Source organism: Scyliorhinus torazame, chromosome 18, assembly GCF_047496885.1.
Source record: "Scyliorhinus torazame isolate Kashiwa2021f chromosome 18, sScyTor2.1, whole genome shotgun sequence".
In the NCBI taxonomy this organism is placed as follows: domain Eukaryota; kingdom Metazoa; phylum Chordata; class Chondrichthyes; order Carcharhiniformes; family Scyliorhinidae; genus Scyliorhinus; species Scyliorhinus torazame.
Window position 1 is genome coordinate 46,602,475 of NC_092724.1, and position 72,089 is coordinate 46,674,563.

Below are 72,089 nucleotides of genomic sequence, written 5' to 3' on the forward strand. Positions count from 1 at the left end.
AATCTTGCCTGCCAGCAGAGGGGCCACCCGATATCACATTGGCCTCAACTCTGACGGGTTGCATGGGGGTGCACGTATGGGTTGGGCAGCTAAGCGGCTGTCCTTATTAATGAGGTCCACGTGGACCTGAGGGAGATGACCTGATCCGCCTCTGAGACAAGCTCTTTGGCGTCATGAATGTTAAGAAAACCGTTAGTCGACTTCCTTCTTTCTATGCAACATTCCTTGAGTAAGACATTCACAGCCTGGGTGTGTGGAACAAACGTCATTCATAATGTATAAGTGATCAGGACACACAATGCAAGGTGTGGCTTCAGGCTTCTCTCACCGGCCCTCTGATAAATTTCAAAAATGCTTCTTTGTTATAAATGACCAATGCCTATTTCAAAGTTACATTTCCCAGTAAGACTTCATTGTTTATCTGTTCTGGGAAGAACTGTTTATGGGCAGCGTATTTACCTAACTTCTAATCAGCATCCATTCCAAACCAGGGTTAATTGATCCCTCTGCCAATGTTTATTACGTTTCAGCAAAGTGGTTGACTCTTAACTGCCCTCTGAAACGACCTAGCAAGCCACTCAGTTCAAAGACAATAAGGCGTTGGTAACAATTTGGCCTTGTCAGTGACGCCCACCTCCCATGAAAAAAGAATTTAAAAACATTGCACCACTCACTGAGGTTATACATTAATCAATCATGGTCAAAGTCTTTTCAGTTAATATGTCCCATCACAGGCATTCCCTATAAATGATAAGAGACATCTGGAGTGATATAGAGCTCACTCTCTCACACACGTTGGCATTCCAACATTTACCTGTTATCCTTAGAAACCCTGTTGCTTGGAGACCAGTTTTAATTAAACATTTCAATTGCAATTTTAACTCTGAACTCTCCAACATGTTCAGCTTACCCACCATGTTTAATTTCTTATGCATTTTTATTTCGCGCGATGGATTGTACTACAATACTATTTTAATCCGTGAGTGCTGATCCAATGCTGTCGCTGCCTATCTTTGTTGGAGTGGGATTTTCTGGCCCTGCCTGCCATCCGGATATTCCACTCCTGCAGATGTTAACAGAGGTTTGAATGGCTTGCTGCATCTGCTGCAAGGAGGCCCCCCACAGTGGGGCTAGAAATTCCTAGGGATAATCTGTGTTTCAGTTCCCATAGAGACTGATAACTTTTCAAAGGAGATGGATCTCTTAAACGACCAATAGAAATAAACCAGTGGACAAGATTTTATGCTTTGAAAAGATTTTTACCGTATCAAACAAACAAAAATCCAGAGATCAGACGTTAGTTAACAGGCAATACATCAAAATAAAAAACATGTTTTGCTTCACTGCACAATCAAAATATGTTTTACGAAATGCTTTTACCCAATCCCATGTTTCTTGCAGATATGGAGACTATCAGCAACAGTCTCACAGTCACTCCCAGCTGTCCAACGGGTTCCCTTCTCCCCATAATACCAGGTCGAAACTTTCAATGTCCTTTGACAATCGTTCTACTCAACCCTGTGTTTCCTGGATAGGATCAACACCAGCAGGGCACACCACAGTGAAACCCCATCGTTAAATCTTCAAGAACCCTGTCTGTTCTTTTCCCTTTTTCTGAACAGAAACCATACTCTTAGAAGCATCCTGCTCAGTTGTTAACGTAAAGCAGTCCACCTTGCTTTCCCATAACAACAACCCCTTTGTTTCTGTTTCACAAACAGAAGCTGCTTTTTTTCCTGTGATACTGTGGAAAGGTATTGAAACAACCATCCCCACCTGAACGCACTTCTGTTTGAGTCCCCCATGGCAACCAGATCACAAGGTCATGTCTCCAAGCAAAGGAGTTCTCTGTGTTATTTGGAATTAAAGGTACATTTTAAAACATAACCACCTTGTAAAGTTCCTGATCTCCAAGCATGAACATTCCCTTTCCAATGTCAACACTACATTGTGTAACATACTCTGTTGGTCTTCTAATTTCAGGGTCGATAATCTATGGAAGTAATCCCAGAAAATTGTTCGATTCACCAATTCTCAGTCATTATCTGCAATGGCATGAGCTTATCTAAGGACGTTATCTTGTAAGCATCACATTTCGTTTTCAAACCACTTGATCTTTAGTCTTGGTATAATTTGGTTAATATTAAACAGACAAAGAAAACCTTAACACATGGTGCAGAAAGCTACAGTGTACCATATTAAGAATAAATCATGGTCCTGTAAGATCTCCAGCTCTCCCTTATTATTAATCTTCTGAATATTCTCGCCAGGTATTACAGGTTGATTATCTGAAACCCTCGGGGCTGATGGTATTTTGGCTTTCAGATAATTTTGGCTTCTGGATACTACGTGTAAACTTATTTCACAATAGCAAAAACTGTAGGCTAGCTATAGTCTAAAGTAAATAACATGGCTAGAAAAGTAAGATGTATCACTGAATAATAAATGCAGGATACCTATAATAAGGTTCCATTTGACACATTCACTGCACAAATCACAAGGTAAGCAGTGCAGACAAACAACTGGACATCCTGCGCTAAAGGCCGATGAGGTTGAAAAACAGTGTGGTGTTTGGAAGTGTTCCTTTTCAGATTTACAGATAAAGGATACTCGACCTTCCTCTCCCTAGCTCTCAGTTGGCCCAATGTTATTGTTAACTCGAAGGAACCTAACCCAGACTTTTTGGAAATTCTTGTTTCTGTAATTTCAATCTCTGGTAGGTATCTGTAAGAAGCACCCAGACCAGAGCAACATTTAGAACCACTTGATTGAACCATCTGACAGACACTGGGCAGGAGGAGTTGACACTCCACCCAACACATCTCCTGGCGATGTAGATGTCGAAAGGCTGGCAATTTTTCTGTCTGCAATTTTTCCACTCTGTCTTATACAGACTTTCTCCAGCTAGCGAAAGGAGTTGGTGATTAGCTGATGAAAGATGTAACCAACATTTGATTTTCTAGGCCACCCACCTCCACCTCCACCATCACCCTATACATCCCCTCACATGACACCACACCTCATCATCTTTACGGGATGTGGGCTTCGCTGGCTAGGCCAAACTTTGTTGCCCATCCCTAATTTCCCTTGAGAAGGTGGTGATGGTGGAAGGTGGGCAGCACGGTAGCACAAGTGGCCAGCACTGTGGCTTCACAGCGCCAGGGTCCCAGGTTCGATTCCCCGCTGGGTTGCTGTTTGTGCAGAGTCTGCATGTTCTCCCCGTGTCAGCGTGGGTTTCCTCCGAGTGAGGGCTTAAGTGGGTCAGTGCAGACTCGATGGGCTGAATGGCCTCCATCTACACTGTATGTTCTATGTTCTATGTTCTTGAACCGCTCAGTCTGTGTGATGTAGGTACACCCACTGTGCAATTAGGGAGGGAGTTCCAGGATTTTGACCCAGCGACAGTGATGGTGAGTGACTTGGAAGGGAACCTGCAGGTGGTGTCTTCCCATGTAGCTGCTACCCTTGTCCTTCTAGATGGAATGGGTGTGAGTTGGGAAGATGCCGCAGAAGGAGCCTTGGTGAGTTCCTGCAGTGCATCTTGTAGATTGTATACCCGGCTGCCACTGTGCATCATTGGTGGAGGGAATGAATGTTTGTGAAAGAGGTGCCAATCAAGCGGGCTACTTTTCCTGGATGGTAGCGAATGTCTTGAATGTTGTTGGAGCTGCACTCATCCAGGCAAGTGGGCAATATTCCATCACACTCCTGACTTCTGCCTTGTAGGTGGTGGACAGACTTTGGGGAGTCAGGAGGTGAGTTACTTGCCACAGGATCCCTAGCCTCTGACCTGTTCTGGTAGCCACAGTATTTATATGACTACTCCAGTTCAGTTTTTGGTCAGCGATAACCCTCAGGATGTTGATTGTGGGGGATTTAGCGATGGTAATGCCATTGAATGTCAAGGGCGAGGGTTTGATTCTCTATAATTGGAGATGGTCATTACCTGGCATTTGTGTGGCGTGAATGTTACTTGCCACTTGTCAGTCCAAGCCTGGACATTATCCAGATCTTGCTGCATTTGCATGTGGACTGCTTCAGTGACTGAGGTGTCACAAATGGTGTAATCACCAGCAAACATCCCCACATCTGACCTAATGTTGGAAATAATGTCATTGATGAAACAGCTGAAGGTGGTTGGGCCTAGGACACGACCCTGAGGAACTCCTATAGTGATGTCCTGGGACTGAGATGACTGATGACCAACAACCAAACCATCGTCCTTTGTGCGAGGTACAACTCCAACCAGGGTTTTTTTTTCCTGATTTCCATTGACTCCGATTTTGCTAGGGCTCCTTGATGCCATACTCGATCAAATGCTGCCTTGATGTCAAGGGCAGCCACTCTCACCTCACCTCTGGAGTTCAGCTCTTATGTCCATCTTTAAACAAAGGCTGTACTGAGGTCAGGAACTGAGTGAACCTGGTGGAACCCAAACCGACTGTCAGTGAGCAGGTTATTGCTAAGTAAGTGCTATTTGATGGTATCATTGATGACACCTTCCATCACTTTATTGGTGATCAAGAATCGACTGATAGGGCGGTTACTGGCTGGATTGGATTTATACATAGAACATACAGTGCAGAAGGAGGCCATTCGGCCCATAGAGTCTGCACTGATCCACTTAAGCCCTCATTTCCACCCTATCCCCATAACTCAATAACCCCTCCTTAACTTTTTGGACACTAAGGGCAATTTAGCATGGCCAATCCACCTAACCTGCACATCTTTGGACTGTGGGAGGAAACCGGAGCACCCGGAAGAAACCCATGCAGACACGGGGAGAACGTGCAGACTCCGCAAAGACAGTGAGCCAGCAGGGAATCGAACCTGGGACCCTGGTCAGTGGCAAAGCTCTGGGCTTTTTCTACATTTGTACCTCTTCCTCCTTCTCACTCCTCTGTCTCCACACCCGGCTTTCTATAACCACCATATTTCTGGTTTTGCATGTTCGTCACAATACCTCAGAAACGTGTAACATTAGCAGCATTTCAGTGAGTGCCGCATTGACTGAAATGCTGGGTTGGATTCTCCGGTCACCCACGGTGAAATCACGTTCGGCGATCGGCCGGAGAATCCCCGTTCCCGACCAAATCGGGGATGGCACCGCTTTTGCGATGCTTCGCCCCCTCCAAAGCGGCGTACTTGGAGAGTATGCCGCGCCACGTATTGACGGCCTCAGGACATTGCCTGAGGCCCGCCCCTGATGCTCCGCCCCCGACCGGCCTAGTTCCTGGCAGCGTGGGTCTCTCATGGTCTCATCCGTCGGGAACTCGGCATGGCGGTTGCGGACTCAGTCCAGCGCCGCCACAGTCGGGGGAGGTCTGATTCCCAGGCAGGGGGGACTTTATTAGGAGCTAGGGGCACTATGGGGGGCTGGTCCGTGGCTCGCAGGCTGGCCAAAGGGGGGAACCATTTTGCGGGCTGGGCCCGCACTCCGCTGGCGCCATGTAGCATGGCGTGGCAGCTGCAGGTGGCTGCTGTGCGCATGCGCGACCACGGACCCGGCAATTCTCCGGGCCGTATCGGCAGCTAGAGCCGGATGCTTTATGCTGCCGGCATGCTTGCCCCCAGCAAAACGGGGAATCGGTGGCCATTTCACACCATATTTTTTGCAGTAAAACTCCACCGTTCCCAAGCCGGCGTGGGGACATAGCCCCAGAATCGGAGAACCCAGCCCGCTGTATTTCAGATGAGAGAATCAACATTTTTAAAAATTCATTCATAGGATGTGGGCATCGCAGGCTGGGCCTGCATTTCTTGCCCATCCCTGACGGAATTTAAGAGTCATCCGCATTGTTGTGGATTTGGAGTCACATGTAGGCCAGACTAGGTAAGTGTGATGATATGCATAAGCAATCATGTAAATAGTGATATAAACGACCTCCAACCAGTAGGTGGCAGTGTAAATCTACCACGTGACTCTATACCTCAAGGAGTCTGGAGGTAGTCTTGTTCGTGTATAGTCATACTTGCAGTAGCGCTAGGATAATTTATCATAATTAGTCCGTAATATATTTCTCACAGTTACCTGAACCACACATTTATTTTATCATAAAACATTTCAACTAGTCAAGAACTATTGTGCATCAATCCTATCGGTCAAGCACCAGAATGTAACATGGTACCAGGATTGAAGATTTAACAAGAAAACAATATCCTTTGAAGATCCGAACAACTCAAGATAACTGCTCAGAAGAAAAAAAGAAAAAATCTTCTAATAACCTTGTGAACTACTGGCAACTCATACTCAATGCACTACTAGGCTTCGAAGTCCAGGATGGGAGGTCTGAAGGCACCACACCAGCTTCGAGTCACTGGTAATGTAGATGAGAATTGGCACATTTTTAAACAGCTATTCACACTCTACGTTTCAGCCCTTTGTCAGCAGCCACAGCCTGATGAGAGACACATAGCATTGCTGCTCAATGTAGCAGGTCTACATGTGATAGAAATATTTAATATGTTTGTTTTTGATGACGAGATGGATAGCAAGAGCTTCGATGAAGTTGTCAAGCAATTCGATCGGCAATGCACACCGATAGAAAATTAGACGTTTGAGCACTACATTTTTCGCATGCACACCCAGAAGGTAAGTGAATAATTTGATAGTTTTCTCACCGATTTGTGATTTGTGATTGAACGCTCAGCCGTGTAGTCTTGATACCTTACAAGCATCGATGATCCGTGATCAAATCGTGTTCGAGATTTATAACGACAAGTTATGCGAGAGGCTGTTAAGGGAAAATGAGCTTCAGCTTGATGATGTTATTAAACGTTATCACGCCAGCGAGCTAGCTGCACAACAGATTAGCATTTTTGAATCGCTAGCGTTTGGGCATGAAGATAGGAGAGGCAACCAATGCCATTAGTGTAGCGATGCACCCGAATATAAAACGTGGTCTCAGCACCGGTGGCCATTTTAAAAGACCGACCGAAACCTCCATTTCATGCAAGTGATGCGACGATAGAATTTTGCAACAGCAATGTCTGGAGTTTGGAAAGATACACTCCAAATGTAAAGCCAAAATTCATTTTGCTAAGCAATGCTTTACCAATAAAAAAGCGGAACAAACAAAATAAATCAACATGGTTGTTGAAGTAAGCCTTGGAGACACGTTCTTCATAGACATGGGGCGGGATTCTCCGACCCCCCCGCCGGGTCGGAGAATCGGCGGGGGGCGGCGTGAATCCCGTCCCCGCCGGCCGCCAAATTCTCCGGCACCGAAAATTCGGCGGGGGCGGGAATCACACTGCGCCGGTCGGCAGGCCCCCCCCCCGGCGGTTCTCCGGCCTGTGATGGGCCGAAGTCCCGCTGCTGTCATGCCAATCCCACCAGCGTGACTCAAACCACCTACCTTACTGGCGGGACTGGTGGTGTGGGTCGGCTCAGGGGTCCAGGGGGGGCGCGGGGCGATTTGCCCCGGGGTGTGCCCATGGTGGCCTGGCCCGCGATCGGGGACCACCGATCCGCGGGCGGGCCTGTGCCATGGGGGCACTCTTTTCCCTCCGCCTCGGCCACAGTCTGCACCAAGGCCGACGTGGAAGAGACACCTCCCCCCGCGCATGCGCGGGGATGATATTAGCAGCCGCTGACGCTCCCGCGCATGCACAGACTTCCACAGCCCGGCGAAGTCCTTTCGGCCCCGGCTGGTGTGGCACCAAAGGACTTTCCCGCCAGTCGACAGCGCGCCAACCACTCTGGCGTGCGCCTAGCCCCTCACGGTGAGGGTTTGGCCCCTAAAGGTGCGGAGAAACCCACACCTTTGGGGCGGCCCGATGCCGGAGTGGTTCGTGCCACTCCATCCTGCCGGGACCCCCCCGCCCCGCCGGGTAGGGGAGAATCCCGCCCACGATGTCTAGTGAGGACAAGGATAGTCAAGGCATGCAAGAAGACAAACTTTTAATGGTGAATTGCAGCACCAGTGAAGCAAATGCAAATACTTCAAAAGACAACTGGACAGTTCCATTGATGATCAATGAAACATGAATTAACTTCAAACTCGACATGGGAGTGAGGACCAATCTTATCAGTTTGTCAGATTTGAAAGATCTGAAAATTAAACCACAAGTTTTAAACAAAGCAGTACTACTGAAAGACGACACTGGAAATGAAATTACTGCGCTTGGAGCATGTGAGCTTGGTGTAAATGTAAAGAACAAAGTTCACACAGTAAAGCTTTCCATTGTAGAGGCTGAACGTGAATCTCTACTGGGAATGGAAGCATGTGAAGCACTTGAGCTAGTTTAAATGAGTTTACAGTGCAGACTGTGCTGTAAACAGGCAAAATGCATCAGTAGATTCCATACTGAGAGAATTTCCTGAGATATTTGAAAGCTTTGGCACTATACCATTCACATATCGAATCCAATTAAAAGAAAATGTTCAACCAGTCATATATGCACCAAGATGTGTAACAGCTCTTTTGAAAGACAGATTGAAGAATGAGCTAGAAAGAATGACGGCTTTAGGCATAATCAAACGCATTGAAAATCCGACAGATTGGGTAAACTCTATGGTCTGCATTAAGAAGAGAAATAACGACCTAAGAATCTGTATGGACCCCAAAGATTTGAACCTCAACATTAAAAGAGAACATTATCCGATACCAAAGAGGAAAGAAATCATGTGGGATGTCAGGAATGTTTTAGGAAATTAGATGTATCACAGGGTTTTTGGCAGCCCAGGTTGGATAAGGAGAGCACAAAGCTGTGCACTTCTAACACTCCATTCGGGCGATGTTGTTTTTTAAGATGCCATTTGGTATACAAGGTGTACAACCTGATCAAGAAAAAATAAAGGCAACCTTGAACATGCCACGTCCCAATGACAAAAAAGAATACCCCGAATGATGAATTTCATTGGACAATTTATTTCCAATCTCGCTGCAAAAACTTCACACCTCAGAGAAACCATCAAGAAAGATACGATATTCCAGTGGTCTACTGGACAGAACCAGCATTACAAGAAGCATTGACAATGGTATCATTGTTTCATTTTTTGACCCAACAGAAAGATGAAGTTATCGACAGGTACATCGAAAGATGGGTTGGGAGCGATGTTATTGCAAAAAGACAATGATGAAAATTGGCTTCTCATGGCCTATGTTTCCAGGTCAATGTCTGACATAGAGCGCAGGCATGCTCAAATTGAAAAAGAATGCTTAGGTTTAATTAATGGACTTACCAAATTCCATGACTATGTATGGCCTACCAACATTTTTAGTGGAAACTGACCACAGACCACTTGTCGCAATAATTAAAAAATTTCTGAACGAGATGGCCCCTGGGATACAGAGCATGATGATGAAGCTACAAATGTATGATTTTGATCTTAGCTACATGCCAGGTAAACATCTCGTAGTAGCTGATGCACTATCTCGAACCACAGGCGTGGAAGGGATACACCACTTCGATGAGGATGTGCAAGTCCACGTGAATCCTGTAACAGAATCCTTTCCAGTATCTGATGACAAATCAAGGCAGATAAAGGAAGGAATGACCTAAGATATAGTCTTACAAGAGGTGATAAAATATCTCCATGAAGGATGGCGTAAAGGTTCCTGCTCCAGCTATTAGAATGTTAGGGCAGAATTGAGTGATGACAATGTTTTTTTTGCCTCAACAACAGAGGATTGTAATTCCACAATCATTAAGGTCAATGATTTTTAAAAAAATTAATGAAGGGCACTTGGGAATAGAAAAGTACAAGCGAAGAGTCAGGGAAACAATATATTGACCGGGCATCAACCACGATATTCAAGTAATGGTGAAAAGCTAGGGACAGTGTCGGGTGCTTCAGTACAAACTTCCGAAGGAGCCAGTTAATTGAAAACTAGAGAGGAAACTTATTTTTCAAAAAAGGAGGCAGAAGAGGTATTATGACAAATCCACAAGAAGGCTACACACATTGCAAAAAAGATGATATGGCCAGGTTGGAAGATCCTGGTGGGAACAGAAGGCGGAAGTGTGCTAAGGTACTGCAACAGCAGGTCCTCATTCGCATCTAATCATCGCTGATGACGGAACAGTCTTAAGGAGAAACAGGGGAGCTTTGCTGAAGGTTCAGCAACCTTTTGTTATGGAACCACAAGAGGACGTTGTAAGCAATCCAAAGACAGTTGAAAAATAAACATTTCAGCATACAGAGCCAGAACAAAGTAATAATGAATACAAATTCAAGAAGAAACATTTGTAACGGCAATTGAAAATGAAACATGTTCACAAGTTCAACCTATGCTCAGAAGGTCAACAAGGCAAAGAAGAAAACCTGAGAGACTGAATTTGTGATGGACTGTAAATAGTTGAATGTTCTAAAGAATGATGCATATCTTATTGCATTGTAAAGCAAAGTCATGTATGTAAATAGTTTACATTTCCAAGGAAAGGGGATATGATGATATGCATAAGCAATCATGTAAATAGTGATGTAAATGACCTCCAACCAGCAGGTGGCAGTGTAAATCTATCACGTGACTCTATACCTCGAGGAACCTGGAGATAGTCGTGTTAGTGTAAGTCATACTTGCAGTAGCTTAAGGATAATTTATCATAATTAGTAGTTTGTAATATATTTCTCATAGTTATTTGAACCACACATTTATTTTATAATAAAACATTTCAGCTAGTCAAGAACTAGATATTCTACTGTGCATAATTCCTACTGGCCAAGCACCAGAACGTAACAGTAAGGACAACAGATTTCCTTCCCTATATGACATTAGTGAACCATTCGTGAATTTATGACAATTGGTAATGGTTTCATGGTTGCCATTAAACTTTTAGAGGCTTTTTTATTGAATTCAAATTTCACCATCTGCCATGGAGGGATTCAAACCCAGGTCCCCAGAGCATGACTCTGGATCTCTGGATTATTAGTTCATTGACAATACCACTGCGCCACTCCTCCCCATCAGCATGTTCTTTTGGATGCTAGGAATTCCATTTTACTAATAGAGTGAGGAAGGCGTTCTGTCGACATGTCTCTTTCGAAAAACCTGAAACAAATTAACAGACCATTCATGTGCTCATTATCTGTGGGACGTAGTTGCTGCAGAGTTGGCTGTTAATATTGCAACGTAACCACAGTCAGTGAACTCTAAACGTAATTACAGACATTTTGCCTGTTCTGCAACCCCAGTGGTAAATGTATGTGTGTGTTTGTGGAGGTGTGTGTTTGTGGATATCTGGTGGACACACAATCCAGCTTTCTCACCCTCCCCAGAACATGTCTCCCATATTCATTATGGAGTGGATCTCTTGGGTGGGGTATTAGTCTGTTTCCCAATGAGAGTCAGGAGTTGAGGGAAGGTGGTGGTGGGGTGGGGGGAGGGGGGGGGGGAGAGAGAGAGAGGGGAGAACAAACTAATAACGCTCAAATTATTTAAAGTGGAATCTGCTGCCGCACAAAAAGATAGCGAAAAATTAACTTCTCTTTTGACGAGCTCTAATCTCCCTCAATTATACATGTTACCGGAGGTAGTCTTCCACTTGGGCCACTAATCAAAATAAGGGGACAGGCTAATTTGCAAAAACAGCAAACTAAAAAGTTTAAACTCATTAAAACAAACTCCTGACCTTTATCACAGATCTGAGTGGTATTACAAGGTAGAAATAACAAATGGAGCCAAGATAATTGCTCATGATTTGGGCGTAAGTTTAAAGGTTTTTTCAATGATGTGGTTCCTTCACAGTGCTGCAGCTGTTGGAGTGAAATTGTACACCTGGAGCCCAATTGGGGAGATTGAGGGGCGTGGGGATAAGGAGGGGGGTGGACAGTTTACTGAGGTTTGTTCTCAGTGGATAAAGATCCGTGTTGAATGAGCACAATGGGAACATTTAACCATATATTTCTCCATAGAAATAGGGGGCGTGATTCTCTGATCCTGAGGCTAAGTGTTGATGCTGTCGTAAATGCCGTCGCGTTTCACGATGGCGTCAACAGGCCCCCAGGAGCAGCGATTCTGAACCCCTCAGTAGGCCAGCAAAGCACTGGAGCGACCCACGCTGCTCCAGCTGCCGATACCGGCGTCAAATGGACGCCGCGGGACTGCGCATGCGTGGTGCCGTCTTTCTCCGTGCCGGCCGCGACGCAACATGGCGTAGGGCTACAGGGGCCGGCGCGGAGCAAAAGAGGCCCCCAGCCCGAGAGGCTGGCCCGCCGATCGGTAGGCCCCGATCGCGGGCCAGGCCACAACAGAGCCCCCCCGGGTCGGACTCCCCCTCCCCCCTGCCCACCAGGTCGCCCCCGGAAGGATGCATGCCGAGGTCCCGCCGGGTAAGACCACACCTGGACGGCGGCGGCAGGACTCGGATTTTTTTTTGCGACCACTTGGCCCATCCCGGGTGGAGAATTGCCGGGGGGGGGGGGGAAGTGCCGAGCAGCCCCGACCGGGGCCGCGCCAACCACACTGGCGCCGATTCTCCGCTCTCCGTGAATCGGCAGACCGGCGTCGGGGCAGCGTCGCGCGATTCACGCCCGGCCCGGCAATTCTCCGGCCCGGTGTGGGCTGAGAGAATCCCGCGCCTGGTATTTTGGTTCTTGCTCATATCTGAAAACTGCCACCATGATGCTTCTGTTGGTAAAAGTATTGTGCAGCGTGCTTGCCCAGCCCATTAACTGTTCGGCACCAATCACACACAAGGTTTGTTGAAGATTTCAGAAATTGGTAGCAGTATTAGACAAATTGGGGAACTTGTAGAGATGCCTGAATTAGTAGCTTTCTCAGAACAAATTGAGACTGAGTCAGAATCATAGAGTCATAGAAATTACAGTGCAGTAGGACGTCATTCAGCCCACTGAGTCTGCACAGGCCCTCACAAAGAGCACCTTACTTAAGCCCATGCCTCCACCCCTTTCCCCCTAACCCAGTAATCCCACCTAACCTTTTGGACACCAATGGTCAATTTAGCAGCGCTAAATGCACCTAACCTGCACACCTTTGAACTGTGGAAGGAAGCCCACGCAGCCACGGGGAGAAAGTACAAATTCCACACTGTTACCCGAGGCTGGAATTGAACCCGGGTCCCCGGAGCTGGGAGGCAGCAGTGCTAACCACTGTGCCACCGTGCTGCCCAACCACATGGTCCATTGCTTCACTTCCTCTTTGGTAATGGATACAGAAAACACAACCCATTCACGATACACCACAAAGGGAGCAGCAGGCGGACTCTGGAAGCCGGAGGCCCAATCAGTGTCCTTTCAGCTTGAGAGGAGAGGCTGCAGGAGCGGGTGCTTCAACATCACGGGGATGCCCCCTCACCCCAAGATGTTGAAAACTTTGTATACAGAACAGATTTATCAGTCAGGCTACCATTCCTCTAGGTGGGGGTGGGGCGGCTGAGGTGCTGAAATCCCTCTAAAGAGTGAACTTTGGCTGTACCTGCGCCCAGGAGGGCAGAGAGGTTGGGCAAAAGTAACACACAATCCTGAACGGGTGTGGTAGAAATTTAACGTGGATAACTGTAAAGCGATTCATTTTAGTAGGAAAAATGAGAAAAGAGAATATAAAACAAAGCATACAATTCTAAAGGGTATGCAGGAGCAGAGGACCACAGTATATATGCACAAATCATTGAAGGTGACAAGGTAGGTTGAGAAAACAATTCAAAAAGCTTATGCAATCCTGAACTTTATAAATAGAGGCATTGAGTACAAAAGCAAAGAAATTATTGTGGATCTTTATGAAACAGTGGTTTGATTTCATCTGGAGGATTGGGTCCAATTCCAGCTTGCACGCTTCAGCAAAGAGGCTGAAGGAATTAGAGAGGGCATAGAAACGATTTACTCCAGGAATAAGAAGTTACAGCTATGTAGGTAGGTTTACTAAACAAGGGCTGTTTTCTTCAGAGAAGCAAAGGTGGAGGGGAGATATCAAAATGTTCAAAATCATGAGGGACCAAGAACCCGAGGAAACCAATTTAAGGCGATTGGCTAAAGAATCAAAGGCAAAATTAGTTTAATGCAGCGAGTGATAAAATCTGGAATGCACACCTTGGGGCTGGATTCTCTGACCCATCGCACTGGAATCGTGCCCGGTGCGGGGGGCGGAGAATAGCCGTTCACACCGGAAATCCGGCGCAACAGCACTTCCGTGATCCCGCCAGTCCCACACGCACGGTCGACGCGGCGCCGGTCGGGGCTGTTCAAACAGGCCCTCGCGGCGATTCTCCGCGGTCGACCAGCCGAACCTCCGCCGGCGTGGTTTACATGTGGTACCACCCGGTGGGACCTGGGACCCGCGGCTGCGGGGCGGTCCTGGTGGGGGGCGGGGAGTATCTGACTCCGGGAGGGGCCTCAGCGGTGGCCAGGCCCGTGATTGTGGGCCACCGATCGGCGGGCCATTGCTATCTGGGAGGGACCTACCTTCCTCCGCACGGGCCCGCTCTGTGGCTCTGCTGGGGCTCTGCTGGCCCCCTGGAAAAAGGAGAATCACCCCGGACCTTCGGGGAAAAAGTCTGGAGTGATTGTCGCCCATTTTTCGACGGGCGTGGGGACTTAGTGCCCAGAAGGGAGAATCCCGCCCCTTGTGTGGTGGAGGCAGGTTCAATAGTGACTTTCAAAAGGGAATCTGATAATTATCTGAAGAGAAAAGATTTGCAAGGCCCATGGAGAAAGGGCTGCTCATTGACTTGTTGTGCATTTCCCTTTTGTTTATCTCCAAGAGAGGTTCTTTAGGAACTGGTATTGGGCGGCATGGTCGCACAGTGGGTAGCACTGTTGCTTCACAGCGCCAGGGAGCCGGGTTCAATTCCCAGTTTGGGTCACTGTCCGTGCGGAGTCAGCACGTTCTTCCCAGTGTCTGCGTGGGTTTCCTCCGGGTGCTCCGGTTTCCTCCCACAACTCCCAAAAGACATGCTGTTAGGTAATTTGGACACTGTGAATTCTCTGTCAGTATACCCGAACAGGCGCCGGAGTGTGGCGACTAGGGGATTTTCACAGTAACTTCATTGCAGTGTTAATGTAAGCCTACTTGCGACAATTATAAAAATTATTATTATTTTGGACTGTGAGGGGGTGGGGGACGTGCAGTGAGGGTGGAGGCAGCCCTGACTACCTCGGTTCACCTGTAAAAATGGCCGGCATTGGGAACAGCCTCAGGAAACCATTGCTGAATGGGCCCCATCCCCTCCACTTTTAGCCCTGGTGGGGCCTAAAAACTCAGCCCCTTGAGAGGGCAAGCTTGTCCCTCCTCACGATTGAATAATTTGTTACCTAGATCCGAGGTAAAGTGTGCCACCTGGGAATAATACCAAAGAATAGCCAAAAGCTGTGGAATTTTATTTCACTGTCAGGAAAAGAGGGAATAAGAATGGAAGGAAAGAAAAATAAAAGTGCAGTTCACTGCAAATCAACCATTCAAGAAGTGTGGCCCTGTGCCCACCAGGTGGCAGCCTACTCCAAGAAGTGACCTCACTCAGTTTCCCACAAGGTCAAATTGGATCGATTTTGACATTGAGTAACTCTGTTCCTCGTGTGGGGACTCGCTCAACGATAGCACAAATGAGAGAATTGGGTCCAGAGGTCAGTGTTGCCATCCCTCAGCTGCCTCAAGGTTCTGCCCATTATGCCAGAAGTCGGGCAATCTGAGTATGGTGCCGTGATTCGGTGCTGGGTGTGGAGGCTCACAGTTTTGGGGCACAGATGTATTTATTCAGGGTTATGAATGTGTGGGTTATTCTGGTTCTAATCCAAGGACAAGTCTAGCGGCAGGCGTTCCTGTTTCGTGCATTAGTGCACGTTGACGCTGCAGGACGAGTAATTGAGTCGGGCTACAGAAAGAGACGAATAGCTTTGAGTTTTCTTTTAATTTCCTGCTGCTAGTGTTCAATGTTATGCACCCACAAGCTCCTCATTTTCTCTTGCAGCCAGTGCCAATAGGGGACTGGAATGTGCCATCACAAATAAACCTGGCCCTGACATCCACACATTCGGTGGTCAGGGGCACACTGAATTCCAGCCTCTCGAACCCGGGGAGTCCTTTCCAATGTCCTGGTAAATATTAACCCCAAAACTAAACATCTTTAAACACAATATCTGGCCATTAGCTGATTACCGTTATTGGATGTTGTACCAGCTAAGCAAATACTCTGGAGTTATTTTTGATAGGTGGACAAGTAAGATTCTACTGCCACAGGCTAAAAAACATGGATCAGGGGCGTCATTCTCCGCCCCCCCCAGAGGGTCGGAGAATGGCCGTTGGCCGCCGTGAATCCCGCCCCCGCCCCCGCCGAAGTCTCCGAAGGGAGAAAAGTCGGCGGGGCGTTAATGGCGCCGCTGCCGCGGAGAATGTCACGGGTCTGCGCAAGGCAGCCGATTTTCGGCCTGCCGATATTCTCCCTTCCGGATGGGCCGAAGTCCCGTCGACGTGATGACCGTTCACGTCGACGTGAATCAAACCTCCTTTTCATCGGCGTGACCCGGTGCTCCAGGCTCACGCCGACCAGCGTGGAGGTGAGTGACGGCCTGGGGGGTTAGCTCTGGGCAGGAAATGGCGTGGCCGCAGTCTGAATGCGTGAGGAGAGGTGTGTCTCGGGTTGTGTGTGTGTGTGTGTGTGCGGCGGGGAGGGGTTGGTTAGAGTAGGCTGGGCTCCGGGGGAGTGCCGGGAGGGGGTCCGTGCCAGGGTGGAGGTTGGGGGGGGGGGGGGGGGTCCGTGCCGGGGTGGAGGTTGGGGGTTGGGGGGGTCCGTGCTGGGGTGGAGGTTGGGGGTTGGGGGGGGGTCCGTGCTGGGGTGGAGGTTGGGGGGGGGGGGTCCGTGCCGGGGTGGAGGTTGGGGGTTGGGGGGGGTCCGTGCTGGGGTGGAGGTTGGGGGTTGGGGGGGGTCCGTGCTGGGGTGGAGGTTGGGGGGGGGGTCTGTGCCGGGGTGGAGGTTGGGGGTTGGGGGGGTCCGTGCTGGGGTGGAGGTTGGGGGGGGTCCGTGCCGGGGTGGAGGTTGGGGGTTAGGGGGGTCCGTGCTGGGGTGGAGGTTGGGGGGGGGGTCCGTGCCGAGGTGGAGGTTGGGGGTTAGGGGGGTCCGTGCTGGGGTGGAGGTTGGGGGGGGGGTCCGTGCCGGGGTGGAGGTTGGGGGTTAGGGGGGTCCGTGCTGGGGTGGAGGTTGGGGGGGGGGGGTCCGTGCCGGGGTGGAGGTTGGGGGTTGGGGGGGGGTCCGTGCTGGGGTGGAGGTTGGGGGGGGTCCGTGCCGGGGTGGAGGTTGGGGGTTGGGGGGGGTGCGTGCTGTGGTGGAGGTTGGGGGTTGGGGGGGGTCCGTGCTGGGGTGGAGGTTGGGGGGGGTGTCCGTGCCGGGGTGGAGGTTGGGGGTTGGGGGTGTCCGTGCCGGGGTGGAGGTTGGGGGTTGGGGGGGGGTCTGTGCTGGGGTGGAGGTTGGGGGGGGGGGTCCGTGCCGGGGTGGAGGTTGGGGGTTGGGGGGGGGGTCCGTGCTGGGGTGGAGGTTGGGGGGGGGTCCGTGCCGGAGTGGAGGTTGGGGGTTGGGGGGGGTCCGTGCCGGGGTGGAGGTTGGTGGGGTGTCCGTGCCGAGGAGGGCGATGGGAGGGCAAGTGAGTTGGTCTACCTGGCCAGGTGCCAGCCTCCAACAGTTGGACCCATGCGGTCCATGCCACCTGGCTGGGGGAAGGAGGGGATATTGGCAATGATGACATGTCGTCGTTCCCCTCCCCCCCACCAGGCCGTCATGTTTTCAGATCATCCAGCGATGTTGGCCGCCGTGGTGGCAGCCGCTCATGTCTATGTTGCCCTGGATGAGGAGGAGGAGGAGGAGGAGCGTGCCAGAGAGGCGGCGCAGGCTGCCGCAGAGGGGCAGGCGGCAGCCGCCCAGGCTGGAGGGACACCTGACCGACAGGATGAGGAGGGGGAGGAGGACGTCGCGGCCCCACGGCAACGGAGGCACCCGAGGGCGCCCCGTGTGTACCAGCCCCGACAGTCATACCAGGACCTCACGGACCGGGAATGCAGGAGGAGACTCCGTATGAGCCGGGAAGCCGTGGCACACATAGAACATAGAACATAGAACAATACAGCGCAGTACAGGCCCTTCGGCCCACGATGTTGCACCGAAACAAAAGCCATCTAACCTACACTATGCCATTATCATCCATATGTTTATCCAATAAACTTTTAAATGCCCTCAATGTTGGCGAGTTCACTACTGTAGCAGGTAGGGCATTCCACGGCCTCACTACTCTTTGCGTAAAGAACCTACCTCTGACCTCTGTCCTATATCTATTACCCCTCAGTTTAAAGTTATGTCCCCTCGTGCCAGCCATATCCATCCGCGGGAGAAGGCTCTCACTGTCCACCCTATCCAACCCCCTGATCATTTTGTATGCCTCTATTAAGTCTCCTCTTAACCTTCTTCTCTCCAACGAAAACAACCTCAAGTCCATCAGCCTTTCCTCATAAGATCTTCCCTCCATACCAGGCAACATCCTGGTAAATCTCCTCTGCACCCGCTCCAAAGCCTCCACGTCCTTCCTATAATGCGGTGACCAGAACTGTATGCAATACTCCAAATGCGGCCGTACCAGAGTTTTGTACAGCTGCAACATGACCTCCTGACTCCGGAACTCAATCCCTCTACCAATAAAGGCCAACACTCCATAGGCCTTCTTCACAACCCTATCAACCTGGGTGGCAACTTTCAGGGATCTATGTACATGGACACCTAGATCCCTCTGCTCATCCACACTTTCAAGAACTTTACCATTAGCCAAATATTCCGCATTCCTGTTATTCCTTCCAAAGTGAATCACCTCACACTTCTCTACATTAAACTCCATTTGCCACCTCTCAGCCCAGCTCTGCAGCTTATCTATATCCCTCTGTAACCTGCTACATCCTTCCACACTATCGACAACACCACCGACTTTAGTATCGTCTGCAAATTTACTCACCCACCCTTCTGCGCCTTCCTCTAGGTCATTGATAAAAATGACAAACAGCAACGGCACCAGAACAGATCCTTGTGGTACTCCACTTGTGACTGTACTCCATTCTGAACATTTCACATCAACCACCACCCTCTGTCTTCTTTCAGCTAGCCAATTTCTGATCCATATCTCTAAATCACCCTCAATCCCCAGCCTCCGTATTTTTTGCAATAGCCTACCGTGGGGAACCTTATCAAACGCTTTGCTGAAATCCATATACACCACATCAACTGCTCTACCCTCGTCTACCTGTTCAGTCACCTTCTCAAAGAACTCAATAAGGTTTGTGAGGCATGACCTACCCTTCACAAAGCCATGCTGACTATCCCTGATCATATTATTCCTATCTAGATGATTATAAATCTTGTCTCTTATAATCCCCTCCAAGACTTTACCCACTACAGACGTGAGGCTCACCGGTCTATAGTTGCCGGGGTTGTCTCTGCTCCCCTTTTTGAACAAAGGGACCACATTTGCTGTCCTCCAGTCCTCTGGCACTATTCCTGTAGCCAATGATGACATAAAAATCAAAGCCAAAGGTCCAGCAATCTCTTCCCTGGCCTCCCAGAGAATCCTAGGATAAATCCCATCAGGTCCCGGGGACTTATCTATTTTCAGCCTGTCCAGAATTGTCAACACCTCTTCCCTACGTACCTCAATGCCATCTATTCTATTAGCCTGGGGCTCAGCATTCTCCTCCACAACATTATCTTTTTCCTGAGTGAATACTGACGAAAAATATTCATTTAGTATCTCGCCTATCTCTTCAGACTCCACACACAATTTCCCATCCCTGTCCTTGACTGGTCCTACTCTTTCCCTAGTCATTCGCTTATTCCTGACATACCTATAGAAAGCTTTTGGGTTTTCCTTGATCCTTCCTGCCAAATACTTCTCATGTCCCCTCCTTGCTCGTCTTAGCTCTCTCTTTAGATCCTTCCTCGCTACCTTGTAACTATCCTTCGCCCCAACCGAAACTTCACACCTCATTTTCACACAGGCCTCCTTCTTCCTCTTAACAAGAGATTCCACTTCCTTGGTAAACCACGGTTCCCTCGCTCGACGCCTTCCTCCCTGTCTGACCGGTACATACTTATCAAGAACACGCAGTAGCTGATCCTTGAACAAGCCCCACTTATCCAGTGTGCCCAACACTTGCAGCCTACTTCTCCACCTTATCCCCCCCAAGTCACGTCTAATGGCATCATAATTGCCCTTCCCCCAGCTATAACTCTTGCCCTGCGGTGTATACTTATCCCTTTCCATCATTAACGTAAACGTCACCGAATTGTGGTCACTGTCCCCAAAGTGCTCTCCTACCTCCAAATCCAACACCTGGCCTGGTTCATTACCCAAAACCAAATCCAACGTGGCCTCGCCTCTTGTTGGCCTGTCAACATATTGTTTCAGGAAACCCTCCTGCACACACTGTACAAAAAACGACCCATCTATTGTACTCGAACTATATCTTTTCCAGTCAATATTTGGAAAGTTAAAGTCTCCCATAATAACTACCCTGTTACTTTCGCTCTTATCCAGAATCATCTTCGCCATCCTTTCCTCTACATCCCTAGAACTATTAGGAGGCCTATAAAAAACTCCCAACAGGGTGACCTCTCCTTTCCTGTTTCTAAATTCAGCCCATACTACCTCGGAAGAAGAGTCCCCATCTAACATCCTCTCCGCCACCGTAATACTGCTCTTGACTAGCAGCGCCACACCTCCCCCTCTTTTGCCTCCTTCTCTGAGCTTACTAAAACACCTAAACCCCGGAACCTGCAACATCCATTCCTGTCCCTGCTCTATCCATGTCTCCGAAATGGCCTCAACATCGAAGTCCCAGGTACCAACCCATGCTGCCAGTTCCCCTACCTTGTTTCGTATACTCCTGGCATTGAAGTAGACACACTTCAAACCACCTACCTGAACACTGGCCCCCTCCTGCGACGTCAAATCTGTGCTCCTGACCTCTATACTCTCATTCTCCCTTACCCTAAAACTACAATCCAGGTTCCCATGCCCCTGCTGCATTAGTTTAAACCCCCCCAAAGAGCACTAACAAATCTCCCCCCCAGGATATTTGTGCCCCTCAGGTTCAGATGTAGACCATCCTGTCTGTAGAGGTCCCACCTTCCCCAGAAAGAGCCCCAGTTATCCAGAAATCTGAATCCCTCCCGCCTGCACCATCCCTGTAGCCACGTGTTTAATTGCTCTCTCTCCCTATTCCTCATCTCACTATCACGTGGCACGGGCAACAACCCAGAGATAACAACTCTGTTTGTTCTAGTTCTGAGCTTCCATCCTAGCTCCCTGAAAGCCTGCCTGACATCCTTGTCCCCTTTCCTACCTATGTCGTGAGTGCCAATGTGGACCACGACTTGGGGCTGCTCCCCCTCCCCTAAGGACCCGGAAAACATGATCCGAGACATCACGTACCCTTGCACCTGGGAGGCAACATACCAAACGTGAGTCTCTCACACTCCCACAAAATCTCCTATCTGTGCCCCTGACTATAGAGTCCCCAATTACTAATGCTCTGCTCCTCTCCCCCCTTCCCTTCTGAGCAACAGGGACAGACTCCGTGCCAGAGGCCCGTACCCCATGGCTTACCCCTGTTAAGTCCCCCCCCCCACAAGTATCCAAAGCGGTATACTTGTTTCTCAGGGGAACGACCGCAGGGGATCCCTGCACTGACTGCTTTTTCCCAGTACCTCTTACAGTTACCCACCTATCTCCAATCTTTGGTGTAACTAATTCCCTGAAGCTGCTATCTATGACCCCTTCTGCCTCCCGAATGATCCGAAGTTCTTCCAACTCCAGCTCCAGTTCCCTAACTCGGTCTTGGAGGAGCTGGAGATGGCAGCACTTCCTGCAGGTAAAATCAGCAGGGATACTAACTGCATCCCTCACCTCAAATCATCTGCCACCTGCTGGCACACCTGTCACCGCGTGGCACTGGCGGGGGACACCCTCTCCCCGTGTCCGTCAAGGTTACGGTGGCCCTGAACCTTTATGCAACGGGGTCATTCCAGGCACCGAGTGGGGACCTGTCGGGCATATCGCAGACTTCGGTGCACCGGTGCATCCGGGCAGTGACAGATGCCCTTTATGCCTTGGCGCACCGCTACATCTGCTTCCCCGTGGACCGGGCCAGCCAAGATGCCCGGGCCGTGGGCTTCTCTGCCGTGGCCGGGTTCCCCATGGTCCAGGGCGCGATCGATGGGATGCACGTCGCCGTGCGGCCACCTGCAGATAACAGGGCCGTGTTCACTAATAGGAAGGGGACCTATTCGATGAACGTACAGGTGGTCTGCGACCACCGCATGATGATCCTGCACGTCTGCGCCCGTCACCCAGGCAGTGTACACGACTCATTCGTGTTGTCGCGGTCATCCATCCCCGGGCATGTACGAGGGACGCCATCCCCGGCTGAGGGGCTGGTTGCTGGGCGACAGGGGCTACCCATTGCGATCGTGGCTGATGATGCCTATACGGAGGCCACGCAATGAGGTGGAGAACCGCTACAATGATGCCCATGTAGCGACAAGGGGAGTGATCGAGAGGTGCTTTGGCGTGCTGAAGATGCGTTTCAGGTACCTGGACCTCTCTGGGGGCGCCCTCCAGTATCGGTCAGATAGGGTCGGCCGCATCATTGTGGTGTGCTGCGTCCTGCACAACATAGCCCAGCAGAGGGGCGATGTGCCACAGGCAGAGGAGGGCGGAGTGGAGGAGCAGCAGGAAGAGGCACAGTCCTCCCCAGATGAGGGGGATGGGGGCAATGGTCAGGGCAGACGGGGTAGACACAGGCGGGTGGCTGTCCACCGTTACCGGCTGGCCCAGCGGGCACGGGACAGACTGATAGACGCCCGCTTCACTGACTAGATGGGCGTGGGAATCAGGTAGTATGGCCACAGACCGCACACCATGGCAACAGCCGACCACCCACACCCCCCACCCATCCACCCACCCAGCACCCTCACCCCCCTCCCTAACCCCACACACCCCACCCGCATGCACACCACCCCCCCCCCCCCATTGCCGATCCACCTGCGGCACAACGGGCCGGGCTCACACAGTTGCGGGTGGACGCGTGTCTATCGCAGGCCATGGAGGATGATGACAACCCGCCCTGCGATGAGCTCCTGGCTCTACATCGTTGGACTATGTCTGACCCATGGCCACAGTACCACCATCCACCCGGACCATCCCTGCATGCGGCTGTGACACTGCAGCGCACGGTCCCGTCCTTTGCCCGGGGAATGTTGATGGCGGCCCAGGGGGAAGGAGGCAGACTCACCTGGGGCTGAGGTAAGACCACCCCTCACATACACACTTGCGCTCAAAGTAAATGGCACGCCCGCACACTTTGGACAGAGCACAAAGGCAGCTTCGGTAGGTGTAACATTGACTTTAATAACCAAAGGAGTTCATGCACGTGCCCTAGCCCCTAAAACTCATCTGTGCCCTGCACTCGTGCCAACTTACTCAGTGTCTAATTGTTTGGCCTTACGGGCTCTTTGACTACGTCTACGTGGTTCCCCAGACGGTACAGCAGAACTGGAGGTGGACTCCTGTGATTCCTGCCCTCTGACACTGGATCCCTTTGGCGGCCGTTTCCTGGGGCGTCCTGGCCTAGATGGGCTAGGCTGCGGCCCGGGCGACTGGGATGGCGAGCTGCCAGCCTGTCCTGCCCGTTGCCCACCCGATGCACCTGGGATGGAAGGGGGGGAGTCCGAGGTGTCGCGGTGTACCGGGACCTCCCCTACAGAGGGAGCCGGGACGGACCACACCACCTCCTCCTCCCTCAGGGTGCCCGATGGCCCCCAGGCCTCTACATGGGTGGGGGATGCGAACGGACTGGCCATCCGACGCCCCCCCCAACATCTGGCGCTGCCAGTCCTGGAGGCCCGTGCTGGTATCGACAGGGGTCTGCAGGTTTGCAGCCATGGAGCCCAGGTTGTTGGCAAACCCTGTCTGTGACAGTGCGACGCCGGCTCGCACATGGCCACTGGCGCCGATGCCCTCAGCGATGGCCTGCTGAGACTGGGCCATGGCCTGCAGAGACTGGGCCATGGCCTGCAGAGACTGGGCTATGGCGTTGAGCGCCTCTGCCATCTGGCGCTGGCACTGGCTCATGGCCTCCTGTGAGAGGGCAGCCATTTCCTGGGCCACAGACGCCGCCTGCACGGAAGCCTCGCAAACCGTTCCCCATATCTGACACCGTCGCAACCATTGCCTCCACCGCGGACACCACCCGTGCGGTGTCAGCCTGGGTGGCACGCATAACCGGGACCACTCCCAGCTCCTGGATGCGGGTGGACTCCTCCACCTGCGACCGCAGCCGCCCGTCACCCTCTTCGCTCGTCTCCGGGTCGGTGGTTGCATCGGATCTATGTGTGGGTGTGGTAACTGCAGGAACCCGGGATCCATCTGGGCGGCAGATGTTCGCTTGGGCTGGGCTGCCCTCCGACCGCCCGGTCCCTCTGCTGCTCCTACCTCCACCTGCTGTACCGGGACGGCTGTGTTGTGCGCACCAGTGAGTGTACCAGACGCCTCATCACTAAAGTGCCCAACCGTGGTGAGTGTTTCTGCGATGGTGGAGGGTGTTGGTGACAGCAGTGGCGTTGTGTCGTGCTCTTCGTCCCACTCTGACTCCATGGCACTTTGGGGTGGGGGTTCGTCTCCACCCATCCACTCTGAGTCACTGTCCGGTATTTCGTCTTCCTGGGTAGTGCTGTCCCGGGTAGGGGTATCCTGGGTAGTGGTGTCCTGGGTAGTGGTGTCCTGGGTAGTGGTGTCCTGGGTAGTGGTGTCCTGGCTCGGATGTGACGGGGGCCTGTGGCTGCCCCCCTTGTCGCTGGGTGGTCGCTCCCGCACGTGACGGGGGTGTCGTCTCCCTGTTGCTCCAGGTCTCTCCGTCTCCCGTGGTGTGCGAGGGGCATCCTGCGGGCGTCGCATGCTGGAGGGTCCGGGTCTCTCCGTCTCCCGTGGTCTCCGAGGGGCATCCTGAGGGCGTCGCATGCTGGAGGGTGCGGGTCTCTCCGTCTCCCGTGGTCTCCGAGGGGCATCCTGCGGGCGTCGCATGCTGGAGGGTGTGGGTCTCTCCGTCTCCAGCGGTCTCCGAGGGGCATCCTGCGGGCGTCGCATGCTGGAGGGTGCAGGTCTCTCCGTCTCCCGTGGGCTCCGAGGGGCATCCTGCGGGCGTCGCATGCTGGAGGGTGCGGGTCTCTCCGTCTCCTGTGGTCTCCGAGGGGCATCCTGCGGGCGTCGCATGCTGGAGGGTGCGGGTCTCTCCGTCTCCCGTGGTCTCCGAGGGGCATCCTGCAGGCGGTGTGCATCTGCGGGGATGGGTGCCTGGACGTTTGGTCCTGCGATACACAATGAAGCATGCATGGTTAGACATCAGGCAGTGATCAGGTGATACGGGGGAGGGGGATATAGGGGAGGGGGGATATGGGGACGGGCTGTCGGTGGCTCACTCGCTAGTACGCCCCCGACCTCTGCATCAGCAACCTCACGGTCCTCAGGTCCGCCAGCCAGTTCCAGGGCCCTTTCCTCGTGTACGGTCAGTGGCCACTCATCAGCGGGCCCTCCTCCAGTCCTCACATGCTCCCTATTGTTGTGTGCGCGCTTCTCCTGTGGGGGGGGGGGGGGTGGTGGCAGGGGTAAAAGGCAACACTGTTAGGCAGGTATATGAATGCACGCCATCGGTTGCGCGTGCATTGCAGAGGTTAAGGTTAGGGCTGGATTCACTTGGGGATATGGGGGATATGGGGGAGGGGGGATATGGGGGATATGGGGGAGGGGGATATGGGGGAGGGGGGGATATGGGGGAGGGGGGATATGGGGGGTATGGGGTAGGTGGGATATGGGGAGGGGGGATATGGGATATATGGGGGAGGGGGGATATGGGGAGGGGGGATATGGGGGAGGGGGGATATGGGGGATATGGGGAGGGGGGATATGGGGGAGGGGGGATATGGGGAAGGGGGGATATGGGAGATATGGGGAGGGGGGATATGGGGAGTGGGATATGGGGGAGGGGGGATATGGGGGAGGTGGGATATGGGGGAGGGGGGATATGGGGGAGGGGGGATATGGGGGATATGGGGGAGGTGGGATATGGGGGAGGGGGGATATGGGGGATATGGGGGAGGGGGGTATGGGGGAGGGGGGATATGGGGGAGGGGGATATGGGGGATATGGGGAGGGGGGATATGGGGAGGGGGGATATGGGAGAGGGGGGATATGGGGGAGGGGGGATATGGGGGAGGGGGGATATGGGGGAGGGGGGATATGGGGAGGGGGATATGGGGGATATGGGGGAGGGGGGAAATGGGGATGGGGATATGGGGGAGGGGGGATATGGGGGAGGGGGATATGGGGGAGGGGGGGATATGGGGGAGGGGGATATGGGGGATATGGGGAGGTGGGATATGGGGGAGGGGGGATATGGGGGAGGGGGGATATGGGGGAGGGGGATATGGGGGAGGGGGATATGGGGGATATGGGGAGGGGGGATATGGGGGAGGGGGGATATGGGGGATATGGGGGAGGTGGGATATGGGGAGGGGGGATATGGGGGATATGGGGGAGGGGGGTATGGGGGAGGGGGATATGGGGGAGGGGGATATGGGGGATATGGGGGAGGGGGGATATGGGGAGGGGGGATATGGGGGAGGGGGGATATGGGGGAGGGGGGATATGGGGAGGGGGATATGTGGGATATGGGGAGGGGGATATGGGGGAGGGGGGATATGGGGGAGGGGGATATGGGGGAGGGGGGGATATGGGGGAGGGGGGATATGGGGGATATGGGGAGGTGGGATATGGGGGAGGGGGGATATGGGGGAGGGGGGATATGGGGGAAGGGGATATGGGGGAGAGGGGATATGGGGGATATGGGGAGGGGGATATGGGGGAGGGGGGATATGGGGGAGGGGGGATATGGGGGAGGGGGGATATGGGGAGGGGGGATATGGGGAGGGGGGATATGGGGAGGGGGGATATGGGGGAGGGGGGATATGGGGGAGGGGGGATATGGGGGATATGGGGAGGTGGGATATGGGGGAGGGGGGATATGGGGGATATGGGGGAGGGGGGATATGGGGGAGGGGGGATATGGGGAGGGGGATATGGGGGAGGGGGGATATGGTGGAGGGGGGATATGGGGGAGGGGGGATATGGGGGATATGGGGGAGGGGGAATATGGGGAGGCGGAGATATGGGGAGGGGGATATGGGAGAGGGGGGATATGGGGGATATGGGGGATATGGGGGAGGGGGGATATGGGGAGGGGGGATATGGGGGAGGGGGGATATGGGGGAGGGGGGATATGGGGGATATGGGGGAGGGGGGATATGGGGGATATGGGGGATATGGGGGAGGGGGATATGGGGAGGGGGATATGGGGGAGGGGGGATATGGGGGAGGGGGGATATGGGGAGGGGGGATATGGGGAGGGGGGATATGGGGAGGGGGGATATGGGGGAGGGGGTTATGGGGAGGGGGGATATGGGGGAGGCTCACCCTGCCTGCTCTGACGAGGTCGTTCACCTTCTTGTGGCACTGGGTGCCTGTCCGTGGTGTCAGGGCCACAGCGGTGACGGCCTCTGCCACTTCCCTCCACAGACGCCGGCTGTGGCATGGGGCAACGCTGCGGCCGTGCCCGGGATACAGGGCGTCCCTCCTCTGCTCCACCGCGTCCAGGAACGCCTCCACATCGCGTGACTCGAACCTCGGGGCTGAGCGACGGCCAGCCATCCAGTCGGGTGTTGCGGTCGGGTGTTCCGGTCAGGTGGGGGAGCAGCGCGGCCTTATGAGCCGTCACGCCGTGCAGCGCGTATGACGCTGCACGGCGTGAACCACTGCGCAAGCGCGGATCCCGTTACGTCGCTGTTAGCCCATTTCGGGCCGGAGACTATCGACCCATTTTTCCGACGTGACGCAAGTGGGATTTGCGCCGTTTTTTGCGCCGATCGGCGGACTTTCCGCCGATAACGGAGAATTTCGCCCCAGGTATATGAGGATATAATGGCCGGAATTCTCTGTCTGTTCATTGACGGTGGGATTCTCCGGTCCCGCAGTCAGCGCACGCCCGCCCGTGGTTTTCCCGGCAGCATGGGATGACCTCATCGGGAATTCCATTGATAGAATCCCACCGCCAGCGAATGGCGCGTCGCCACGAAAAATGCGGCTGGGAGGTCGGAGAAGCATGCTTGATATTTCTTAAAATTCTTCCATGGGGGGGGCAGCACGGTGGTGCAGTGGTTAGCACTGCTGCCTCACGGCGCCGAGGTCCCAGGTTCAATCTTGGCTCTGGATCACTGTCCATGTGGAGTTTGCACATTCTCCCCGTGTTTGCATGGGTTTCGCCCCCACAAACCAAAAGGTGTGCAGGGATGTGCCACGCTAAATTGCCCCTTAATTGGAAAATATTAATTGGGCACTCTAAATTTATTTAAAACATTTTTTAAAAATTATTTCATAGGGATGTGGGCATCACTGGCAAAGCCAGCATTTGTTGCTCGGCCCTAATTGCCCTTGAACGGAGTGGATTGCTCGGCTATATCAGAGGGGCAGTTCTTGTCGATCACATTGTTGTGGATCTGGAGAACCCTCCACTCTCTCCGCCCCCGCCGCTGGCGTGATGCCGGTGGGGGTCAGAAGGTGACCATTAGGCCCATCGCGCTGGCACCAACTCCCGGAAAGAGCACGCCACCAAGGCCCTCTCCCCCACTCAATCCCTGTAACTCCACAACCCCGCTCAATCCCTGTAACTCCACTCCCCCGCTCAATCCCTGTAGCTCCACTCCCCCGCTCAATCCCTGTAACTCCACAACCCCGCTCAATCCCTGTAACTCCACTCCCCCGCTCAATCCCTGTAACTCCACAACCCCGCTCAATCCCTGTAACTCCACAACCCCGCTCAATCCCTGTAACTCCACAACCCCGCTTAATCCCTGTAACTCCACAACCCCGCTCAATCCCTGTAACTCCACAACCCCGCTCAATCCCTGTAACTCCACAACCCCGCTCAATCCCTGTAACTCCACAACCCCGCTCAATCCCTGTAACTCCACTCCCCCGCTCAATCCCTGTAACTCCACTCCCCCGCTCAATCCCTGTAACTCCACTCCCCCGCTCAATCCCTGTAACTCCACAACCCCGCTCAATCCCTGTAACTCCACTCCCCCGCTCAATCGCTGGTACTCCACAACCCCGCTCAATCCCTGTAACTCCACAACCCCGCTCAATCCCTGTAACTCAACTCCCCCGCTCAATCCCTGTAACTCCACAACCCCGCTCAATCCCTGTAACTCCACAACCCCGCTCAATCCCTGTAACTCCACAACCCCGCTCAATCCCTGTAACTCCACTCCCCCGCTCAATCCCTGTAACTCCACAACACCGCTCAATCCCTGTAACTCCACAGCCCCGCTCAATCCCTGTAACTACACAACCCCGCTCAATCCCTGTAACTCCACAACCCCGCTCAATCCCTGTAACTCCACTCCCTCGCTCAATCCCTGTAACTCCACTCCCCCGCTCAATCCCTGTAACTCCACAACCCCGCTCAATCCCTGTAACTCCACAACCCCGCTCAATCCCTGTAATTCCACAACGCCGCTCAATCCCTGTAACTCCACAACCCCGCTCAATCCCTGTAACTCCACAACCCCGCTCAATCCCTGTAACTCCACAACCCCGCTCAATCCCGGTCACTCCACTCCCCCGCTCAATCCCTGTAACTCCACAACCCCGCTCAATCCCTGTAACTCCACAACCCCGCTCAATCCCTGTCACTCCACAACCCCGCTCAATCCCTGTAACTCCACTCCCCCGCTCAATCCCTGTAACTCCACAACCCCGCTCAATCCCTGTAACTCCACTCCCCCCCCGCTCAATCCCTGTAACTCCACAACCCCGCTCAATCCCTGTAACTCCACTCCCCCCCCGCTCAATCCCTGTAACTCCACTCCCCCGCTCAATCCCTGTAACTCCACAACCCCGCTCAATCCCTGTAACTCCACAACCCCGCTCAATCCCTGTAACTCCACTCACCCGCTCAATCCCTGTAACTCCAGAACCCCGCTCAATTCCTGTAACTCCACAACCCCGCTCAATCCCTGTAACTCCACTCCCCTGCTTAATCCCTGTAACTCCAGAACCCCGCTCAATCCCTGTAACTCCACTCCCCCGCTCAATCCCTGTAACTCCACTCCCCCGCTCAATCCCTGTAACTCCACAACCCCGCTCAATACCTGTAACTCCACTCCCCCGCTCAATCCCTGTAACTCCACAACCCCGCTCAATCCCTGTAACTCCACAACCCCGCTCAATCCCTGTAACTCCACAACCCCGCTCAATCCCTGTAACTCCACAACACCGCTCAATACCTGTAACTCCACTCCCCCGCTCAATCCCTGTAACTCCACAACCCCGCTCAATCCCTGTAACTCCACTCCCCCGCTCAATCCCTGTAACTCCACTCCCCCGCTCAAACACTGTAACTCCACTCCCCCGCTCAATCCCTGTAACTCCACTCCCCCACTCAATCCCTGTAACTCCACAACCCTGCTCAATCCCTGTAACTCCACAACCCCGCTCAATCCCTGTAACTCCACTCCCCCGCTCAATCCCTGTAACTCCACTCCCCCGCTCAATCCCTGTAACTACACAACCCCGCTCAATCCCTGTAACTCCACAACCCTGCTCAATCCCTGTAACTCCACTCCCTCGCTCAATCCCTGTAACTCCACTCCCCCGCTCAATCCCTGTAACTCCACAACCCCGCTCAATCCCTGTAACTCCACAACCCCGCTCAATCCCTGTAACTCCACAACCCCGCTCAATCCCTGTAACTCCACTCCCCCCGCTCAATCCCTGTAACTCCACAACCCCGCTCAATCCCTGAAACTCCACAACCCCGCTCAATCCCTGTAACTCCACAACCCCGCTCATTCCCTGTAACTCCACAACCCCGCTCAATCCCTGTCACTCCACTCCCCCGCTCAATCCCTGTAACTCCACAACCCCGCTCAATCCCTGTAACTCCACAACCCCGCTCAATCCCTGTAACTCCACAACCCCGCTCAATCCCTGTCACTCCTCAACCCCGCTCAATCCCTGTAACTCCACTCCCCCGCTCAATCCCTGTAACTCCACAACCCCGCTCAATCCCTGTAACTCCACTCCCCCCCCGCTCAATCCCTGTAACTCCACAACCCCGCTCAATCCCTGTAACTCCACTCCCCCCCCGCTCAATCCCTGTAACTCCACTCCCCCGCTCAATCCCTGTAACTCCACAACCCCGCTCAATCCCTGTAACTCCACAACCCCGCTCAATCCCTGTAACTCCACTCCCCCGCTCAATCCCTGTAACTCCACTCCCCCGCTCAATCCCTGTAACTCCACAACCCCGCTCAATACCTGTAACTCCACTCCCCCGCTCAATCCCTGTAACTCCACAACCCCGCTCAATCCCTGTAACTCCACAACCCCGCTCAATCCCTGTAACTCCACAACCCCGCTCAATCCCTGTAACTCCACAACCCCGCTCAATACCTGTAACTCCACTCCCCCGCTCAATCCCTGTAACTCCACAACCCCGCTCAATCCCTGTAACTCCTCAACCCCGCTCAATCCCTGTAACTCCACTCCCCCGCTCAATCCCTGTAACTCCACAACCCCGCGCAATCCCTGTAACTCCACAACCCCGCTCAATCCCAGTAACTCCACTCCCCCGCTCAATCCCTGTAACTCCACTCCCCCGCTCAATCCCTGTAACTCCACACCCCCACTCAATCCCTGTAACTCCACTCCCCCGCTCAATCCCTGTAACTCCACAACCCTGCTCAATCCTGGTAACTCCACAACCCCGCACAATCCTGGTAACTCCACAACCCCGCTCAATCCCTGTAACTCCACAACCCCGCTCAATCCCTGTAACTCCACTCCCCCGCTCAATCCCTGTAACGCCACAACCCCGCTCAATCCCTGTAACTCCACTCCCCCGCTCAATACCTGTAACTCCACAACCCCGCTCATTCCCTGTAACTCCACTCCCCCGCTCAATACCTGTAACTCCACAACCACGCTCAATCCCTGTAACTCCACAACCCCGCTCAATCCCTGTAACTCCACAACCCCGCTCAATCCCTGTAACTCCACTCCCCCGCTCAATCCCTGTAACTCCACAACCCCGCTCAATCCCTGTAACTCCACAACCCCGCTCAATCCCTGTAACTCCACTCCCCCGCTCAATCCCTGTAACTCCACAACCCCGCTCAATCCCTGTAACTCCACAACCCCGCTCAATCCCTGTAACTCCACTCCCCCGCTCAATCCCTGTAACTCCACTCCCCCGCTCAATCCCTGTAACTACAGAACCCCGCTCAATCCCTGTAACTCCACAACCCCGCTCAATCCCTGTAACTCCACAACCCCGCTCAATCCCTGTAACTCCACAACCCCGCTCAATTCCTGTAACTCCACAACCCCGCTCAATCCCTGTAACTCCACTCCCCCGCTCAATCGCTGGTACTCCACAACCCCGCTCAATCCCTGTAACTCCACTCCCCCACTCAATCCCTGTAACTCCACTCCCCCGCTCAATCCCTGTAACTCCACAACCCCGCTCAATCCCTGTAACTCCACAACCCCGCTCAATCCCTGTAACTCCACTCCCCCGCTCAATTCCTGTAACTCCACAACCCCGCTCAATCCCTGTAACTCCACAACCCCGCTCAATCCCTGTAACTCCACTCCCCCGATCAATCCCTGTAACTCCACTCCCCCGCTCAATCCCTGTAACTCCACAACCCCGCTCAATCCCTGTAACTCCACAACCCCGCTCAATCCCTGTAACTCCACAACCCCGCTCAATCCCTGTAACTCCACAGCCCCGCTCAATCCCTGTAACTCCACAACCCCGCTCAATCCCTGTAACTCCACTCCCCCGCTCAATCCCTGTAATTCCACTCCCCCGCTCAATCCCTGTAACTCCACAACCCCGCTCAATCCCTGTAACTCCACAACCCCGCTCAATCCCTGTCACTCCACTCCCCCGCTCAATACCTGTAACTCCACTCCCCCCCCGCTCAATCCCTGTAACTCCACAACCCGGTCAATCCCTGTAACTCCACTCCCCCGCTCAATCCCTGTAACTCCACAACCCCGCTCAATCCCTGTAACTCCACAACCCCGCACAATCCCTGTAACTCCACTCCCCCGCTCAATCCCTGTAACTCCACAACCCCGCTCAATCCCTGTAACTCCACTCCCTCCGCTCAATCCCTGTCACTCCACAACCCCGCTCAATCCCTGTAACTCCACTCCCCCGCTCAATCCCTGTAACTCCACTCCCCCGCTCAATCCCTGTAACCACAACCCCGCTCAATCCCTGTAACTCCACTCCCCCGCTCAATCCCTGTAACTCCACAACCCCGCTCAATCCCTGTAACTCCATTACCCCGCTCAATCCCTGTAACTCCACAACCCCGCTCAATCCCTGTAACTCCACTCCCCCGCTCAATCCCTGTAACTCCACAACCCCGCTCAATCCCTGTAACTCCACTCCCCCGCTCAATCCCTGTAACTCCACAACCCCGCTCAATCCCTGTAACTCCACAACCCCGCTCAATCCCTGTAACTCCACAACCCCGCTCAATGCCTGTAACTCCACAGCCCCGCTCAACCCCTGTCACTCCACTCCCCCGCTCAATCCCTGTAACTCCACAACCCCGCTCAATCCCTGTAACTCCACAACCCCGCTCAATCCCTGTAACTCCACAGCCCCGCTCAATCCCTGTCACTCCACTCCCCCGCTCAATCCCTGTCACTCCACTCCCCCGCTCAATCCCTGTAACTCCACAGCCCCGCTCAATCCCTGTAACTCCACAACCCCGCTCAATCCCTGTAACTCCACTCCCCCGCTCAATCCCTGTAACTCCACTCCCCCGCTCAATCCCTGTAACTCCACTCCCCCGCTCAATCCCTGTAACTCCACAACCCCGCTCTATCCCTGTAACTCCACAACCCCGCTCAATCCCTGTAACTCCACTCCCCCGCTCAATCCCTGTAACTCCACAACACCGCTCAATCCCTGTAACTCCACAACCCCGCTCAATCCCTGTAACTCCACAACCCCGCTCAATCCCTGTAACTCCACAACCCCGCTCAATCCCTGTAACTCCACAACCCCGCACAATCCCTGTAACTCCACAACCCCGCTCAATCCCTGTAACTCCACTCCCCCGCTCAATCCCTGTAGCTCCACTCCCCCGCACAATCCCTGTAACTCCACTCCCCCGCACAATCCCTGTAACTCCACTCCCCCACTCAATCCCTGTAACTCCACTCCCCCGCTAAATCCCTGTAACTATACAACCCCGCTCAATCCCTGTAACTCCACTCCCCCGCTCAATCCCTGTAACTCCACAACCCCGCACAATCCCTGTAACTCCACTCCCCCACTCAGTCCCTGTAACTCCACAACCCCGCTCAATCCCTGTAACTCCACTCCCCCGCTCAATCCCTGTAACTCCACTCCCCCGCTCAATCCCTGTCACTCCACTCCCCCGCTCAATCCCTGTAACTCCACAACCCCGCTCAATCCCTGTAACTTCACAACCACGCTCAATCCCTGTAACTCCACTCCCCCGCTCAATCCCTGTAACTCCACAACCCCGCTCAATCCCTGTAACTCCACAACCCCGCTCAATCCCTGTAACTCCACAACCCCGCTCAATCCCTGTAACTCCACAACCCCACTCAATCCCTGTAACTCCACTCCCCCGCTCAATCCCTGTAACTCCACTCCCCCCTCAATCCCTGTAACTCCACAGCCCCGCTCAATCCCTGTAACTCCACAACCCCGCTCAATCCCTCTAACTCCACTCCCCCGCTCAATCCCTGTTACTCCACTCCCCCGTTCAATCCTTGTAACTCCACAACCCCGCTCAATCCCTGTAACTCCACAACCCCGCTCAATCCCTGTAACTCCACAACGCCACCCAACCTGCACATTTTTGGACACTAAGGGGCAATTTAGCATGGCCAATCCACCTAACAGCACATCTTTGGACTGTGGGAGGAAACCGGTGCAGCCGGAGGAAACCCACGGGGAGAACGTGCAGCCTCTGCACAGACACTCACCCAAGGCCGGAATCGAACGCAGGTCCCTGGCGCTGTGACTGTGCTGCCCTTATTGATTTTCAAAATAGAAACCAATGGTGATGACCAAGCTCGGGGCTCAGAGGTGAGTGTAGCCCTTGGATGGTGAGGGACATGCCGGGGGGCGGGGGGGAATGCAGTGCCAAATTCCTGTGGGGGGTGGGGGTGGTGAATAAAGCCTTGATGCCAGCGACGGTAGTGGGGAGCAGGTCTTTGACAGACATCAATTGAGACGAGACGCTGAGAAGCAGTGAACTGATGCTTTAATGGGCTAAATATGTGCCGACTTGTAGCTCCTCCCGCACTGCAGGGCTGACCCAGGTCAACAGGCTTTATACCTCCACAGCTGGGTGGAGCCACAGGCGGAGCCAATAGCAGCACCAATAATAACATTCCAACAGTACAACAGCAACAACCAATAACAGAACAGCAATAACAATAAGTATATACAACAGTGGAGATAACAATACTAGTAGAACATAAATACAACAGCCTTACGTAGCCATACGTGGCTCACCGCAGTCTTCACTTTTTTTTTGAGATCTCTGCAGAGTCAGGCTTGTCGGTGTCTTTAGGCCCCACGCTGCCTGAGTGGCGGTGCAATGCACATCCCTCTGCTTTTCTTTTGACAAAGTGTCAGAAGATCTGGGGCGAACACTGTCGTTTTACGGTCAGAACCTGACACTTGCCATTTTCTGGGAAAATTCCACCCACCACCTTTTACATTACTGAATGCATGAAAGTCCTGTCTGGGTTTGTATGAAGTTTAATGTTGCCCGTGAATCCCCTGGCAATGCAGTCACTCACGATAATGTTTAAAAAAACATTATTTCACAAGATAAGGGCGTTGCTGGCTCGGCCAGCATTTGTTGCCCATCCCTAACTGCACTTGAGAAGGTGGTGGTGAGTCGCCTACTTGAACCGCTGCAGTCCCTATGGTGTCGGTACACCCACAGTGCTGGTAAGAAGGGAAGACACTCACGGGACAATTTCAGGCATTATTTTCCCATATCCTTCACCAGGAGAAAAAAAGCTTTTCCCTCTATGATTGCTGCATGGATGAAATTAATTGGGCAGCAATCATAGAGGAAAAAGCTTTTTTTCTTCTACTGTAACAAAGAAGGACCCCGTTGTCCTCGAGCAGCACACCTGTTCTGCTTTCGAAGATTCGATTCACGAGTTAAATGAACACAAATTATGAAATTGATTGGCAGCTTTGACTGATGATGCAGCTCCTGGAAGGAGTTTAGCCAGTGACTGGGCAGTGATAATAAGCTGGTGTTTGTAGCTGTTGTGATTGATTGCGCAGTGAGAGAGAGGCTTGTATCCTAATCTATCGCTGGCTCTTCAGACTCATTACAAGCTCACTGACTGTTACCGAGTCCTAATCATTAAACTTGGACTTAAGTAAATTGTTTTCATTTTTTATGAAGGCAATCACTTGGAAGCCAATTGGAAGGCTGCTTGTGACCTGAAGAGCATCAGAATGCTGAGGTGGGGGCTAAAAATGGAGAGGGAGCAGGGATTTTAGGATGTCTTTCACCCAAAGGGCGATAGATTTTGGAATAAGTCACTAGGGAGGACATTGAAGGTGCCAGTAGAAATGGGCTCAAGAGGAAGCGGGCACATTTCTCTTGGTAATGCCCGTGCTGCCTGCCCAAGACCGCATAGGTGGCACTTATTAGGCCGGAGCTCTTATTCAAATTTTACTGCCAAGCTGTGGGCACCAAACCGGGGAGACAGTGGTGTAATGGTAATGTCACCAGACTCGCAATCCAGAGACCTGGGCTAATGATCTGGCGACAAGCGTTCAAATCCCACCACGGCAGCTGGTGGAATTTAAATTCAATTGACACAGAGAAAATCTGGAATTGAAATAAACACTGGTGCTGGATGCTCTGGTCCCCCCGCTGTGGGTTTCTCGGCAGTGCACCGTTTGCCGGCGGCGGGATTCTCCACTTCCGTCGCTTGTCAATGGGATTTCCCATTGAAGCCACCTCACACTGCCAGGAAACCCAGAGGGGTTGGGGTGCGTTGCCGGCAGGAACAGAGAATCCCGACGACCAGAGAATTCCAGTCCTGGGCTTGGGAATCGTGACCATGGTCACCATTGGCGATCGTTGGAATGTCCTTCGGGGAGGGAAATCTGCCGTCCTTACCTGGTCTGGCCTTCAAGTGACTCCAGACCCACAGCAATGTGGGTGACTCTTAGCTGGCCCCTGAAATGGCCCGAGCAAACCACTCAGTTCCAGGGCAAGAAGGGATTGGCAACAAATGCTGGCCCAGCCCACATCCACTGAAATAATTTTGAAAATTGAAGTTGAAAATTGGCTGACACCTACATGGGGCAAACTGGCAGACATGGCTTGGCTGGGCGTCGGGTTAGAAGGTCCGGGAGAATGGCAGTGACTTGGCGGAATTGTAAGTGGCTTGGAGGAGGATGTGCAGATCTTTTAAAAAAAAATCCCCAACTTGTATCTTTTCCAGAGCAGTCTCCAGCTGGATGTTTTAGGATCCCTGGGTTATGCTGCTCAATGTCCAGTACAATTGGGACGAACGAGCATTGCTAAAATTTCAAATTGAATTTGACTCTCCTTCAGAATTGGATCTTTCTGCACTGATGAAGAAGAGTTATATTTGACTCAAAGCATTAACTCTGCCTCCCCACAGATGTTTCTGAATATTTTCAGAACTCTGTTTATATTTCTGGGGCGGGATTCTCCCCTACCCGGCGGGGCGGGGGGGGTCCCGGCGGGATGGAGTGGCGTGAACCACTCCGGCGTCGGGCCACCCCAAAGGTGCGGAGCCGCACCTTTAGGGGCCAAGCACTCACCTTGAGGGGCTAGCCCCGCGCCGGAGTGGTTAGCGCGCCGCCGACCGGCGGGAAAGGCCTTTGGCGCTACGCCAGTCGGGCGGCGGAAGTCCGCGCATGCGCGGGAGCGTCAGCGGCTGCTGATGTCATCCCCGCGCATGCGCGGGGGGGGGGTCACATACGCGTCTGCCATCGCGGAGACCTACACGGCCGATGCGTAGTAAAAGAGTGCCCCCATGGCACAGGGCTGTCCGCGGATCGGTGGGCCCCGATCGCGGGCCAGGTCACCGTGGGGGCACCCCCCGGGGCCACATCGCCCCGCGCCTTCCCCAGGACCCCGGAGCCCGCCCGTGCCGCCTAGTCCCGCCGGGAAGAGAGGTGGTTTGATCCTCTCCGGCGGGACAGGCATTCCAGCAGCGGGACTTCGGCCCATCCCGGGCCGGAGAATCGCCGGGGGGGGGGGGGCTCGCCGACCGGTGCGGCGCGATTCACGCCTCCGCCGAATATCCGGTGCCGGAAAATTCGACAACCGGCGGGGGGTCGGAGAATCCCGCCCCTGATTTCTAGCAACTGCAGTATTTTTGCTTTTACCAACATGCGTAGTGTCAGTTCCAACCGTTTCTAGATGAAAACTGCGACCAGGACTCTATAACTGCCTCGCGACCCTGCTTTATTTTTTTATTTTTATTATAAATTTAGAGTGCCCAATTCATTTTTCCCAATCAAGAGGCAATTTAGCGTGGCCAATCCACCTAGCCTGCACATCTTTTGGGTTGTGGGGGCGAAACCCACGCAAACATGGGGAGAATGTGCAAACTCCACCCGGACAGTGACCCGGGGCCGGGATCGAACCTGGGACCTCGGCGCCGTGAGGCAACAGGGCTAACCCACTGCGCCACCCTGCTGCCCATCGGGACCCTGCTTTGCACAGCTATGCAGCATCTCTCCACAATGCCAACCAGACTTTCCTCCCCCATTTGCTCTGCTCAGAGGCAGTTAAGCAGTAGCTGAAATTCACAGCCTTCGCTTCCTACATTTCCTGGAGAGACAGGAAGGTTGCTCGGTTCCAGTGGGTGCATTGATGGCAAAAATTGTGTCCTTTTCTCAAAGACTTCCGGGCAAAATCCTGCGCATTCCATTAATCCCAGGGAATGCCATTCCAGCAAGACACTAATCAGCTATGGTCCTGGACAGCAAATAAGTGAGTAACACAGGCTGCATATCGACAGTAATGAGATAAAACCCTAATCAGGACGAACAGCTTCTGCCTCAAAACATAATGCCATTTGCTACAACGATAATCTGATTGACCTTTTGTTCATTTCGCGAAGACTTATGGTTACCTGTTGCAGGATTTGTTTTCAAAGAGCTGTGGGATGTTAACATCTTCTGTAAATTAGTAGGTGCTGCTTGAAGTAAGCCTGTTACTTTAAATCCTGCAGCTGTCTGTCAGCAAAACCTCAACACCAATTTGATTCCACGAACTAAAGTAACATTCTGGACATCAAAAAGAAAAACAGAAAATGCTGGGGGGAGAAAAAGATCAACAGGTCTGGCAGCATCTGTATAGAGAGCGAGAGAGAGAGACCTAGTTAACGTTTTAGGTCTGTGATTATTACGGTGGCCGTGAAGGACATGGGGGATCATCAATGTGGGATTTCCCTATTGAGCGGGCCGGAACTCGGCTAATGGGAAACGAGCAGAGGGCACTTAAAAGTCGTTGCTTCTACCCGGGCGGGTATTCCGCTTGGAATTGTCTTTTTCCGTTATGGAAATAAAAGGACGTTGGAAGTTTATCAGAACTGGGAATAGTTAGGAACGTGGTAGGTTTTGAGCAAGGGGGTGGGTGGGGCAAGGACAAAAGGAAGGCCTGTGATAGGGTGAAAGTGAGGATGGATCGGATAACAAATGAGCTAGTCTTTCCAAGGGGAAGGTGATAGAGCAAAGAAACAAACGGCGGAATCTTCTGCTCCTGCCAGCTCTGGGAATTATGGTGGGCAATTAATTTGGTGGGAAGCAAAATATCTGGGCTGGATTCTCCGCCCCGCCCCACCACATTTCTGCCTCGGCCCGCCGGCGGGATTCTCCATTACGCCAACCGATCAATGGGGTTTCCCATTGTGGGGCAGCTCCATGCCTTCGGGAAACCCCCAGGCGCCGGCAGAACGGAGCATCCCGCCGGCGGAGAATCCCGCCCTCTGTATTCCAATGGTGGGATAAATTGTTGGAATTTTGTTTCCCCGAATTTTAGGACAGATTGAGCTTTGCGCTGAACAGCGTCGAGAACCCCATTTGCATATATTAGCGTCTCATGCATGCTCATTAAGAGGCCACCTCGCCAGAACTAATTTCACCCTCCAAATTTATTTCTCCACCAGGGAGAATTTAGGACGCTCAATTTTACTACAGTGGTGACTGCCTGGCGAGCTTCACGTTTTCCGTGACTTTGAGGTCGGTACACGGTGGTTTCAGTTTCTTGAAGCCCTCGCATAACTTCACTCATATGGAGTGCTGGGACTCAAAGCTGAGTTAAGGCTGTACATGGGATGTAGGCTCAGTGGAGGAAGGGCTGGAGAGTGTCCAGGGTAGTGGGGGGTGGGGAGGGAGGGTGGAGAAAGAGTCTGGAGAAGTGGGGGTGGGGGAGGGAAGAGAGAGTCTTCGGGGGCGGAGTCAGTGGTGCTGACATCGGCATCCTGGCGGTGTGAACTCAGGGTACTGCTGATTGGAAGAAACAGTCACAGTCAGAGATGGGGAGTGGGATGCGGTAGGCAGGCAGGTCCTGAGTGAGAGTTTGGCAGTTGAAGGACTCATTGGGTCGGAGGGGGCAGCATTACGGAGGGGGACTAGTCAGGTTGCTCAGACAATGGGAGGGGTCATGGTCAGTATGGGCATGGGGACGGTAACGGATTTTTGGCTCTGAGGGGAGGGCAGGGATTTTAATTGTTACCAGTGTAACGAGAGGAGGTTCAAAGGTGACAGAGGGAAGAAGAATGGTGAGATTGCGTGGGTAAAGGGTGAATGGAGTGGTGACAGGGGAGGGTAGAAGTCGACAGAATGCGTTTGAAAGGTGACTCTCATCAATCTGACCTTGACCGCACAGTTAGCCAGTAGGCGAGATCCCGCAATGTGGGTGGAGATTAAGGTCAGCATGTGATGCCCTCATAATTACGAGGCAACTGGGTGTCAACCATGCTCCAGTCTGTTCGCCTCTCTATGGTAAAGCCCACATAACTCCTGGGTCTCATAACATCGAGATTCCAGCAAGGTGCAGTGCAATCTGTGGCATTTCCCATCTATTGCAGTCAGAGGCAGGGATGAAGGGAAGAGGGGAGGTGGATGCCTCCAAGGGGCACAGCTGGTGGAGGGCAGGCAACTCGCAACTCCAAACCTCCATCCTCCTTGGTGATTGGTCATGGTTGACAAGGCCTCATGTGGTTAGTATTTCTATGCTGTCAAGGCAATGGTTTCTCTATAAGAGTCTTGAGGATAGTGGAGGCATGTTTAATAGTGACATAGGGAGGCTTCCTTCACACGGCTCTCATTCAAATCATAGAATCATAGAATTTACAGTGCAGAAGGAGGCCATTTAGCCCATTGGGTCTGCACTTGGAAAGAGCACCCCACATAAGCCCACACCTCCACCCTATGCCAATAACCCAGTAATCCTACCTACCCTTTTTGGACACTAAGGGCAATTTAGCATGTCCAATCCACCTAACCAGCATCTTTGGACTGTGGGAGGAAACCGGACTGGAAGAAACCCAAGCAGATACGGGGAGAACGTGCAGACTCTGCGCAGACAGTGGCCCAGCGGGGAATCGAACCTGCGACCCTGGAGCTGTGAAGCAACTGTGCTAATCACTGTGCTACCATGCTGCCCCTCGAGAAGGAGGATGCATCGCTGGCAGGCACAGGGCCATGAGCAGCAAGAGGCAGTGGAGCTCCTAGAATGTCATGATGCTGGTGAACAGGGTTCACTGCAGCAGTGAGCACTTAGCCAACACTGGATGGATCTCAGATTGTGTTCTTACCTAAAAATGAGCAAAAGGCAATGCCTGAGGCACCTCATATGTCTCGGGATGTCGTCGCTTACAACTGACAACCTTTCCAGTATGAGCTGTGGCTACAGAAACTCTGGAGGAGTAACATGCAGCTACTGACCTGCATTGAGTGAATGACTGTCCAAGTGCTCTTTAAGTATGCTGCCCAGACTTTTCACCCCATGAGGTAGCAGCAGGGTGGGTGACGTCCTGCTGCCCTGCCTTGGGATTCGCCAAGCTCCTTGTGAATGTCTAATTAATGGGCCGAACAGTGGACATTTGCCCATACTCAGCTGTCCCGCTGCCCTTTGGGAGTCACGCCAACTTTCCACCCGCCACTGGACTTCATCCCCAGAATGGAAGATTCCGCCGAAAGACACAAACGATGAGCCTGGAGCAGGTGTGCGGCCTGATCAGGTTCCCGCCCTTTCTGGGTGAGAACACGGGCAGGATTCTCCGCGAACCGGCGGGGCAGGCCACTCTGGCGCTGAGGAGTGGCGTGAACCACTCCAGCATCGCGCCACCCCGAAGGTGCGGAATCTGCGCGTGCTGGCGTCATCCCAGCGCATGCGCAGGGGGGTTCTTTTCCGCACCGGCCATGGCGGGGGTTGACAGCGGTTGGTGCAGAGGGAAAGGGTGCCCCCACGGCACAGGCCCGCCCGCGGATCGGTGCCCCCCACCCCCAGGGCCAGATCCCCCTGTGCCCCCACCGAGGACTCTGCAGGCCGCCCGTGGAGCCAGGTCCCGCCGGTAAGGACCTGTTGTGATTTACGCTGGCGGGACCCGCCGAAAACGGGCGGCCATACGGCCCATTCCGGGCCGGAGAATCGCCGGGGGGGGGGGGGTGCTCCTGCTAGCGGCCGCCGACTAGAACGGCGCGATTCCCACCCCCGCCAGAAACCCTGGCGCCAGAGAATTCGGCAGCCGGCGGGGGCGGGATTCACACCGCCTCCCAGCGATTCTCCGACCCGGCGGGGTTTGGAGAATACCCCTGATCTCACCAGGGATAGTGGGTGGGGAGATTGGCAATGGGCTTGACGCCTGACAAGAATCCTGATTTGGGCCTCACACCCAATTCAACAGGCCAGCGGGAATTCCGGATGGGAAACGGCCCCGGAAAATCATCCCCCCTCTCCGACTCAAAGTGGGTATTGATGGACTTCAGCTTAAGATACCATCCTTCGAGGTATATGCACATCACAGCATACTGGAGGTCGTGTGGTGCTGTGATTAACACCCTCTGAGCCAGCTTTTCGGGGTCCCACCCCAGGTCTCGATGGCCTGGATGAAAGGTGCGTTCAAAACACGGTCAAACAGGTTGAGTCCCAACCTGCAAAATCCTTCCAACGCGCCAATGGCAGAAGGCAAGAGTGGAATTTACCCCTTGTCAGCCATGCTTGATGTGGAGTGGCACCCTTTGACGACAGGCTAGGAAGAGCACTGCTATGGAAACAAATGGGGGTTTGCCTTGTGCAGCAACATAGCATAACCAGGGGGCTGACCTGGACCGACCCCTTGTGGTTTTAGCACCTGCTAAAAGTCTGCCCTGAGGTTCTTGAACTTGGCATTGGATCCAATCTTTTGGACCCAACTTCTCTTACAAATCTGTTTGAATAGCTTTTGGTCTCCTCCTCTGCCCAGCCCACAGTCCTGAGATTATGCTCTCTGTGATGACTCATTTATGATCGAGATAATGGTGGGTTCTTGTTCCTTGTCCTCTTTGGTGTCTCATTGACAGATTCTCCTCTATCACTCACGATTGTACTCGTACCAGCCACATGTGGTTCCAATTCTGCTTGTCCCAAAATGATTTCCGTTGCCACCCCACTCAGCGACTTCGAAGATGCCCCACCATTCCACCCTTGGCCTCCTTTTCCTCATTTACAAGCTGTTCCTCAATGCTCTTATAGACACAGTCTTCTCTGTCTATTGAAAACTGGTTAGTCTATGTGTGTATTTTGACGCCACCTGACTTGATCTCTCTGCCAACTCTCTCAGTTGCACATCTATCTATGTTGTCAAACTGTGAATGGGACGGAATGGCCCCCAGCATGGTTGTGGAAATGATGGCAGCTATTTCAGTCAATTTCCAGCAAAGACTCCATAATGTTGCAAACAACACTATGCTTCATCGCAGCAGTTTGCCCAAATACTGCAAAATCTTGGGGTTCTTTATAATCCAAAGCAAGATCTCAAATCCTACAGCCCATCCATCACTAACATTGCATACTCTTACAGTTGTAATGTTGGTTGGATTTACTCTTGTCTCACCCTCACTGCCATTAAAACTGATTACTATTATTACCTTCAGACTTGACTTCACCAGTGGCCTCCTTGCCGACCTCTCGAGGTTCACTAAACTGGTACTGGATCTTATCCTTCACTAAGTCCCAACCACACACCCATCCTCCCCATCTCATGGTTTAGGTTCTCTGTCACTCAGTACATTAGATTTGAAATCCTCATTGTTATATACAGATCACTGTCCATATTCCCTTTCCAAATCCTCCACTCAATGTTCTTTGGCCCATGTTCTATCCTGGGGAGAATCCTCACCTCTGCAGCATGGCGGGTAAGTTCCTGCAGGGATTGTCCTTACTGATTGGAACTCCATCCTGTAACCCTTCAGTATTGTTACATCACTCACCATCTTAAAAGGTGTCCTCAAAACCAACATAGTCACGAGTGGTCTTAATCATTTCTCCAAACTCTTCTACTGTCTCTTATCTATTTGTTCTCGGTGAAGGATATTTTCTATGTTAAAAGGGCTTTTTCTTATTGAGTTCTCTGCCTGAAGGCCGGCCCTTGTCCAATGTCTGCAGAAACACAGCAAAGTGCCATGATTTTGTTTATTACTGGTAGAACAAGGAGACAGCTCCCCAGTTTACATCAGCCAGAATGGGGATCAAACCCTATGCTGTTGGAAATCTGAGTCACATACTAGCCATCCAACCAAACAAGCTAAAACAAGTGTTATAAAGAACTGCAATTTATTACCCAAACGAAATATTGAGCCATATAGGCATGCTTTCCTCGTTGTTTTGTTTACCAAGTTCTCTCAGGGCATCATAGAGACTATAATTATCCAGTGGCCATTAACTAGAGAAGGGAAATCTCAGCAAGGCCCCCGGTTCCTCATACAATGATCCCTGTTAGAAAGTGGACATCAGCATCAGACCTCACTTTAACCTGCCTGTGGTAAAATCCCGTGGCAGCACGGTAGCACAAGTGGATAGCACTGTGGCTTCACAGCACCAGGGTCCCAGGTTTGATTCCCCACTGGGTCACTGTCTGTGCGGATTTCTCCCCGTGTCTACAAGGCTAGGAGGGGTCATTGGGATACGGGGATAGGGTGGAAGTGAGAGCTTAAGTGGGTCAGTGCAAATTCCATGGGCCGATTGGCCTCCATCTGCACTCTATGTTCTAAATGCCGACACAGACATTAGGAATTTTGGTGAATTGCTCTGGGGAGCCAGTCTTCCTGGGAGCACATCCCAGGCAGAGTCAACATATTCAGGAGAAGAGGAGAAGAGCAATTGGAAGAAAGAGCAAAATACAAAAGCATTCTTCCGTTGACCATTAAACACCATTTTGGTACCAAGATGGCACCCATAGCATCAAAGTTCCAGGCACACCAGAGGCCAGTTTTGAAGCCACAATGTCTATTTAATATGAATGAAGAAAAAGGAAAGAATCACCTCAGCTTCACAAAGTGCATGATGATGTCTGTACTATGAAGTGAAGCAGGCAGGTTAAGAAAGGTGGAAGCAAGTGGAGACTCATGATGAGGATATAAAAGTTCTGACTGAGTTTCAACACCTGCATAGTTATGTGCTTGGTGAAAGCTATGAGGAGAGGTGAAGAGATGCATTAACTCGTTTTCAAGTGCAGTGGATGAACTGCAGATGAGGAGAGGGCCGCATTGTGGGATATGAACAGGAGAGCTTATGCGGCTGGGACTCAGTCAACATCACTGTGATGTGGGGTGATCCAGAGGCAATTGTAGCAAAAGAAGAAAGGAGAAATGTAGTGTTCCATTGTTCTGTGAGTCTGGCTACTACTGATGCTCACTATGCTTGATTGAGCCTGGGTATGGACTTAGACAAAAGTAAACAAAGCTGTTGAAATACCTAGAAACCAAAGCTGTAAGCATGGACTAGACAATTTAAAGCAGTGGATGCACCCTGATACACACATGGAAAATAGTGTCATCCCTGCCTAGATCCAATGTATAAAACATACAACAAGAACATTTGGTATTAATTGCAAATACAGAATGTGAAAACACTGAAATAAGAATGGGTCTGTGTACAGAAACAAAATGTGTTCCAGAAATAGACAGGGTATGTGTGACATAAAGCTCGACAATGATATCCTCAAAAGGCAGCAGAGTCAGTAGGTGAAATGACTCAGAGTAAAGGAACAGGGCGAATTGCTGCTGGGAGTACTTTATAGAACTGAGCAGTGGATAAATCCAGATATAAATTAGGGGCATCCGTAAAAGAAATAAAATTGTGATTCTAATGTGAGATTTGAACCTGTGTATAGTTTGAGAGAGAAGTAGCAGCACAGGGCATAGGGAGAATGTAATTATTAAATATATTTCAGTTAGTTTTACAAAGCAACTTCTTTTCAACTGATATTCGCTTTACTCACGAATAATGATCGAGAAATAATTGGTGATCTGCTAATAAGGATGCAGCATCATCAAAGGAAGCAACGAGGATCAAAACCCAAGGGTTTGATCTGAACAAGGTGAAGGTCGAAGGGATGACGTAGGTATTGACTGGAACATGGGGCGAAATTCTCCGTTATCGGCGGAAAGTCCGCCGATCGGCGCAAAAAACGGCGCAAATCCCACTTGCGTCACGTCATAAAAATGGGACGATAGTCTCCGGCCCGAAATGGGCTAGCAGCGACGTAACGGGATCCGCGCTTGCGCAGTGGTTCACGCCGTGCAGCGCGTATGACGCTGCACGGCGTGACGGCTCATAAGGCCGCGCAGCCCCCCCCCAACCGACCGGAACACCCGACCGCAACACCCGACTGGATGGCTGGCCGTCGCACAGCCCCGAGGTTCGAGTCACGCGATGTGGAAGCGCTCCTGGACGCGGTGGAGCAGAGGAGGGACGCCCTGTATCCCGGGCACGGCCGCAGAGTTGCCCCACGCCACAGCCGGCGTCTGTGGAGGGAAGTGGCAGAGGCCGCCACCGCTGTGGCCCTGACACCACGGACAGGCACCCAGTGCCACAAGAAGGTGAACGACCTCGTCAGAGCAGGCAGGGTGAGCCTCCCCATATCACCCCCTCCCCCATATCCCCCTGCCCCATATCCCCCCTCCCCCATATCCCCCTCCCCCATATCCCCCTCCCCCATATCCCCCCTCCCCATATCCCCCCTCCCCCATATCCCCCCTCCCCCATATCCCCCTCCCCCATATCCCCCTCCCCATATCCCCCCCTATCCCCCATATCCCCCCTCCCCCATATCCCCCCTCCCCCATATCCCCCATATCCCCCCTCCCCATATCCCCCTCCCCCATATCCCCCCTCCCCCATATCCCCCCTCCCCATATCCCCCCTCCCCCATATCCCCCTCCCCCATATCCCCCATCCCCCATATCCCCCCTCCCCCATATCCCTCCTCCCCCATATCCCCCCTCCCCCATATCCCCCCTCCCCATATCCCCATATCCCCCCTCCCCCATATCCCCCATATACCCCTCCCCCAAATCCCCTCTCCCCATATCCCCCCTCCCCCATATCCCCCCTCCCCCATATCCCCCTCCCCATATCCCCCCTCCCCCATATCCCCCCTCCCCCATATCCCCCGTCCCCCATATCCCCCCCTCCCCATATCCCCCATATCCCCCTCCCCCATATCCCCCCTCCCCCATATCCCCCTCCCCCATATCCCCCCCCATATCCCCCCTCCCCCATATCCACCCTCCCCCATATCCCCCCTCCCCCATATCCCCCTCCCCCATATCCCCCCTCCCCCATATCCCCCCTCCCCCATATCCCCCCTCCCCCATATCCCCCCTCCCCCATATCCCCCCTCCCCCATATCCCCCCTCCCCCATATCCCCCATATCCCCAAGTGAATCCAGCCCTAACCTTAACCTCTGCAATGCACGCGCAACCGATGGCGTGCATTCATATACCAGCCTAACACTGTTGCCTTTTACCCCTGCCACCACCCCCCCCCCCCCACAGGAGAAGCGCGCACACAACAATAGGGAGCATGTGAGGACTGGAGGAGGGCCCGCTGATGAGAGGCCACTGACCGTACACGAGGAAAGGGCCCTGGAACTGGCTGGCGGACCTGAGGACCGGGAGGTTGCTGATGCAGAGGTCGGGGGCCCACGAGCAAGTGAGCCACCAACAGGCGTCCACATATCCCCCCTCCCCTATATCCCCCTCCCCCGTATCACCTGATCACTGCCTGATGTCTAACCATGCATGCTTCATTGTGTATCGCAGGACCAAACGTCCAGGCACCCATCCCGCAGATGCACACCGCCCGCAGGATGCCCCTCGGAGACCACAGGAGACGGAGAGACCCGCACCCTCCAGCATGCGACGCCCGCAGGATGCCCCTCGGAGATCACGGGAGACGGAGAGACCCGCACCCTCCAGCATGCGACGCCCGCAGGATGCCCCTCGGAGACCACGGGAGACGGAGAGACCCGGACCCTCCAGCATGCGACGCCCGCAGGATGCCCCTCGCACACCACGGGAGACGGAGAGACCTGGAGCAACAGGGAGACGACACCCCCGTCGCGTGCGGGAGCGACCACCCAGCGATGAGGGGGGCAACCACAGGCCCCCGTCACATCCGAGCCAGGACACCACTACCCAGGACACCACTATCCAGGACACCCCTACCCGGGACACCACTACCCAGGACACCCCTACCCGGGACAGCAGTACCCGGGACAGCACTACCCAGGACACCCCTACCCGGGAAGACGAAATACCGGACAGTGACTCAGAGTGGATGGGTGGAGACGAACCCCCACCCCAAAGTGCCATGGACTCAGAGTGGGACGAAGAGCACGACACAACGCCACTGCTGTCACCAACACCCTCCACCATCGCAGAAACACTCACCACGGTTGGGCACTTTAGTGATGAGGCGTCTGGTACACTCACTGGTGCGCACAACACAGCCGTCCCGGTACAGCAGGTGGAGGTAGGAGCAGAAGAGGGACCGGGCGGTCGGAGGGCAGCCCAGCCCAAGCGAACATCTGCCGCCCAGATGGATCCCGGGTTCCTGCAGTTACCACACCCACACATAGATCCGATGCAACCACCGACCCGGAGACGAGCGAAGAGGGTGACGGGCGGCTTGCGGCGGCTGCGGCCGCAGGTGGAGGAGTCCACCCGCGTCCAGGAGCTGGGAGTGGTCGCGGTCATGCGTGCCACCCAGGCTCACACCGCACGGGTGGCGTCCGCGGTGGAGGCAATGGGTGCGACGGTGTCAGACATGGGGAACGGTTTGCGAGGCCTGGGGCCTTCCGTGCAGGCGGCGTCTGTGGCCCAGGAAATGGCTGCCCTCTCACAAGAGGCCATGAGCCAGTGCCAGCGCCAGATGGCAGAGGCGCTCAACGCCATAGCCCAATCTCAGCAGGCCATGGCCCAGTCTCAGCAGGCCATGGCCCAGTCTCAGCAGGCCATGGCCCAGTCTCTGCAGGCCATAGCCCAGTCTCTGCAGGCCATGGCCCAGTCTCTGCAGGCCATGGCCCAGTCTCAGCAGGCCATCGCTGAGGGCATCGGCGCCAGTGGCCATGTGCGAGCCGGTGTCGCACTGTCACAGACAGGGTTTGACAACACCCTGGGCTCCATGGCTGCAAACCTGCAGACCCCTGTCGATACCAGCACGGGCCTCCAGGACTGGCAGCGCCAGATGTCGGGGGGGCGTCGGATGGCCAGTCCGTTCGCATCCCCCACCCATATAGAGGCCTGGGGGCCATCGGGCACCCTGAGGGAGGAGGAAGTGGTGTGGTCCGTCCCGGCTCTACACCGCGACACCTCGGACTCCCCCCCTTCCGTCCCAGGTGCATCGGGTGGGCAACGGGCAGGACAGGCTGGCAGCTCGCCATCCCAGTCGCCCGGGCCGCAGCCTGGCCCATCTAGGCCAGTACGCCCCAGGAAACGGCCGCCAAAGGGATCCAGTGTCAGAGGGCAGGAATCACAGGAGTCCACCTCCAGTTCTGCTGTACCGTCTGGGGAACCACGTAGACGTAGTCAAAGGGCCCGTAAGGCCAAACAATTAGACACTGAGTAAGTTGGCACGGGTGCAGGGCACAGATGAGTTTTAGGGGCTAGGGCACGTGCATGAACTCCTTTGGTTATTAAAGTCAATGTTACACCTACCGAAGCTGCCTTTGTGCTCTGTCCAAAGTGTGCGGGCGTGTCATGTACGTTGAGCGCAAGTGTGTGTGTGAGGGGTGGTCTTACCTCAGCCCCAGGTGAGTCTGCCCCCTTCCCCCTGGGCCGCCATCAACATCCCCCGGGCAGAGGACGGGACCGTGCGCTGCAGTGTCACAGCTGCATGCAGGGATGGTCCGGGTGGATGGTGGTACTGTGGCCATGGGTCAGACATAGTCCAACGATGTAGAGCCAGGAGCTCATCGCAGGGTGGGTTGTCATCATCCTCCATGGCCTGCGATAGACACGCGTCCACCCGCAACTGGGTGAGCCCGGCCCGTTGTGCCGCCGGTGGATCGGCAATTGGGGGGGGGGTGGTGTGCATGCGGGTGGGGTGTGTGGGGTTGGGGAGGGGGGTGAGGGTGCTGGGTGGGTGGATGGGTGGGGGGTGTGGGTGGTCGGCTGTTGCCATGGTGTGCGGTCTGTGGCCATACTACCCGATTCCCACACCCATCTAGCCAGTGAAGCGGGCGTCTATCAGTCTGTCCCGTGCCCGCTGGGCCAGCCGGTAACGGTGGACAGCCACCCGCCTGTGTCTACCCCGTCTGCCCTGACCATTGCCCCCATCCCCTCATCTGGGGAGGACTGTGCCTCTTCCTGCTGCTCCTCCACTCCGCCCTCCTCTGCCTGCGGCACATCGCCCCTCTGCTGGGCTATGTTGTGCAGGACGCAGCACACCACAATGATGCGGCCGACCCTATCTGACCGATACTGGAGGGCGCCCCCAGAGAGGTCCAGGCACCTGAAACGCATCTTCAGCACGCCAAACCACCTCTCGATCACTCCCCTTGTCGCTACATGGGCATCATTGTAGCGGTTCTCCGCCTCATTGCGTGGCCTCCGTATAGGCATCATCAGCCACGATCGCAATGGGTAGCCCCTGTCGCCCAGCAACCAGCCCCTCAGCCGGGGATGGCGTCCCTCGTACATGCCGGGGATGGATGACCGCGACAACACGAATGAGTCATGTACACTGCCTGGGTGACGGGCGCAGACGTGCAGGATCATCATGCGGTGGTCGCAGACCACCTGTACGTTCATCGAATAGGTCCCCTTCCTATTAGTGAACACGGCCCTGTTCTCTGCAGGTGGCCGCACGGCGACGTGCATCCCATCGATCGCGCCCTGGACCATGGGGAACCCGGCAACGGCAGAGAAGCCCACGGCCCGGGCATCTTGGCTGGCCCGGTCCACGGGGAAGCGGATGTAGTGGTGCGCCATGGCATAAAGGGCATCTGTCACTGCCCGGATGCACCGGTGCACCGATGTCTGCGATATGCCGGACAGGTCCCCACTCGGTGCCTGGAATGACCCCGTTGCATAAAAGTTCAGGGCCACCGTAACCTTGACGGACACGGGGAGAGGGTGTCCCCCGCCAGTGCCACGCGGTGACAGGTGTGCCAGCAGGTGGCAGATGTGTGCCACGGTTTCCCGGCTCATCCAGAGTCTCCTCCTGCATTCCCGCTCCGTGAGGTCCTGGTATGACTGCCGGGGCCGGTACACACGGGGCGCCCTCGGGTGCCTCCGTTGCCGTGGGGCCGCGACGTCCTCCTCCCCCTCCTCGTCCTGTCGGTCAGGTGTCCCTCCAGCCTGGGCGGCTGCCACCTGCCCCTCTGCGGCAGCCTGCGCCGCCTCTCTGGCACGCTCCTCCTCCTCCTCCTCCTCATCCAGGGTAACATAGACATGAGCGGCTGCCACCACGGCGGCCAACATCGCTGGATCGTCTGAAAACATGACGGTCTGCTGGGGGGGGGAGGGGAACGACGACATGTCATCATTGCCCATATCCCCTCCTCCCCCCAGCCAGGTGGCATGGACCGCATGGGTCCAACTGTTGGAGGCTGGCACCTGGCCAGGTGGACCAACTCATTTGCCCTCCCATCACCCTCCTCGGCACGGACCCCCTCCCCAACCTCCACCCCAGCACGGACCCCCTCCCCAACCTCCACCCCAGCACGGACCCCCTCCAACCCCCAACCTCCACCCCAGCACGGACCCCCTCCCCAAACTCCACCCCGGTACGGACCCCCTCCCCAACCTCCACCCCAGCACGGACCCCTCCCCAACCTCCACCCCAGCACGGACCCCCTCCCCAACCTCCACCCCAGCACGGACCCCCTCCCCAACCTCCACCCCAGCACGGACCCCCTCCCCAACCTCCACCCCAGCACGGACCCCCTCCCCAACCTCCACCACGGCACGGACCCCCTCCCCAACCTCCACCCCAGCACGGACCCCCCCCAACCCCCAACCTCCACCCCGGCACGGACCCCCTTCCCAAACTCCACCCCGGCACGGACCCCCCCCCCCAACCTCCACCCCAGCACGGACCCCCTCCCCAACCTCCACCCCAGCACGGACCCCCTCCCCAACCTCCACCCCAGCACGGACCTCCTCCAACCCCCAACCTCCACCCCAGCACGGACCCCCTCCCGGCACTCCCCCGGAGCCCAGCCTGCTCTAACCACCCCCCCGCCGCCGCACACACACACACACACAAGCCGAGACACACCTCTCCTCACGCAATCAGTCTGCGGCCACGCCATTTCCTGCCCAGAGCCAACCCCCCAGGCCGTCACTCACCTCCTCGCTGGTCGGCGTGAGCCTGGAGCACCGGGTCACGCCGATGAAAAGGAGGTTTGATTCACGTCGACGTGAACGGTCATCACGTCGACGGGACTTCGGCCCATCCGGAAGGGAGAATATCGGCAGGCCGAAAATCGGCTGCCTTGCGCAGACCCGTGACATTCTCCGCGGCAGCGGCGCCATTAACGCCCCGCCGACTTTTCTCCCTTCGGAGACTTCGGCGGGGGCGGGGGCGGGATTCACGGCGGCCAACGGCCATTCTCCGACCCGGCGGGGGGTCAGAGAATGACGCCCCAGATGTGAGAAATTATCAGTTGGCAAATCTAAGGTTATTAGCGGAATACAAAACAAGGATTCATCCCTGAAAGGCTGAGGAGATACTTGCATGCCTGGATAATGAGAATGGGCCATGTAGCAAGACAATACCAAGGAAATAAGAAGGGCGAATGAAAAGAAATAATATTGAGGCTAATAGGAAAGGTGTTCCTAAGAGCATCAAAAAAGAAAGCGATGAGAGGAGGTGACCCATTAAAGCCGATTCAGGTATGACAATACTGTGGCAGAGGCACTTCAGCCTTTGCAATGGGAATGAAAAATACAATTCCTGTAGGACAGTCTTTAGTGAAGAGATGAAATTTGCCTCAACAAATGATGACAGGAAAGTTGTAATGGATAGAATAATGGAACTAACTGAATGTTGATGGGAGGGAAATTGCTGGAATTCCTTATTATGGAGCAAGCACCCGGAAAAGTAAAGGCTTAGGGAGAATGAACACATTCTTGCGAAAAGTAACTCATGCCTATCCAACCCAACAGAGCTTCTTTGACCGAGTCACTGAAGTGGTGGATAGTGGAGAATAAAGGGATGTCATACATGGATTTTCATAAGAATTCAGAAGAGATTCCGAGCTAAAATCAAGATGCATGGAATTAGAGGCAATCTTAGTGAGGACTTACAGTGCCTATAGCCAATAGAACTGACTAACTGAATGTTATTTTCATAGTCTTCATGAGCCAGGACATCAATCAAATATTTTGAAGGCTCACTAAAAAAAAACAACACCACTTGGGCAGCACGGTAGCATTGTGGATAGCACAATTGCTTCACAGCTCCAGGGTCCCAGGTTCGATTCCGGCTTGGGTCACTGTCTGTGCGGAGTCTGCACATTCTCCCCGTGTCTGCGTGGGTTTCCTCCGGGTGCTCCGGTTTCCTCCCACAGTCCAAAGATGTGCAGGTTAGGTGGATTGGCCATGCTAAATTGCCCTTAGTGTCCAACATTACCCTTAGTGTTGGGTGGGGTTACTGGGTTATGGGGATGGGGTGGAGGTGTTGACCTTGGGTAAGGTGCTCTTTCCAGGAGCCGGTGCAGACTCGATGGGCCGAATGGCCTCCTTCTGTACTGTAAATTCTATTCTATTCTATTCACTTTAGATGACTAGATCCCACAGAGTCAGTTTTGGATGTTATTTAAAAATACATATATATTTGGGATTATGGTAGCATTCTGTAAAGAAGGTGGTGTGTGTCCATGATTAATTAAGCCATGGGAAGGTTAAGAGAGACAGTTTGTCTTTTAGTGCTGAGGGATAAAAGGGGTAAAGTTATTCGATTCAGGCATTTGTAATGAGAGATTATGGTATGGTTGGATTTACGAGTAACTAAGTTGGGTTTGAAATTACATTATGAGCTAAGTCGGGACTGAACCTTCCAGCTGTTGAATAGCAATAAGAAGCCCCAAAGTAATATTACTTTCTCTGACAGAGTCGTGGATCTCTGGAACTCTCATCCTCAAAAGGTAGTGGAAGCAGAGTCTTTGAATATTTTTAAGGAAAGATTAGGTAGATATCCCATGAACAACGGGGTTAAAGGTTATCGGGGGCAAACAGGAATGTGGGGTTGAGACCACAATCAGATCAGCCATGATGTTAGTGAATGGCAGAGCAATTTCAGGGGGTGAGTGGCCTATTCCTGCTCCTTATCCGCATATTCATGTGACAAGGAAATTTTACAACATTCAACGTTTTATAAGATGTGTTTGTGGACAATGGAATGTGAGATTAAAGGGAAGAAGGGTATTTAGGGAATGATGTGAGCTGAGTTGAGATGGCTGTGTATGGGGGTAGTATCCTGAGACCAGGGGGCTGGATTCTCCACCCCCCCGATGGCAGTATCGCGTTCGGCGACAGGGCAGAGAATCCGTTCTGCCGCACAAAATCGGGACCGGCAGCGCTTTCACAGTTCTCCGGCCCCGAAAATCGGCGTCTTCGTGGAGTACGCCGCGCCGAGTATCCACCGCCTCAGGCCATTGCCTGAGGTCCGCCACGCGATGCTCCATCCCCCACCGGCCGAATTCCCAATGGCGTGGTTCTAACAAGGGTCCACCGTCCGTGATCCTCGTATGGCAGCTGCGGACTCAGTCCGGGGCTGCCACGTCAGGGGAAGGCTGATTGGCGGGCAGGGGAGGTCTTCATTCGGGACTTGGGCCAATGTGTGCGGGTGGTCCGGGGCGCGTGAGCGGCCGATGCGGGTCACTATTTCGGTGGTCCAGGCCGCCGCCGTCCGCATGCGCGGCCTCTGACCCAGAAGTGCTGGGGGCCGTATCGGCAGCTATAGCTGCGAGCTCTACGATAGCTGCCTCCTAGCCCCCAGCAAAACGGGGAATCTGTGGCCTTTTGACGCCAGTTTTCCTGGCGTAAAAGACCTCAGTTTTCCCCACGGCGTGGGGACAGTGTCCCTAAAACGGAGAATCCAGCCCCAGGTCTGTGCTGGATGAAGGTGTAAAAGTTTTGAATTTGAAGCAACCATCCAGTCAAGCCAGAGAAGCCTCTGTTTTGAGTAAGCAGTCTGTTTCTGAACATCTCTTGTGAAGTGTATGATGAGTCAGATGATATATCTTTATTAAAGTGACAGCACTTCTTTACCTTGGGTAATATTACTGGATGTTTGAAAATTTATAAGGGAGTTTGTTGCCATGAAGGTTGTGTGTTCAAAGTCACCATTGTCCCAGATAACCATACATTGAACCCGTGCTGTTGGCCTCCCTCTGCATCATGAACCAGCTGTCCAGCTAACTGAACTAAACTGGCCATCAGTTGCTCTGTCAGATTATTTCAAAAGCTTAACTAATCTTATGTGGTTAAGTTTTTTTCCTGTGAATAAATCTTTTAATTTTTAAAATCCTAAAGGTGTTACTGGAATTCTATAATTTGGGGTTCAGTAGCCAATCCATCTCATTTTCAAATCCCCCCAAAACGGGGTATGATCAGTAAGACAGGTTTCCCTCTGGGAGCTGGCTTGCTCAGCAGTTAACATCTGTTGTGGTTGTAACCGTATAAATTCTGAGGTTTCTGCCTCACCATCAGAAGTGCTGCAGCAATTTATTTATTCTTTAACGGGATGTGACCATCACTGGCTAGGCCAGCTTTAGGGCGGCACAGCAGTTAGCCTCATGGCACCAGGGTCCCTGGTTCGATTCCGACCTCGGGTTACTGTTTGTGTGGAGTATGCACATTCTGCCAGTGTCCATGTGGGTTTCCATCGGGTGCTCCGGTTTCCTCCCACTGTCCAAAGATTGGCCATGGTGGATTGGACAGGCTAAATTGTCCCTAAGCGTCCAAAGGTTTGGTGGGGTTACATGGATGAGCTGGGGGATTGGGCCGAGGTGAAGTGGTCTTTTGAAGGGTCAGTGCAGACTCGATGGGCCGAATGGCACTGTAGGGATTTGTTGCTCATTTCTTAATTGCTGTTAAGAGGATTGTGGAACCACTACATGTGATGTAGGTACACCCAAAGAGAGCTCTAGGATTTTGACCCAGCGACAGTGAAGAAATGTAATGTTTCAAGTCAGGATGGTGGATGATTTGGAGGAGAACTTGCTGGTAGTGGTGTCACAAAACATGCTGATATTAAGGGCAGCACGGTAGCATAGTTGTTAGCACTGTGGCTTCACAGCGCCAGGGTCCCAGGTTTGATTCCCGCTTGGGTCACTGTCTATGTGGAGTCTGCACGTTCTCCCTGTATCTCCGTGGGTTTTCCCCGGGTGCTCCGGTTTTCTCCCACAGTCCAAAGTTGTGCAGGTTAGGTGGATTGGCCATGCTAAATTGCCCTTAGTGTCCAAAAAGGTTAGGAGGAGTTATTGGGTAAGGGGGATAGGGTGGAAGAGAGCGCTTAAGTGGGTCGGTGCAGACTCGATAGGCCGGGTGGCCTCCATCTGCACTGTATGTTCTATGTCCTATGTTATCTGCGAGGGAATCCCAACTTGGAACCTTGGTTCGTTCTACTGCTGTTGCAGCAAATCCATGAGATGCTGCCCCTCATTTTGATTCAAATAAAATGTCTTAATTTGAAAGCCGTTGGGCGGGATTCTCCCATTTGGCGGCAGAGTGTCCATGCCGTCGTCAATGCCGTCGCGTTTCACGAGGGTGTGAACGGGCCGCTGGGAGTACCGTGTAGGGGCCAGCATGGCACTGGGGCAGTTCATGCCGCTCTAGCCTCCCATTCCAGTGCAAACTGTGCGCCGCGCCAACTCGCGCATGCGTGATGACCTCCCTCAACACGCCGGCCCCAACGCAACATGGCGCGGGGGTTCAGGGGCCGGCGCGTAAGAAAATAGGCCCGGGGAGCGCGAGGCCGGCCCGCCGATCGGTGGGCCCAGATCGCGGGCCAGGCCCCATCGGAGGCACCCCCTGGGGTTGGAGCCCCCTCCCCCCCCCCCACAGGCCGCCCCCTGATCCTGCGCGCAGAGCTCCCGCCGGCTGCGACCAGGTGCGGACGGCGCCGACGGGACTCTGCCATTTTAGAGCGGCCGCTCGGCCCACCTGGGCCGGAGAATTGGCGGCCCGGCTGTGTAGAGCGGCACGAGCCGGCCAAAGGGGGCACTATTTTGCAGGCGGGGCCTGCGAACGGCCCCTGCCATGTAGCATGGCACGGCCGCTGTAGGCAATTCTCCGGGCAGTATCAGCAGCTAGAGCTGGGTGCTTTAAGCTATCGGCATGCTAGCCCCCAGGAAAACGGAGAATCGGTGGCCGCTTTACACATTTTGTCTGCCGTAAAATGCCACCATTCCCACGCCGGCGTGGGGACATAGCCCCAAAATCGGCGAATCCAGCCCTGGGTCTTTCGTCAATGCAGTTTTTAAATGGTTGAATGCCATTTGCAGTATTCTATCCAGTTAAAATGCTTGTTCTTTTAATAATGATAATAATCTTTATTGTCACAAGTAGGCTTACATTAACACTGCAAAGAAGTTACTGTGAAAAGCCCCTAGTCGCCACCTTCTAGCGCCTGTTCGGATACACAGAGGGAGAGTTCAGAATGTCAAAATTACTGAACACGTCTTTCGGGACTAGTGGGAGGAAACCGGAGCACCCGGAGGAAGCCCATGCAGACACGGGGAGAATGTGCAGACTCCGCACAGACAGTGACCCAGCCAGGAATTGAACCTGGGATCCTGGAGCTGTGAAGCCACAGTGCTAACCACTGTGCTACCGTGCTGCTCTAAGAGCTTCTTTAATAGCTCTGTGAGTGGTGCTGCCATATTGCTAAAGTTTGGCACAACTTATGGTAGAATATCTTTCCTGGTGGTGGGTTCTGGGAAGTCTCAAACGGCCTGTAATTTTGCACCTCATGGTGCTATTTGACTGTGTGCCACTATGTGTCCCAGATATGAAATTTGGGCCTGAGCAAATTTGCCGTTTGTTCGATTCATCGTGAGATTGGCTCCTTCTAAGCGGTCACACAACCTCTTTAGTTAGTGTAGATGCTCTTCCCAACTCTGGCTGAACACCACAAAGTCATCAATGTATGTGAGACAGTGACTCAATTCTCGAATCCCTCTGTTTGTGAGCCTCGTGAGTTGTGGGCCATTCTTCATCCTGAACAATTTACCTTTGAATTGATAAAGTCCTTGGGGTGTCACAAAAGCAGGAATTTCCTTTGCCCTCTCAGTCAAAGTTACTTGCCAATAGCCCTTTAACAAGATTAATTTGCTGATGACTTTCGACTGTCCAATCCTTTCAATGCAGTCTTCCAAGCCATGGAATGGGAAATAAATCCCACTTTGCTGCGACATTCACCCGCCTGTAGTCCATGCACAATCTTTGGGTTTCACCTGGTTTGGACACCATAATTTTTTTGTTTTAAATTTAGAGTACTCAATTCATTTTTCCAATTAAGGGGCATTTAGCGTGGCCAATCCACCTACACTGCACATCTTTGGGTTGTGGGGGCAAAACCCACGCAAACACGGGGAGAATGTGCAAACTCCACATGGACAGAGACCCAGAGCCGGGATCGAACCTGGGACCTCAGCGCCGTGAATCTGCAGTGCTAACCACTGTGCCACCGTGCTACCAGTTTGGGCACCATTATGATAGGGGAGCTCCAATCACTGGAACTTAATTCAATAATGTCATTCTTGAGCATATAACTCAATTTCTCTCTGTACCTGCGAGAATTTAGTTGGACTTAACCTCCATGGATGTTGTGTGATTGGAACGGTGTGCAATAACATCTATGTCACGCATCACTAACCCTGTTCCACCTAGTTTATTCCCACAAATACATTTATAGAACTGCAGTAATTCTGTCAGCTCACTCTGGCTCTTATCTGGGAGATGACTTAACCATTGGTTTAAATTTTCCAGTACTTCCTCATTATCCAAATGAATTATAGGGAAGTCACTGTCAGAATTTGAACTTCGTCTTCCGCCATTACACACAAGACCTCATCCTTTTTCTCTTTCTTCTGACCCAATATTTCTTTAACATGTTCACATGACACACTCTGTGTGATTTATATGTATCTGGGGTGTGTAGCAGATAGTTTACCTCGCTCAATTTCCGTTCAATATGGTACGGCCCATTGAATCTAGTTTTCAGGGGTTCGCCAGGCACAGGTAATAACAGGAGCACTCTCTCGCCTGTTGTAAAACTATTAGTCTGGACTTTCCTATCAGCCCTTGCTTTCAATCCCTGCTGGGCTGTCTTTAAGTGTTTCCTCGCCACCTCACAGGCCCCAGTCAGTCATTCCCTGAAATTTGAGACATAGGCTGGGATTCTCTGTTGAGTGTCTCTGCTCCGCCAAAACTCCCATTCACTGCAGTGGGACTGGAGTATCCCGCTGCCGTGTACGGACGGAGAATCCCGCCCAAAGTCTAAAAGGGTAGTCTCTGACTCTGTATTTATTAGCCCTAGCTTCTCATGAATTAATTTCAAGGATGCTCTAACCTCATGCCCGGAGACCAATTCGAAAGGACTAAATTTGGTGCATCCCTAATCGCCCATGATAAAAAGGGAATCCCTTTGTCACAATCATGATGGTAGTATTGGCTATGGGCTCTCATCATGGTTTTGGTGCCACCTCTCTAGTGCTCTCTAGCACTCTGGATTTTCAGCTGGTGATTTGTACTGTTTGATCTCCAGGCTACTCATGATCTCTTTCAATAGTCCTGAAATAAAATTTGACCTTGGTCTGATTGTATCTCCTTTGATAAGCCATATCTTCAAGAATGTAGTTAACTCCTCTACTACTCTCCTAGTGGTAATGGTTATTAAGGGTATGGCTTCAGGGAATTGGGTGAATATATACATATATATCCACGATAGTTAGCAAATATTGATTCCCATTAGTGTCCTCAGCAATGGCCTTGTGGAGTGGATTAAAACTCTGGTAAAATAATCTTCACATGATGGGACAGGGATCAGTTGTTTATCAGCTTGATTATTACTTGCGGTTTCTCTATTTCCTGATATGGAGATGCCGGCATTGGACTGGGGTGAGCACAGTAAGAAGTCTTACAACACCAGGTTAAAGTCCAACAGGTTTGCTTCAAATCACTAGCTTTCGGAGCATTGCTCCTTCCTCAGGTGAATGGAGAGGTATGTTCCAGAAACATTTATATAAACAAAGTGAAAGATGCAAGACGATACTTTGAATGTGAGCATTAGCAGGTAATTAAGTCTTTACAGAGCCAGAGAAAGGGGTAACCCCAGGTTAAAGAGGTGTGAATTGTCTCAAGCCAGGCCAGTTGGTAGGATTTCACAAGCCCAGGCAAATGGTGGGGGGTGAATGTAATGCGACATGAATCCGGTTCAGGCCGTACTCATGTGTGCGGAACTTGGCTATAAGTTTCTGCTCTGCGATTCTGCGTTGTCGCGCGTCCTGAAGGCCGCCTTGGAGAACGCTTACCCGAAGATCAGAGGCTGAATGCCCTCGACTGCTGACGTGTTCCCCAACTGGAAGGGATCATTCCTGCCTGGCGATTGTAGCACAATGTCTGTTCATCCGTTGTTGCAGCATCTGCATGGTCTCGCCAATGTACCACGCTTCAGGACATCCTTTCCTGCAGCGTATGATGTAGCCAACGTTGGCCAAATCGCACGAGTATGTACCGCGTACCTGGTAGGTGGTGTTCTCACGTGTAATGGTGGTATCCATGTCTATGATCTGGCATGTCTTGCAGAGATTGCCATGGCAGGGTTGTGTGGTGTCGTGGTCACTGTTCTGAAGGCTGGGTAGTTTGCTGCAAACAATGGTTTGTTTGAGGTTGCGCGGTTGTCTGAAGGCAAGTAGTGGGGGTGTGGGGATGACCTTGGCAAGATGTTCGTCTTCATTGATGACGCTGGCTTGAAGGTGATTTGAAGGCTGAAGGCTGCAAAGCGGATGTCGTAGTTTCTATTTCCTGACAGGGGCGACTGGTTTGACAAAAGGTGCCTGAAAATGAAATGAAATGAAAATCGCTTATTGTCACAAGTAGGCTTCAATGAAGTTACTGTGAAAAGCCCCTAGTCGCCACATTCCGGCGCCTGTTCGGGGAGGCTGCGTCCTTGTGTAGTCCAAGCCAATAAAACTGTATTTAGATTTTAGCTTGGGTTTTCTTTATTTTCAGGTGTTTCCCCAATGGAATCTTGTGAGCTATCCTCAGAATCTCATGCCTGTACTCGGGAGGTAATACAATTTGGTGTACTTCTGCTCACTTGTCCTCTACACGAACATGTGGTGGTCGCCACTTTCTCAGTAAGATGTTTTCCTGTAAATACTAACATTCGGGAATGCATTGTGCTTCCGATGCTGAATGCGCTGTCTGATAAGAATTGTTTTAATTTTGAGTCACTCTGCTGCAATTCAATCAACCTCCTTGAATTGAACATATCTGTCTCATTCTCTGTGAATTTCTCATTCTCATTTACCTTGCTAAAGATGGTATCAGATAACCTGATCTCACTGGACTCACCTTGGGCTCACAGCCCCTCCCTCTTTGTCTTACCTTCTGAGCATCTGATCGCATCACCACACAATCCAGAAATACTCCAGTGTGGTCTGTTTGTAATTTCTCCGTGGCAGTATTCTCTATTGGTTTTTCAACTACAGAAAGCATCATTAGCATTTGGGATCTTGCTATATCATACCCTAGAATGAACTAAATGCCTGTAATAGACAAGGTTTCAATCACATCTATTGCTGCTTACCCCATCTTAAAGCTATTCTGTAAGCTCGTTTTCACTAAAGGAATTTATTTCATTTCATTGTGAATGCTGCTGACCAGAACCTTTTCCTGTAATATCCATTCTGGACAAAACAAAATCTTTATCCTGCAAGGATTGCCTGTACCTTGTAAGATTTTAATATGCTTTCCCATTCTTTTCTGTCCACATGGAAATACTTTATCAGGACAAACACAATTGTTAAACATGCCCGCCATCTGCTGGCTCTAAGATTTAGAGACTGTTAGATATAAAACTAGCCCTCTCGGCTGTTTGATGCAAAAGTGGCCTACAGGCTGCTAGATGTAAACTGGCAAATATACCAGTTCTCTGTTTTTATCCTTCATTCTGTGTGTTTGGATGTCTGTCTCTATCAAATTCCTTGGGCGCGATTCTCCGAGCCCCACGCCGGGCCGGAGAATCGGAGCAACCGTGCCACGATGCCCCGATGCCGGCGTGCGATTCTCCGAGGTGCGGAGAATCGCCGCCATTTGCGGCGGCACGTTTGGCGCGGCGCCGGCTGCAGGCCGTTGGAATCGGCGGGGCCGCCAATTCTCCGGCCCGTATGGGCCGAGCGGCCGCTCCAGTACAACAGAGTCCCGCCAGCGCCGTTCACCCCCGGTCGCTGCCGGCGGGAACTCTGCGGGAACGCTCAGGGGGCGGCCTGTGGGGGGGGGGGGCTCCTTCACTGGGGGGGGGGGAGGACTCCGATGGGGTCTGGCCCGCGATCGGGGCCCACCGATCGGCGGGCCTGCCTCTCTGTTGGCGGGCCTCCTTTCCCCTGCCAGCAATGTTATAGCCCTGCGCCATTGTTGTGCGGGGCGGCCTGGGGGAGAATGGCCACTGCGCATGCGCTAGTTAGCGTCTGCCCAACTGCACATGCGCGGGACCCAAGGCGCCGTGTCTTTTACGCGGCGCCGGGTCGCCGACGCTACGCCGAGGCTCCGCCCCCACAAATCGCACCATGCCCCTGCCAGCCCCACGGAGGCCCCAGAATAGGGGTCTGGGAACGGGCGCCGACGCCAGAGTGAAACACTCCGGTTTTTACTCTGGCGTTGGCACTTAGACTCCCATTGGGAGAATCCCACCCCTTGACTCTAGAAATTAGCATGTGTATGCCTCCCTAATCTCCCAATTGGCTAGGTAAGATGTTTCTACTAATAAGCAATTCACAGTTGATTCTCTATGTGATGCCTGCTAATCTCATCACTGGAAAATATGCATCTCATCAGGCATTTTGAATGCTGTCTACTGCTGTTGCTGGGCAGGTTGCATCCTATTATGTCCTGTTCGATCCATGTTATGAAAGAGAAAATGCTGGAAAATCTCAGCAGGTCTGGCAGCATCTGCAGCGAGAGAAAAGAGCAAACGTTTCGAGTCCGATGACTCTTAGTCAAAGCTAACAGACAGAGAAAGTGGGAAATATTTATACTGTGGAGTGAGAATGAAAGATGAGTCATAGCCACAGAAACCCAGGGAAACCAGGTGCTAATGGCCACAGAAACCAAGGGGAAAGAGTGCTAATGGCAATCCCCAGAGAGAACAAAAGATGTGAAAGGTTCATGTTATTGTTGTTGCTAGGCAAATCCGTGACAGGTGGTGTTCCCATTCATCTGCTGCATGTGTCCTTTCAGGTTGCCGGTTCATAAATTGCTTTCGATGGAACCTAGGTGATGTCACGATCTGCAAACATGCAACCAATGAACACTCAGAATAGGACACAACCAATGGGCAGTCTGGACATTCAGAGGTGGCATCACCACAAGGGGGCATGAAATAAACACTATGAAAGGGATGAGGCACTCACACCCTGTCTCTTTCCACAGACAGACATCTAGAGAGTTAGACAGAGTTGATCAGCAGCATCACACCCCAGTACGTGGCTTAGAGCAAGCTGGTACAGTTAGACTGAGTTACTACAGTTAGATTAGGAGAGAGTCGAACTCATTTGAGAACTGTGTTAATAGTTCAAGAAACACGTTGAACTCATTTCAGAGTCTGGAGCATCCTTTAGTTAAGACTGCATCAAGTAACAGCCTGTGTTATCCGAAGCAGCATAACACAACAGGTGAGTTGCTGCAGTGCATCCTGTAAATGCTCCACACTGCTTCTACTATGTGTCAGTGTGATACCGCCTGTGATAAATATAGGAATTCCAGATATATATTGTATTAAATGTATCTGGTGCAGTAATGGTTAAAAGTCTGGGATTGTGCGTATTTGTATCTATTGCGGTAACATTTTTACAAATACTGTTTTAAGATACAGGCAGAGACTGGAATTACAGAAGGGATAATTAAAACATTGTAAAAATTAGATCATCATTCATTCCCGCCATGCATAGTGTTTACCTAAATAGAAAGAAGGCTCCTTGGGATTTATATAATTAAGGGGTTTTGATTAGCCATAGTAAGATTGTCGTGACCCAGTTAGTGGGATAGAGATGATGTAGTTAATAGGAGGAGCCGGGAGATGAATCAGTTAGTTTTATGATTTTGCTGTGAACAGAACAGGAGCTTTTGCAAAATGCTTGGAAATTAAACAGTAGTTTGACACAGGCAAGAATCTGCAGGCTGTTTCCTGAAGGATCTCTCTCTCAAAGCAGTTTCTCCATCAACGGCACGGTAGCACAGTGGTTAGCACTGTTTCTTCACAGCACCAGGGTCCCGAGGTTCGTTTCCTGGCTTGGGTCACTGTCTGTGTGGAGTCTGCACGTTGTCCCTGTGTCTGCGTGGGTTTCCTCGAGGTATTCCGGTTTCCTCCCACAGTCCAAAGATGTGTAGGTTTGGTGGCCACGCTAAACTGCCCCGAAGTCCAACGGTTAGGTGGAGTTACTGGGTTACGGGGATAGGCAGGAGGTGTGGGCTTTGATAGGGTGCTCTTTCATGGGCTGGTGTAGACTTGATGGGCCTAATGGCCTCCTTCTGCACTGTAAATTCTATGATCTCTATACAGAAAATATACCTGTGCTTGCTAACTGTATTTAAAAGTGAACTTTGACCTGAAATGGGATTGGCTTGATTGGAGTCAAAAAGATAGCAGTTCTGAGTTAAAATGTTTCATTTTATTGTTAAGCCTTTTTAACTTGTAATTGGAAGCTATTTCTTGTGTGATGTTTAAGGCAGTTTAATACTGTGTTAATAAAGTTTGTTTTAGTATATCAGATCCCTATTTGTGTATGGAGTCACCCCTGGAGCGAAGCCTCCGTTCCGCACAGTCTTACAGATTGAATAAAATATTGGGGTTTCTGTCTAGTATCCAAGAAAACATTGGGGTCTGGCCTGGGATCGTAATATGACTGTGATGGGTCAGTGTGATAGTGATTGTGTCATGGTGATGAAGAAAAACTCTGAATTATGTACGGACATACTGAACTTTTAAATAAGATCTGTGGTTTTAAAAATGGACATGCAAGCCAAAGATAGCTGATGCTGTAAACACTGGAGTCTTAAAACTGAGTTTTCGAATTAGCGCTATTGGAATCAAGAACTACAATGGCTACAACGTCCCACCATCTATTCCTCACAGACAATTCAAAGACTGATGCGTATTTTTAAAATTTACTTTTGGACTTAATTCTCATTTCTAATCTTTGTGAATATATGTGCATGTGTTTTATCATTTATGTCGCATTTAGTAGCTAATAAACTTTCTCTTTCATTAACTCAAGAAAACCTGGTTAAATTGGCTCCTATTAAAACATACACATTGGGCTGTTTAAATGGAAGGGATCCTTTTTAAATTAATCTTGTGACTAATCGGAGGGGTTATTAAAGGAATGGGAAGGAATTCTCCATTCCAGCGACTAAGTGCCGGCGCCAACGGAGAATCCGTGGGTGGTTCACGAAGGGGCAATCGGTGTGAACCCCTCGCCGATTCTGGTACCGGTGAGGGGCTAGCACCGGCGCTGCATGAATCACCTGCAGATTGTGCGGAAAACGGCCGGAGAATCGCCGGGTCCCAGGCCGCGCATGGCTGACAGCCTGCACCAGTTGCACGGGAAAACATGGCGCTGGCCGTGCTGGAACCCTGACCCACCCACGATGACCCCACAGCCCACCCCCTGGCCACGCCCACTAGTCCCCCCAGCACGAGCAGAAGAACCCCGGCTAGGCGCATGGATCCTGGACGAGTGTCGCGACGCTGGCCACAGTCTGCAACCGGCACAGTTCCCGGCCGCTGGGACCACACGTGGGCCACGCCGTCGGGAACCCGGCCCATCGGGTGCGACTGTGACTGTGCGCGGTGCGACTGTGCGCGGTGCGTGTCCCAATGACGTCGGTTTGGAGGGGGCGGAGCATCGCGGACTGGCGGTAAACTGCCGCCTGCCCCGATTCCGGAGTCGGAATCCATTTTCCGCCCGATCACTGATCCCGATTTCGACGTTGGGCTCCGCAGAATCCAGTCCAGGGAACCAGTTCATCCCTCCTCACTCAGGATAACAAATTTGGGGAACCTCGCCTGGGGACCTGTCGTATCGAATATGTAAAGATATTGATCGACGGTGCCAAGGTCCCAGGTTCGACCCCGGCTCTGGGTCACTGTCCGTGTGGAGTTTGCACATTCTCCCCATGTTTGCGTGGGTTCCGCCCCCACATCCCAAAGATGTGCAGGCTAGGTGGATTGGCGATGCTAAATTGCCCCTTAATTGGAAAAAATGAATTGGGTACTCTAAATTTATTTTAAAAAGATACGTAAAAAAGATATTGATCGAGACGTGTGTGTTTGGTAGATCATGTCAAAGGAGCCTTGGGGAGTTGCTGCATGTAGATGGTAAACACTGCTGCCACTCTGTGTCTGTGTTGGAGGGAGTGGATGTTGAACATGGTGGATGGGCCGCTGATCAAATAGTCGGCTTTGTGCTGGATGGTGTCAAGCCTTTTGAGTATTGGAGCTGCACCCATCCAGGCAAGTGAGCATTCCATCACAATCCTGATTTGGGTCTTGGTGGATAAGCTGTGGAGAGTCAGAAGGTGAGTTACCCACCACAGAAATCCCAGCCTCTGCTCTGTAATTGAAAATATGGAAAGATGTGTCATTTGAAACATGGAAGTCTGGCAATACCTGATTTAAGAGAAACATGAGAGAATATAGGGAAAAAACCCACGAAGGATTAACAGCAGCTGCCAGGAGAGGATTGTAAAATGCAGATAGCCTTGGTCAAACAGGCTTAGCAACCAAAACAGCAGATCTTTCAAATCACAATCGAGTGAATCTTTAGTATAAAGCTAAAAGCAATATTTCCCACCTTCATTGAAGTCAAGTAAGCAGCTGGAAAAGAATGGATAAATTTCAGTTGAATTAGGTGATTATCATAGAATTCACAGTGCAGAAGGAGGCCATTCGGCCCATCGAGTCTGCACCAGCTCTTGGAAAGAGCACCGTACCCGAGGTTAACACCTCCACCCTATCCCCATAATCCAGTATCCCCACCCAACAGTAAGAGCAATTTTGGACACTAAAATGTTTAAATGTTTAAAACAGGCAGGTCTTTCAAATCATAACCAAGTGGATTTTAGCATACAGCTAAAAGCAATGTTTTACACCTTCATTGAAATTAACTATCTTAGTAAGCAGATGGAAAAGAATGGATAAAGGTTCAGTTGAATTAGGTGCCAATTCTAGGTGTGAAATCTTGCTGACATCACGTAAATTAAAGAAAGCTGGAGACAACCCATCTACAAGAACACAAATTAGACCCAAATCAAAGTCAAAATTATGAGCTGGGGACACAATTCGATAATAAAACTATAGAAATGACAGGAATCAAAATTCACACCCCGACTGAAATGAAGGCATTTTGAACATCACAAAGGAAACAATGTAATCAGAGATCGATGAGCTGAGGTCATGTCAAAATGAATACTTAGTCATGTTGGAAAAATTCAGATTAAAGGTACCTTTTACAATCCAAGTGAAATAAAAGTTACTTTACAATAAAGCCTTATAAACTTAATAACTGTTAGAAAAATATATAAACCATGAGAAAGGGGCAGAGAAGCAGAGGGGCAGAGAAGCAGCGAAGGAACAAGAGAAGCAAGCAGAGTCAGCTTACAGTCAGCTCAGACATGGGAAAGGGACAGGGCAAAGCAGCCGAGCTAAAATAGCCAATACATCTAAAGAAGACCAGAATTTAAAGAGTCAGCTCAGAGTCAGCTCAGAGACAGCCAGCAGAGCCAGCTCTCACAGCTCAGTACATGGGAAAGATAGGACATAGCAACCGAGCAGAACAGCGAATACATCTGAGGAAGACCAAAAGAATTTAAAGAAGATTGTCAAGATGGGCCTGAAGGTCCCTTCAACCAACCAGGAGGGTCCAGAAGCAAGATCTTTTTACCTTTCTGTAAAGGCAGGGATTGCAGCTTTTAAAAGAAAAAAATGTATAATAATAAAATAACTTAAATGTTTTAACCTGAAACAGTGGTTATTCCAAAGTCTACTTTACTTACTTAGCAATGCGGGACCCAGGATCGATGCTACTAAGTGGTAAGTAGATGAAATCCTCTGTGAAGGTATGGGTTATACTGGGGGATAACTTGAAAACATAGTTTGACCTGAATAGCACCCACTGAAGCCTGCATAGGAGTCAGGGAGTGAGAATCCCTGTTCATCATTTAGAATGTCGCCCCTTTTTGGTATAGGGGGACTTCTAAGAATAGTGGTGAGATTTCAACAACAGCTCTTGTGGTGATTATTTATCCGTCTTCTTTCCTCTGCTCACCCAGCACAGGAAGTAATGAGTTGGAGGGCACACGGGCATTGTTCAAGAGTTACATGGAACGGGACTTCCGGGTGCGGCGATGACCAGCTGAGTCGCACGTTTCGGCAGCTCCCGGTGAAACGGACTTTTGGGCTCTTGATAGGAGCCCCAACGGCAATTTTGACGGCTAAAAACACTGTGCGGTAAACCAGAAGGGAATCCCCCCCTGGATACGGATGAAAAAAGGAGGAGAAAGTGGCCGGATTGCAGTGGATCCTTTAGAACAGCGGCAAGGAAGGCAAGCAAAAACCAAGATGGCGTCGGAAGGTGGCAGTTTAACATGGGGCCCTGAACAACACGAGTTCTTGAAATGCTGTGTGGAAGAGCTCAAAAAGGAAATGAAGAAAGAGCTGTTGGCTCCGATACTACAGGCGATCGAAGGGCTAAACGAGGAACAAAAGACCCAGGAGCGGGAGCTTCGGGTCGTGAAGGCAAAGGCAGCCGAGAATGAGGACGACATACAGGGCCTGGTGGTGAAGACGGAGACGCATGAGGCACATCAGAAACGATGTGTGGAAAGGTTGGAGGCACTGGAGAACAACGCAAGGAGGAACAACCTGAGGATTCTTGGTCTTCCTGAAGGTGCGGAGGGAGCGGACGTCGGGGCATATGTGAGCACGATGCTGCACTCGTTAATGGGAGCGGAGGTCCCAGCGGGTCCGTTGGAGGTGGAGGGAGCATACCGAGTGATGGCGCGAGGACCGAGAGCAGGAGAAATTCCCAGAGCCATAGTGGTGAGATTCCTCCGTTTTAAGGATAGAGAAATGGTCCTTAGATGGGTAAAGAAAACTCGGAGCAGTAAATGGGAGAATGCGGTGATCCGCGTTTATCAAGACTGGAGTGCGGAGGTGGCGAGAAGGAGGGCGAGCTTTAATCGGGCCAAGGCGGTGCTTCATAAAAAGAAGATAAAATTTGGAATGCTGCAACTGGCAAGACTGTGGGTCACATATCGAGGGAGGCACCACTACTTTGAGACGGCGGATGAAGCGTGGACTTTTATTGTGGAAGAAAAACTGGAATGAGCGGGTTATTAAAAAGACCGTTTGAACAAAGTGGTGGGGCGAATGTGGGGGGCGAAGAGGGGGGTTAAAAAGGGGGAAAAGAGGAGTTTTATGTACTAATCCTGCGATGTGGTAACTTTTCTCTCTTCCACAGGTGGTGATGGGGGGAGGAGGGGAGGTGGAGGAGATGGGGCGTTGGCCATTGGGGGCGGGGCCAAGGGAGAAGCGCGGGCTTGGTTCCCGCGCTATGATAATCATGGCGGGAATAGAGAAGCAGGAAGGAGGGGGCGTCGCACGGTGCGAGCCGAGGTCACGGGGGGAAGCCGAGGTCGGCCAGAGTTTGCTGACTTCTGGGAGCAACATGGGTGGAGTAAATACGCTAGCGGGGGATCTAGCGGGGGGGGGGGGGGGGGGGAGGAGGGAATTACTGGGTTGCTGCTGCTGGGGAGAGGGGGGAGCTGGTATGGGAGGTGATGGGCGGGGGGGCACCGCCTGGGGGAGATACAGCTGCGTGGGAACCGGGTGAGGAGCTGGAAAAAGGGGATGGCTAATCGACAAGGTGGGGGGTAGGAAGCCCCCCAACCCGGCTGATCACGTGGAACGTGAGAGGGCTGAACGGGCCGATAAAGAGGGCACGGGTACTCGCACACCTTAAGAAACTTAAGGCAGATGTGGTTATGTTACAGGAAACGCACCTGAAACTGATAGACCAGGTTAGGCTACGCAAAGGATGGGTGGGGCAGGTGTTCCATTCGGGGCTAGATGCGAAAAACAGGGGGTGGCTATATTAGTGCGGAAGCGGGTAATGTTCGAGGCAAAGACTATAGTGGCGGATAACGGGGGCAGATACGTGATGGTGAGTGGCAAACTACAGGGGGAGACGGTGGTTTTGGTAAACGTATATGCCCTGAACTGGGATGATGCCAATTTTATGAGGCGGATGCTAGGACGCATTCCGGACCTAGAGATGGGAAAGCTGATAATGGGGGGAGATTTTAATACGGTGTTGGAACCAGGGCTGGATAGGTCGAAGTCCAGGACTGGAAGGAGGCCAGCAGCAGCCAAGGTACTTAAAGATTTTATGGAGCAGATGGGAAGTGTAGACCCGTGGAGATTTAGCAGACCTAGGAGTATAAGGAGTTCTCGTTTTTCTCCTATGTCCATAAAGTCTACTCGCGAATAGACTTTTTTGTGCTGGGAAGGGCGTTGATCCCGAAGGTGAGGGGAACGGAGTATACGGCTATAGCCATTTCGGATCACGCTCCACACTGGGTAGACTTGGAGATAGGGGAGGAAACAGGAGGGCGCCCACCCTGGAGAATGGACATGGGACTAATGGCAGATGAGGGGGTGTGTCTAAGGGTGAGGGGGTGCATTGAAAAGTACTTGGAACTCAATGATAATGGGGAGGTCCAGGTGGGAGTGGTCTGGGAGGCGTTGAAGGCGGTGGTTAGAGGGGAGCTGATATCAATAAGGGCACATAAAGGGAAGCAGGAGAGTAAGGAACGGGAGCGGTTGCTGCAAGAACTTTTGAGGGTGGGCAGACAATATGCGGAAGCACCGGAGGAGGGACTGTACAGGGAAAGGCAAAGGCTACATGTAGAATTTGACTTGCTGACTATGGGCACTGCAGAGGCACAATGGAGGAAGGCACAGGGTGTACAGTACGAATATGGGGAGAAGGCACACCAATTGAGGAAAAGGGGAGCAGCGAGGGAAATAGGGGGAGTGAGGGATGAGGAAGGAGAGATGGAGCGGGGAGCGGAGAGAGTGAATGGAGTGTTCAAGACATTTTATAAAAAATTATATGAAGCTCAACCCCCGGATGGGAGGGAGAGAATGATGGGCTTCTTGGATCGGCTGGAATTTCCCAAGG